Raw genomic sequence first — 72,089 nt, forward strand, 5'->3', positions numbered from 1 at the left:
GAAGAATACTATTGGCTGGCTTGATTGCAGGCTCATAATGGGTTGGCTTTTTTTTTATATAGTGCAGGATCACCTTCCCAGGGAATGGTACCACCTTGAGTGGACAGGGCCCTCCCACATCAATTAGCAACCAGAATAACTCCCCTATCTCCAAGTTATACCCACAGGCTAATATGAGCCAGACAATTCCTCAACTAAGCCTCCCTTCTTAGGTGACTCTAGCCTGGTCAAGTTGACAGTTAAAGCAAGTAGGCTATACAATTAAAACTGGCTCAGCCCTGTACCTCATGGTTTGCAAAGGCAGCTGAAATCAGAGGAGTGACTAAACCAAGGGTGGTTTGGGTGGCTGTGGGTGTCTATGTTTATTCCTCTTCACAAAAATTCCTATAGCTCAAAAGCTTTTATGCCTCCATCTTTATACTGAATGCAGACTTAAAGAGATGCCAGGACACAGGAAAGAACCCGTCACAGATATTACTCCTCTGGAAATACAAGGAGGACCTTTATCTGGGGAACTGGGAATGGCTGTGTTTTTAGAAGACAAAGCTTCCTCATCTTGATATTCACAGCACTAAACCCTCCGGTTTCTGTCTCCCCTAAACACCTCTCTGTATTTTAGCCCTGACTCCATTTTGCATTAAGATTAACAGACACCAGTCTGAATCCATCCAGATGTTTTGACAATCACCACCTATGAAATTGCAGCTTCAGACAATAGAAGCCCAGAAGCTCTCCAAGGCAAGTCAAGCCACTTTGAAGCACTGTGACAGATGTGTATCAGAAAGCCTAGAGGTCAGGTAAGAACAGTGGTGATAGTAACAAGCCTTTAGTAGACAGGGTGTCTGGCAGAGTCTCTTTAAAGCTACGATGAGCGTAGGAGTGGACCACAAAAGCAAGGGAGTATAGATTTGATAGAGTGAGCAGAAGACAAAGGTGATGTGTGTGCTATAGAAGACTCTTAGCTCAGTGCACAGAATCACTGCTGAGATCGTCTACAATGTTTAGATGCCTCCTGTCACCCTGAGTACTTTCAATGCTATTTTTCCCTTTAGAGAAATTCTGAAAGGAGATGGCTTGGATGTCACCCTTTGCCACACTTCATATCCCCAGAAGGCATTGGGCTTTGCAGTTTACATATGGATACAAACTCAGCCTTTGAAGCAAGGCACAGAGAACCAGCTAGAAAGACATGGAAATAAAATGCTGGCAACCTGCTCAGTGCAACCCTTACTTCAAGGCAAACTTTCTGCTTGGCCTGAGTTGAGACGATGTTGCCTGTGTGCACACAGGACGTGGTTTGAAAGTTTCTCTCTGCAGAGTGCCCTGCAATCAAAGGGGACATTGCCCCTTCAATTCTGAGCATGTCAGACATGTACTCCACCCAGTAGGACACTAATGCTAACAGGGGATGAAGATGCACATGCATATTTATGACACTCACCTCCTGTTTCTGGAGCCTCTCTTGTAAGAACTCAAAGGCTTTGCAGATGTAGTTACCTCAGAGACTGCATGCTAGGGGTGGGTCCCAGAGTTCATGGATTGTATATTCCTTCTGGGCAGGCTGCATGGAGGCACACTGGAGCCCCCTTGGGGTGGTTCTGTTTCTCTAGTCCCCAAGGACATGACAACACTCACAGCCTGGTGACAAACCATCCAATCACAAAATTCCTCCCACTCCTAAGGAAGCCTGTCTGTTCTTTTCATCTTTTTAGAAGCTTTAAAAGTCTAAGCACATCAAATGCGCCTGAGTGGCTCCACAGACTCTTCCTTAGCACTCTTCTGCAATCATGATGAGCATTCTGCTCAGCCCATCTTGGGGGTGGGAAGGGGATGGTTGATTGACTGACTTTTACCCTCTGTGGTCAGCATCAGGGGATGCAGCATTTGGGAATCTAATAATTTCTAATGTCTTTAAATCTCATCTCCAGAATATGCTGGCCATGATTTGGGGCACAAGAACTGGCCTCAGTAAACTTCATTTTCTTTCTTTCTTTCTTTCTTTCTTTCTTTCTTTCTTTCTTTCTTTCTTTCTTTCTTTCTTCCTTCCTTCCTTTCCTTCCTTCCTTCCTTCCTTCCTTTCTTTCTTTCTTTCTTTCTTTCTTTCTTTCTTTCTTTCTTTCTTTCTTTCTTTCTTTCTTTCTTTCTTTCTTTCTTTCTTTTTCGAGACAGGGTTTCTCTGTGTAGCCCTGGCTGTCCTAGAACTTACTCTGTAGACCAGGCTGGACTCGAACTCAGAAATCCGCCTGCCTCTGCCCACTGCTCGGCTCATTTTCTTATCTTTAAAGTGGGAATCATGTAGGTCCCAACCCTTGAGTTGTTATGGCAAATTGGTGAGATGAGAAGGAGTCTTGCACCATCTCTGACACATAGCTATTCCCCCTCCATGCTTTACCAGACTATGTTCTCTGTATTCTGAAACAGCTGTACCCACGAGTGTATGAGTTCCAGCCCACAGCAGGCAGCGCTAAAGCGTACTTCATTGCACATTGGTGCCTTCTGATCAGCCCCAAATTCCTTCCTTGTGATCAACAGTCACCATCAAATACTTAGAAAGAAATGAACTTAGCCAGGCATGATGGTGCAGACCAGTGAGGAAGGCTGAGACTGGAGGATTGTGAGTTTGAAGACAGCTTATTGTGCCAAGTGGCATAAACCTTTGTCAGGATGTAGAACAATGTACAAGTCCACTCCTAAAGGGACCTTGTACTGGCTATTTTTGTGTCAACTTGACACAGCTGGAGTTATCACAGAGAAAGGAGCTTCAGTTGAGGAAATGCCTCCATGAGATCCAACTGTAAGGCATTTTCTCAATTAGTGATCAAGGGGGAAAGGCCCCTTGTGGGTGGGACCATCCCTGGGCTGGTAGTCTTGGTTCTATAAGAGAGCAGGCTGAGCAAGCCAGGGGAGGCAAGCCAGTAAAGAACATCCCTCCATGGCCTCTGTATCAACTCCTGCTCCCTGACCTGTCTGAGTTCCAGTCCTGACTTCCTTTGGTGATGAACAGCAGCATGGAAGTGTAAGCCGAATAAACCCTTTCCTCCCCAACTTGCTTCTTGGTCATGATGTTTGTGCAGGAATAGAAACCCTGACTAAGACAAATTGGTACCAGCAGAGTGGGGTATTTCTGTGACAACCTGACCATGTTTTGGGGAGGACTGTGGAAGGACTTTGGAACTTTGGGCTTGAAGATCCATTCGTTGTTAAGAGCTCTGTCAGATGTTGTGTAGGAGCTTGGAAGATAATGTTGAGAACAGTGCAGAAGATGGAGGTCTGGTTTGTGAAATTTCAGAGGGAAAATTAAAGACTCTTTTCAGGGCCATTGCTGTTTTGATTATGAAGATTTTGTAGTTCTGGTTAGCTGGGGCTGAAGAATCAGCTGTGATTAACAAGATACCAGAACTACCAAAGCAAAAACTTTGCATTACTGGGACTATTGATGCTGGTTAGCTGGAGCTAAGAAATTAGCGGTGATTAAGAAGAGACCAGCATCGTTGAGGTGACATCTTCTGGGAAGTGTTTTCTGAAAGCACAAAGAGGCTGTGTTCCAGAGATAGGCAAGGTTGTACTCCTTCTGCAGTGGAACTTGGTAATGTGTAAGGGTCACCCAGGTGGTACTGGTTTTGAAGGCATGAAGGGGTCACACAGCAGCTCAGGCTCGGCACTGTGAGAGGCCATGGAAGGCCATTGGTGAAGGTGCAGCCCCAGTTGTAATTGAAGGCCCAGGACTGAAGGGGTCACGCAGTGTTTTGGAGATGCCAGTACCATGAGATGACCACCAAGAGCAGCAGCAGCAGTGGAGTACAGGCATCTGGAGCCCAGAGGACGACGTGTGTGCTACAAAGGGCATGGCTGGAGAAGTGACCCAAGCCCTTGGAGGAGCCCAGAAGATCGTGAGTTGGATCCCAGACGTTGGACGGTTGGAGATTGATTTTTTGCTTTGATTGTGACTGTGCCCTGATATTTTCCCTCTTGAAGGAAGAAACTGTTTTAGTGGAGCCCACAGTTAAGAGACTTTTAATTGTAAAAAGACTTTGGATTTTAAAAGAGATGGATATTTTAAAGAGATTGAAATTTTAAGAATATGTAAAGACTGTGGGACTTTTAAAGTTATTTAGATCTTGGGGATGAATAAGAATGTAAGGGTTGAGGCTTACTAGTGATGTGTTTGTGTGTCAAGTTGACAAGGGGTCAATTGTACTGGCTATTTTTGTGTCAACTTGACACAGCTGGAGTTATCACAGAGAAAGGAGCTTCAGTTGAGGAAATGCCTCCATGAGATCCAACTGTAAGGCATTTTCTCAATTAGTGATCAAGGGGGAAAGGCCCCTTGTGGGTGGGACCATCCCTGGGCTGGTAGTCTTGGTTCTATAAGAGAGCAGGCTGAGCAAGCCAGGGGAGGCAAGCCAGTAAAGAACATCCCTCCATGGCCTCTGTATCAACTCCTGCTCCCTGACCTGTCTGAGTTCCAGTCCTGACTTCCTTTGGTGATGAACAGCAGCATGGAAGTGTAAGCCGAATAAACCCTTTCCTCCCCAACTTGCTTCTTGGTCATGATGTTTGTGCAGGAATAGAAACCCTGACTAAGACAGACCTGGAGTCACAGGCAGAAGGGGCTGGAGAAGGGGGTTGTAGGTTTATGCTTCATAGGGACAGAGCTCCAGAGTAGGATACGGATAAAGCCATCTTTATGGATGGTGTTGACTGTGCTTACACTATGGAAGTGTGTGTGCTCCTAAATGTCTGCTAAGGTGGTTTCATGTTGTGCATGATCTTACCACAGTAGGAGAAGAATAGCTAATAAATAATGTGGCAAAGAGAAACTCTTTTGGTATAGCAAATAACTGGGCTTTTAGTTTAGCTGGGGCATGTTCTCTATCAGGTGATCCACCTGTCCATGCATCATAGATATATGCTATACTTGCCCCATATTGGACATTTCAGAATCTCATAAGGAAAGCGATGAAAAGAACAGACAGGCTTCTGTAGGAGAGGGAGGAATTTTGTGATTGGATGGTTTGTTGCCAGGCACTATTGGTGACCTATGTAAGGGAATTCTGAAATACATAGAATAGATGGTCTATGAACAACAGGTCCTTTGCTCCTCTTGAGTCAGGGAAAAGAGTGCAAGCTGGAGAAGCCTATGAAGGAAGAGAAGGTCAGGCGAGAATGGGAAGCTGCCCATGATGAGGGAAACAGTTAGGTCCATGGCTCAGCTGAGCTGCCACAAGGTGTGATGAGCTAGCTACATTTCCTATTGCTATAGCAGAGTGAAAGGATTTAACCTGGCTCATGGCATCCTGGAGGGAAGTCACTGTGGTGGGGGTGTGTCTTAGTCAGGGATTTACTGCTGTGAACAGACACCAGGACCAAGGCAAGTCTTATAAAAACAACATAATTGGTGCTGGCTTACAGGTTCAGAGGTTCAGTCCATTATCATCAAGGTGGGAGCATGGCAGTATCCAGGCAGGCATGGCACAGGCAGAGCTGAGAGATCTATGTCTTCATCCAAAGGCTGCTAGTGGAAGACTGACTTCCAGGCAACTGGGGTGAGAGTCTTAAGCCCACACCCACAGTGACACACCTATTCCAACCAGGCCACACATCCAGATGGTGCCACTCCCTGGTCCAAGAATATACAAACCATCACAAGGTGGCTTGCAGTGATGGCCATATGAGTGTGAGGTGATTGGGCACATCTCATTCGTAGTCAGCAGAGGGCTCAGGCTGAGTTATGATCCCCTGCAACTCCCAACTGACCTTCCCTAGTGACCCTATGTCTATCAGTTCAGCCCTATCTTCTACAGGTTCCAGGAACCCGCCCAAACCAATTTGTATATAGGATTGCCCTGGGGTTGTCCTGCCTTCAGTTGGGGGTGGGGGGAGAGCTGAAGTAGATGCTGAATCATCATAATGGGTATTTGTGTCAAACATTGCCTGTGGAGTGAATAAATGTTTCTTTCAAATACAAGTTTTTCAGATGTCTACTGCTGTTTCAAGTAATAAAATATAAATTTGTCTTAAAGTACAACCGATTTCATAGTTTTTATTTTTTTAAAAAGGGGTTGGGGACTTGGTTCGGTGGTAGAGTGCTTACCTAGCAAGGCCCTGGGTCCTCAGCTCTGGGAAAAGAAAAAGATTGTAGCATACTTTTAAAGAAAGGTCATAGCTATTCTAACTGCCAAGTGCGTGTACTGCGATTTCAGTGAGTTTGGGTTTGAGTCCCAGTGTCAGCACGATATGAGATGTTTGAATCACTGTGTGTCTCTTCCTTTACCTGTAGGTTGGGGTTTATGATAATGGAACCATCATCACAATGTTCAGGGGCGTGGCACCCACGACAGGTTATGAATATTTGTGAGGACTATGTGAGTCTCCTCTTAAATAAAGCCAAACTCCTCCGAGAAGGCACACCATTCACCAGTCTGCCTACTGGGGGCAGGAGGGATTGGCTTTGGTGGTACATCCAATGTGTGTCATGTAACCACTGACTCTCTGGGAGTGGTTTTGATACAGGTGTTGGTAGGCATCCTCATTTGCATCGACGTGTCATGGGAATGTGGAACACCAGAGCTGGATTACAGAACTTCATTAGATGTAAACATCTTTGCTCCTGAATGGTGGTGGCTTTGATGACCAGCACAGTACAGGTCACAGACAAAACACACTTTGTAGTTTATCCTGCATTTCTACACCATTTCAGTTTTGACTTATCTGTAATTCTAGCTGTGTGGGTTCATAAGGTACAATGCCATAATTTAATATCTTCACACATGTAAATTATCAAATCAGGGTAGCGATCATTCTCCTGTCCTTAAAGGTTTGTGTATGTATTCGAGTGACTGTGCACATGTGTGCCCATCTGTGTAGAGGTCTGAAGTTCTGCTGAATGTCTTCCTAGTTTGCTCTACTTTGTTTATTGGTCAGGGTCTTTTACTGAATCCAGAGCTTGCCAGTTTCAGCTAATCTAGCTAACAAGCTTGCCTCAGGGAGGCCCTGTCCCTGTCTCCCTAGATCTGGGGTTAAAGGTGGCTGCAGCACCTGCCTGGCTTTTACTTGGGTTCTGGGATCTTAACTCTGGTCCTTATGTTTGCCTGGCAAGTGCCTTATCCACTGAGTGATCTCCCCAGCCCATACTTGGCTTTCACATGAGTGCTGGTGGGACCCAAAGGCAGGTCCTCATGTGTACACAGCAGGCACTTCACAGACTTCACAGACATCTCTCCAGCCTCTTAAAACATTTTTAGTTAACATGTAATAACTGAACTCATCTATTTGGTATATTCATTGCTTTAAAAAAAATCTAGATCAAGGATGGGCAGGATAACCTTTGTGGATGGGCCCAATCAAGGATGGGCAGGATAACCTTTGTGGATGGGCAGAATAACCTTTGTGGATGGGCAGAATAACCTTTGTGGATGGGCCCAGGATGTACAGCATTTAGACCTTTTGGGCTAAAATGCTTTGATGAAGCATCAAAAGCAGTCAGGTACCACTTGCAAATGAGTGGGTACCAGTGTGCTCAAGGACAATGTTACTCACAAAGACAGGTAGTGAGGGCTGGTGAGATGGCTCAGTTGGATATAGGTGCTTGCTTCCAAGCCTGGAGAGCTGAGCTCAAGAACTGACTCTTTCCAGTTGTCCTCTCCCCCCCTCCCCCACATTTACTGTGGCACATGCACACCCCACACATGCACCCCACCACATGCACCATGGCCCCTCCTCCCACAATTCACCATGTCACATGGACACCTCCACACATGCAAATGCACACACCCACCCTCAAACTAAATATAAAAATAAATATGTGTTGACATCTCTAGATACTGAGGTGGCCAGGTGTGTAGTGGCTCTGGTATAGGGAAGGTCCTCTATGTCTCTCTACTCTGGACTTCTCTTCTGACTTGTGTGGGATTGATCTCCCCAGCCCATGCCTGGCTTTTGATGTAAATGCTGGCAGGACCTACAGTCAGGTACTCATGTGTACACACCAGGTAGTTCTCCATCTCGTTAGGTGTCCTACCAACAAATCCAGTTCTGACTCTCTCTCTGGACATGGCTACCAATCCAGGCTGTCATCTAGGCTTCTGAATGACTGGTTATAAAATTGAAGTCCCCCACTACTGCCTCCTCAGATTTGACCAAAGGCTAGAAGGATTTAGTGAATCCCTGGAGTTGCACCTTTCCCCTCCTTCTGAGTACATTTTCCCCTTTCCCAAAAGAGAAAAAAGACAGCTCTTGTTCATTACAGAGAGCAATACAGCCTATTTCTCTTCCACTCCAAAATTCAGAACTCCAGTTATGGTCTCACTCTTCCAAATTTCTTTCTTTTTTTTACATAGCAACCAAAGAGTACTACACAGAGGAAAATACTAAGGTTTTTTTTTTTTTTTTCCTATGATGTATTTTCCCATTTCTTTTAGGACAATTTCCTTTGATTTTGTGCTAATAATTTCATTAGATCTAATAAATAACCTGGGAAGTTATTTATTAGAAGTGCATCTGACGCAGACACATGCTAGAAGCGCCTGCTTTTCTTCTTTGATTATTCTGAGCCCCAGGTTCCAGAGCCTCCGTAGGTCCCCATTCCATAGATGGGGCTCTTGGAAGATGTATTCTCTCCAGAGGTTCCTAGGATCTTCCTGACTTGCAGCCTGAGCTAGCTGAATGCTAGATTGGATGACTCATCCCACACCCATCTGCTGAGAGTGAGCACTGCTAACCGGACAGCCCATGAACAAGTTCGATAAAGCCGTAGATAAACAGCACTAATCCTGTTCCCTGGTCTGTGGGATCCACGCCAAATTAGCGGTCCAATGGGGGTTCCCCAAGTAAACAGTCTTGAGGATTGCCACATAGAGAGAAGTGTTAGATGAAGCCGTATTCTGTATTTAATTTTAATATTAGACTATGAGATTAGCAGAGATGGAATTTACCTTGGAAAGGAGAACTGATAAAGGTCATGGGGAAAAAATCTTATTGACTTTTAGTTTGGGTAAGAATGAATTCCATCTTTCCTGTCTTCTCTTCCTTCTTGTTGGTGATCCAAAGCCCTTCTCTCTCTTAAGCTCTGAGGAGGCTGAGATTTGGGGCCCGTGATGGTACCCGAAGGACGTCATGGCACATGGACAGCCTTCTGATTGGTTAAGCCATAGTTCTGGACTAATCTTATTAAAGGTGCAGAGCTGGTGTGTGGAGTCTGACATGCCCCGCCCCCCACCATGTCACTGGGAAACATGCTTTGATTTCTGCAGATTTGGTAGTATTCAGGCGGGTCTTTATTTCCATGGACTTTTAGAAGGACATATTCTGTTTGGTGGGCATCCTGGCAGACTTCAGTAAGCTTCCGAATGGGAGAATGAGGAGCCAGGCCATGTTTTTCCCCCTTAGTGCCTTTGTATGTGTAGGGCATACTACTGAAGACTCTTGGGTGCTTCTCCTGATGAGCCAGGCTCCAGGAGTCTTCTGGAGTGCAGCAGCAGACCATCACTATCAACTCATCTATATGGGAGCAAAGTGCAAGGGCTATTCTTAGAGCTCTCTGGATTCAGTTTTGTCTCTTGCCTCAGCAGACTGTGGAGTTCCTGCTTTGGGTTATAGCTTGAGATATGTTTATGTGACAGAGCACATCACCAAACCCTTCCATAGCTCCGGTTTCTGCGTGAGGTGCCTTGGCAGGTTTGATGAGAAAGTGCTATGCTGGTGAGTTGGTTGGTACTCATCTGGCCATGTTTACAGCTCACAAATCATTCCCTGCACCTAGAAACGCAAGAGGGCTCATTATACTTTTTATTAAGCCAAACAAAACAACAGTGCCAGGAGAAATCCAACTGTTTTGGGTATAAAAATAATATGCTTCTTCCCACCTAGCAGCAAAGCATGTTCCCATCCTATTTATACCTCAGAGTCAAAGAACATTTACAGGCTCTGTGGCACTGGAGTTGGATACTCACGTCTTTGTCTTTAACATATGTCTACAGTGCTATAGGGACGGATGGTTAGATTTGAATGTGGCAGAGTGACAGTCATGTGCCAGACTCTGAACTGCATTTGACTGTTGCTTCATTTAAAAAAATCTACTACTCAATATTACTTATTAAATTATTAAATTAATTATTATTAAAATAGTACTTAATATTAGCAATTTCAATGACTAAATGTCATTGAAATATGAACAATGCGAGGATTATTTATTGTGGTTCACTGTTTCAGGTCTATCAGTCTATATCATGAAGAAGAGGACACAGTAGACCATTTACACCATAGCTGTGAAGCAGAGAAAGAAAGGGATTACAGGCAGGGGTTGGGACAAGATATATCAGTCAAAGATATGTTCTCAGCAAGAATATTCCACCTAAAGTCAAACCTCCAGTGGCCTTCCTTCTCCAACCAGGCCCCACCTGCAACCTTCCTCACCTCAAATGATATCATTGTCTTATAAGTCTTACCAAGGGACTACTTCACTGATTAGCACTGAGCCTTCATGCTCTGATTGTCTGTAGAAATATCTTCCCAGATACACCCAGTGGTATGCTTCACTAATCTAGATGGTTATAAATGCAGTCAAGTTGACAATGAAGATTATCTGTCATAGCAAAGATGAAGTGCTAAGAGCAGCTATGTGAGCACTGCCTAAAAGCAGGCAGTTGATGGTGCCTGGGTGAAGACAAGAATATGGTCACTCTCCTTGTTCCTTTCTGTCTTGAACACTTGGCTCACACTGGGAGGTTGAGCTTATCATTGACCTTGGAAACTATGCTGGGATGGGTTACATGTTTGTGTCCCCTCATATTAGCCCTCAGAAACCTTGACCTCAAAGGCAGTGACATTTGAATGGGAGGTTTTGGGTGGGTATTTGAGCACAAAGCTGGGATAGTGACTGATGCAGAAGAAACATGGGGGTGGGGAGAGGTTGCTTCTTCTTGAAGATACAAGGAGAGGGTACCCATCCATAAGCCTGGAAGCCAGCCCTCACCTGACTGAGCTCTGATTTTGCTTGAAGTACTTAGAACAGCAAGAGATAAATACTTGTCCAGTCTATGAACAGTCTATGATGGCGTTTTATAACAGTAACTCAAGCTAACTAAGACTCATGCCTAGTGACTGGTGGGAATCTGGTAGAGGCATTCTGGTGAGTCAGCAGCAGACCAAGTTAGAGTTCCTACTAGTTATTCTCCAGTCCAACACAGGCCTAAGTTGTATCACAAACAATTTCTGGATTAGCTTCCAATCCACCCATGCACCCACCCACCCATCCTTTATGGGGTACCTTCTATATGGGTGGTACTAAGTTAATTCTAGGAATTGAGAGATGAGGAAGAGATTCTCCAACCCCTTCTCTCTTCTGTAGCACCAACATCTGGCACATTGCCTCCTGACTGGTGGTTAACTCAGTAAACACTGGTTGAATGAATGTGCTAAAGATTGGTACAGTTAACTCTGACTTGACATGGATACCTTCCAGTTATCCACAGAAGAGTTAGCTCTTTGAAGCCAACTGCTGGTCATATCCAGTCTCTTGCCCCTGTCTCTTAAAGTCTTCTGTGTCTGTCTGAGGATAACAGAACTCAGAACTGCATTCTGAGTCAGCGTTCTGGTTGTAGTTTAAGCTGTAGTGGCTGTCATGGTGGGAGATGTCTCAGGATAAGGACTTGCTGGGGAGCATGATTCTCCCCTTCCTCTTCTGCACTGTTATGCTGGGTCATTGAGGGTCTGAATCATGAAGAGTTTATTGTACAGTGAACACTGCTGAGTAATGCAGACCATTGATCCCAATGGGTCTAGGAGTCCAGAATCTCGAGTTGGCAGAGATCATAAAATCTAAGCATTATCATAACAATGCTGGGGAGGGGGTGTGCTCTGCTCTCTCCTCTGTGGTCTGTCATGAATCTATGGGAAAGTTTCCCAGTGGCTGCATAGGATGCAAATGTTGATGAACTAAGTGCAGAAAACAACTATTCTGATAATTGGACATTTAAAAATTTACAAAAATGTAAAATATTAATTTCCAAAGTATACTTTTTGTTTTGAAAATGTGTATTTTTTATGGTAACGTAATGGGATCATCACAGCTGTTTTTCTTTCTGTATGAACTTTTCATTGTGTATTTTTTTTTAATGAATTAAATGTGGCTCAGTCTTTAATATCTCTTTTTTTTCTCCATTTCTCAAGAGTTATTTTTTTAAATTAGGTATTTATTTCATTTACATTTCCAATGCTATCCCAAAAGTCCCCCACACGCTCCCCAACCCACTCCCCCACCCACCCACTCCCACTTCTTGGCCCTGGCGTTCCCCTGTACTGAGGCAGATAAAGTTTGCACGACCAATGGGCCTCTCTTTCCACTGATGGCCAACTAGTCCATCTTCTGCTACATATGCAGCTAGAGACACGAGTTCTGGGGAGTACTGGGTAGTTCGTATTGTTGTTCCACCTATAGGGTTGCAGATCCCTTTAGCTCCTTGGTTACTTTCTTTAGCTCCTCCATTGGGGGCCCTGTGATCCATCCAATAGCTGACTGTGGGCATCCACTTCTGTGTTTGCTAGTCCCCGGCATAAATATTTCTTTTTTAAAAGATCTAATGTCACTTAAAAGTACATTTTAATACATTGATCTTTTTATTTATTTGGTGTGTGTGTCACTTGTGCCATGGTGCCCTGATAGAGGTCAGAACCACTAGCATGAGGCTTTCTATCATATAGGTCACAGGATGGACCTTAGGCCATCAGCAACCTTGGCAGCAGGCATCTTTGCTCACTGAGCTAGCTCACCATTGCATTTTTGAATACTTCAAGTACAGCAAATGTCAGTAAGCCTGTTAACATAAATAGTCTACACAAACAAAGCTCTTATGAGGGTGTGTTTATACCTACAGTTTTTAAGAGAGCCAAGTTATTTCAAGAAGAATATCTGGGAATTGCCAATTGATGGTTAAATCTGAGCATGTTCTAAGACTCACAGAGGCTGCCTGACACCTTGAATAGTTAGTCAGTTTGGCATCCTCATCCTGCAGCCGAATGTTCTTTCTTTTCTTTTCTTCCCTTCCCTTCCCTTCCCTTCCCTTCCCTTCCCTTCCCTTCCCTTCCCTTCCCTTCCCTTCCCTTCCCTTCCCTTCCCTTCCCTTCCCTTCCCTTCCCTTCCCTTCCCTTCCCTTTCCTTTCCTTTCCTTTCCTTTCCTTTCCTTTCCTTTCCTTTTTAACTAAGCACTTGTAGTACTCCATGTTTGTTAGTTTTGCTCTTTGAGATATGACAGCAAAATCTAGCATGGATTTCTTTCTCTCCTCCACAGTCTCACTAATGGGATATTTGTTTTGACCACAGTACTGTAGAGTATGACTCTTTCCTCTTGTTTTAGTTAAGGTTTTACTGTTGTAAACAGACACCATGTCCAAGACAATTCTTATAAAGGACAACATTTAAAAAAAAAAAGATTTATTTATTTATTATGAATGTTAGTACACTGCCACTTTCTTCAGACACACCAGAAGAGGGCGTCAGATCTCATTACAAATGGTTGTGAGTAGCCATGTGGTTGCTGGGAATTGAACTCAGGTCTTCTGGAAGAGCAGTCAATGCTCTTAACAGCTGAGTCATCTCTCCAGCCCAAAGGGCAACATTTAATTGGGTCTGGCTTACAGGTTCAGAGGTTCAGTCCATTATCATCAAGGCAGGAGCATGGCAACACCCAGGCAGGCATGGGGCTGGAGGAGCTGAGAGTTCTACATCTTCATCTGAAGGATGCTAGGAGAATACTTACTTCCAGACAGCTAGGAGGAAGGTCTTAAAGCCCATGAAAAACAGTGACACACCTCCTCCAACAAGGCCACACCTCCTCCAACAAGGCCACACCTCCGAATAGTGCCACTCCCTGGGCCAGTCATATTCAAGCTACCATACTCCCTTCCCCTAAAGAAAGCACTTTATGGCAGGATGCAAGAGTACAATGTCTGATAACCCAGACAGATGCTAAATAATGAATTAATGGACAGGTGGCACATTCAGTGTGGATATGCTGAACAAAGAGGCAAATCACACCACAAGTGACAGTGCACGATTTTATCATGCTACTCAGAATGACACACAGCCTAAAGCTTATAAGTTGCTTTTTTTTCCTGGATATTTCCATCTAATATCCAGACTATTTTTGACTTCGGATCACAAAAATAACAGAAAAACCAAACCACGGATAAACGGCAATGACTGAACACTTATTCAGGAAAATTTAGAAAATATAGAAATCTATAAAGAAAAGAAAATTGAAGTCACCTGTGACCTAACGACTCAGGGAAGGCTAGGGATTGACCCTGTGGATGCATTGTGTTCTAGTCAGTTTGTCTGTCTGCTTGGTCTTCATGTAAATGTTGTGACAGACATGGTGTAATGATACTGAGCCTCCCGTTCTGTGCTATGAAGCATGACATTTTCGTTGTTGTACCACATCATTTCCTTTCCATGGCACCATTAATATCAACCTCAATAAATGTAGCCTTTCCCCTCAGAGAGGGACTCTTAATCTTGCCACTATAAACCATGTACAATTAACATTCTTGTACATTAATCTTGGTCTATGGTTTGCATTACTTTCATAATATGAATTTGTGAATGTATTGTTAGCAGGATGAAGAGCTTCTCATGGGTATTTCTAGGTCGCTGTCGGTAACGTTTTGTCTACTATATTGTCTTCAGTGGTACGTGAAAGTATCTGTATGACGGCATGCATATTCGTCAATGTTTGAAGTTGTTCCCTTATTTGAACATTAATTGATTTTTACCAACTTCCCAGGATGAGTGGCACACAATTTGAAAGGCTGTGCATAGTCATTCATTACAAATGACCACAGTTGCTGGAGAACTGAGGGTTTTTTGTTTTTTTTTTTTGCCCTATGAATTATTATTCAGTTCCTTTAAAAATTTATAAGTAGGGGTGCTAGATTCATAATTTATAAGAGGTCTGTCATATTTGTCAGACTTGTGGAAAAAATATTTTTTTTTACCAAGTTTGGTGGTTGACAGTTTCCTTTTTACTTAAAATATACTGCACATACATGGATATTTGGATGTGGTCCACCCAATGTCGTTCCCTTTGGCGGCTTCTATGCTTACAGAACCACCTCAAGTTTAACCAAACCTATGTATGACTGTTCCTCCTTCTCTCCACCTCTTTTTCCCTCTTCTTCTCTCTTCAGTCTCATTAAGTATCTTTTTAAAAACATGGTAGCTTTGTACACACCTGAACTTGATGTTGGTGCACAGTTAATCTACAGCACAAACTTAAGTTTGCAAAAATGACTAACCCTTTATCTCAAGTGTTTGCGAAATCCTCCTTTCTTTATTATAATAAACCATCACAAATAACCTAGTGTTCCTGGTGTGACTCCCAACTTTTTAATTTTAATGTGATATATTTTAGTAATAGCTTTTCTATATGTAACTGTCTTTGTATTCTCTGGGTAAAATATAGATTTTGAGACATTTCTGTTGGAGTTTTTATTTGTTCTGAAGTTTATAGAGTCTCCTCATCTTCTGAAGAGGAAGATGGCGGGGAACTTGACTATGTCTGCAGTTATTTGCAGTAAATTAAGCAACTTCGTCAAAGATCTAATTATTTGGACTTGGAGACCCAGCTTGGTGGGAGATCGCTTGTTTAGGATGAGAGAGGTCTTCGGTTTAAATTCCAGTTTTAAAGGAAAAAAAAAAGAGCCAGATATGGTGGTGTACACCTTTAATCAGGTCACAAAGGCGGGTGGACCTCTCTGAGATGCAGGTCAGCCTGGTCTGTGAAGAGAGTCTAGGACAGTCAGGGCTCGGTTACACAGAGAAAGCCTGCTTCTAACCCCCAGACCCCTCTCAAAGGAATTATTTGCAATTATACATTTTGTGAGTTCAATGATAAAATTAACTTTAGAAATATTTTTTTCAAATTTGAATATTTAAGAATATAATCTTTAATTCAGTGCAAAAGTGTTTCCTAAACAACACTTCTTAATAAAGAGATACCCTTCTGTTCTGTTCTTTTTTGTATGACTCAGACCTTAAATGATTCCAGCATTTCTGAGGAGTAGGGTTAGAGTTACCCCTATTTTCTATAGGGTAACAAAAATAATAAAAGAACAAAATTCTAGTAGGCTGTTTATTTTTAATTCGGTTCTGTGTTGTGGCAGACACAGAATAAATTAATGTGACTATTTAATAATAATTAAGTTACAGTGCTTGGGTTATTAAACATGAATATTTCTCTTGTGTATCCGAATGTAAAATAATATATTTAACAATATCAAATATATTTTCAATGTATCAGAATGTAAAAATGATATATTTAACAGTATTAAACATTGTATTTATAGCTCCTCAAATAAAAAGGATTAGAGAGATTTACCTGCCAAGGATTCACTGGTCCTGTTTCAATTTTGGAAATTGCTTTCCTTAATCTACTTGGTCATCGGGATGAAGCCAAATCATGATGACTTCAGTAGTAATGACGTACGAAATGAAGACTCAGTTCACTTGCAGGGAGAGGCATCTTGGAGATAACTCCCTGGGGCTGGCTTTCTGGGAGGGAATGGGTGGTCTCTATAGCCCTCTATCAAGAAAGATCCATGCTAAGTACATAAAAATTCTTGAAGTCCCTCTGTCAGTAATGTGGGTTTTGAAGTATGAGAATGGATGTTTTTTTTTAATCACGCTTCCCCACAAACAAGAAGGCATCTTCATGCCTGTGTCTTAGGCCATGCACTGGTGGGGCTCCTCAGCTCCATCCTCTCAGCCTGATCAAGGGCACCACCCAGCCCCCACCCACCTGACAGTCTTAGGGGAGACGTTTGGAAGCAGCTTCCTGGCTAAAACCGGCTTGCTTCATCTGGATTCTAGAGGAAACTGGCTGAACAAGTGAGCCCTTGTGGTGTTCCTGTGTGTAGTCTGCCATTTAGAGCCCAGTAGTGGATCCTAACCACAGGCCAGCTCTGTACTTAGCTTTCTGGCTCAAATCCTCAGGGTGACCCTTGCCTAGAGCATCTGAAATATCATTTTTCAAGCCAGCACCTGTGGAGTGTCATTTGTTCAGAAAACCTAAAGGTAGACTGGCAGCCGGTAAGCCCCAGTAATTCTCTTGTTTCTGTCCCCCATAGTGCTGAGGCTTAGAGATGCATGCAGCCATATCTAGCTTTTTGTAGGTGGGGACTTGGATTTGAACTCAGTTTCTCATGGCTGGACTGCAAGCATCCTTAACTGTTGAGCCACCTCTTTGGTTAGGAGTCATCATTGTCATTTCCTCAAGTGCTTGCCATTTCTAGGTGCAGGTGGCCCTTCTAATTATTTTGAAATATAAAATATAATACATTTCTACAAATGATAGTCACCCTTCAATACTCTAGAGCTCTAGCACAAATTTCTCTGATCTTAACTGTATTTGGTACTGTTATTTAGCCCCTGTATATCCCCCTCCCTAGTCCTCAGTGTCACTATTCTACACTTAGCATCTATGAGATCTTTAGCACATATGAATATATGAACAAGAACATGCATCATTTGTCTTTCTGTGCCTAGTTTATGTCACCTAACACAATGTCCTCTAGATCCATGCATATTTTATGCATGTATGTATGTATGTATGTATATATGACCTGTTTACAACCTACCTATAAATTATCTATTTATCTATCTACTATTCATCTGTCTGTCTGTCTGTCTACCTATCATCTATCTGCTTGTCTGTAACCACATTTTCTTTATCCATCTGTGCTAGTTAGTTTTCTGTCAACTTTATACAAGCTAGAGTTATTTGAGGAGAGGCACCTCAGTTGAGAAAAATGCCTCTAGCAGACCGATCTGTAGGGAAGTGTCTTAAGTACTTTTTTGCTATTGTGAAGAGACACATGACAAAGGCAAATGAGAGAAGAAACAGTTTACTGGGGGATTAAAGTTTCTGAGGGTCAATTCATGACCATCATGGCAAGAAGCATGGCAGCCAGCAGGCAGGCATAGCACTAGAGCTGTAGCTGAGAGCTCATATTTGAGACAAAGAGGAGACAGAGACAGCAAACTGGGAATCATGTGGGCTTTTGAAGCCACCTCCAGTGCCACACCTCCTCCAACAAGGCAACACCTCTTAATTCTTCCCAAACAGTTCCATGAATGAACAACAAGTGGCCAAACATTGAAATCTATGAGCCTATGGTGGCCATTCCCATCCAAACCACCAGAACAAATCTGAAGGGAACTTTCTTGCTCAATGGTTGATGTGGGTGGGCCCAGCCAATGGTGGGGTGGGGGGGACTTGTGGGTAGTTCTAAGTTGTATAGTATATATGCCAAGTAAGTCATGTGGAAAGGAAGTTGCTAACAGTGTTCCTTCCTGGCTTCTGCTTCAGTTCCTCCCTCTAGGTTCCTTCCCTCAATGGCAGAGTGTGGCCCGAGGGTTAGAAGTTGAACTCCACCATTTCCTCCCCAAGTTGTTTAATCCTAGCAGCAGAAATCCCAAGACACCTATCTCTTGATGGATACCTTGGCTAATTCCATGTTTTGGCTATTGTGAACATTGCTGTGGTAAACACCGGTGTACAGGTGTCTCTGATACAAAAATGCTCTGATTTCTGCTAGTCTTACAAAAGGGAGGGCTATATCTTGGCAAGACGGTAAGGCCCTGCTGGACACACAGCATCCTGTAGACATGGCCTTTAGAAGTCAGTGCCATCAGAGATAGGACGGCTGTGGGATCATGGTTCTAAGATGGTATAACGGCATAGTGACTGTCACAGGTTCGCTTCCTTGAATAGAATGAGAGTAAAAATTAACTCCCAATCAGCTTTGCATTCTGGCTCAGCAAAATAATATGCTCAGCTCTGAAATTAATATTGCAGAAAACATCAAAGTGGGCGATTATTTATACTAATTGTTCAAAGCTATTAACCTTAAAAGATTATTTTTTCTTGCTTTTATTATGGCAAACCAGGAGCATCAACATGGGAAGAAGAAGCCTACAGGCTTTAAAATCACACAGGGAGGCAGCTATTTTTAGATTGCTAATGAATATATTTGGTTTTGAATTTTCAATTGGACACACCTCATTAATATATAGTATAGACATGTGAGGGAGCGGGGAGAATACGCTGTGATTCATCCTCTTGTTGGCTAGTTTTAAAGACCATTTGCAAGCATCATCCCTAGTGTTAATCACAGGCAGAGCCAGAGCTGCTAAGGACATCTAGCATCAAACCTTGAAAGACTGCAAGCTCTTTAGGATGCTTGGTTCAGCATTCCAGAAGCTGATGTGCAGTCAAGACAGTTCTGAATGGGCTTTTCCTAGGATTGGAAAATGCCAATACCATCAGGGAGGCAGGATGGCAAGAGAGTTTTTCAGGTTGGTGACAAAACACACACACACACACACACACACACACACACACACACACACACAACCAGAGCCAAGGACCAGCAGGTGTTCAGGTTCTGGGGTTCACTAGAAGAGAAGAGAGCAGGAGTCTACCCATTAAGGACCCACTGTGAGGAAGGATGAAGTAGGGTCAAGTGTACTTACCTATGCACAATTGTTTAGACCATAGAGGGTGACAAAGGGTTCCTTTTTAGATCCGTGACAAGTTGCTCCTCTGTAGAAATGCAGCAGGGGCAGAGGGCTCATCTCTCTTAGGGCTAGTGGGTGGAGGAGGGCTATGGGAAGACTGGCCATAGTGGTGCTTCTCTGGAGTTCATCTGTCTGTCAGTTCCTAGGGGAAATTCTTTATGGTGTGTGGTGTGACCAGACCCTCCCAAAATTGAACATCTTCGAGATTGGCCCACAAGGCCCAAGAAGCAGATCTCTCTGCTTTCTGCTAGGCCAGTGATGAGTGCAGTCACACACAGTGACCATCTGCTGTGGGGGAGGGGCGCCCACGCTTGGGAACAGAGATAGCAGTGTCACAGCAGCACACTCAGGGCTGTTTTGGGGTGACATTTGCGAGAAACGGTTAAGTCCAGGAAACAATGTGGGATGTTTGAAAAGGGGCTGAGAATTATAAAGAGACACAGAGGGAGGGGTAGAGATGGGAAGACTCCGATTCGACTCTTCCAGTGGCCACTGTGTAGAAATGAAATCTAGATGGGCAAAGTTGCAAGAGTATGTGTTTCTGGCAAAATGGTCTCTAAGCAAATATCTAGAGAGAAAATACACAATTTAAAAGTAACCTCGTTTAGGTTAATATACACAAATGGATAGCTGGGGGAAATTACATGAGACCCGAGGAAAAAATATTTTCTCAGTTAAATCTATGCAGGGTTTATGCGTTACTATGTAAATATTTTCTTTATTCAATTAATTTGTGTATATATATATATACATATATATATATATATGTTTATGTTCATGTGTGTGTAGATACACATGTACACGTACACGAGTATGTGTGCATGTAGAGGCCAGAGAATAGTTTTGGGTGTCATTATCTCAGATGCTGTCCATCCATCTGTCTGTCCTTCCTTCTTTCCTTCCTTCCTTCCTTCCTTCCTTCCTTCCTTCCTTCCTTCCTTCCTTCCTTCCTTCCCTCTTTTCTTTCTTTCTTTCTTTCTTTCTTTCTTTCTTTCTTTCTTTCTTTCTTCCTTTCTTTCTTTCTAACCTTCCCCTTCCCTTCCCTTTCCATTCCCCTTCTTCCCTTTCCTTCCTTCTTTTCTTTTCTTTTCTCTTCTTTTCTCTTCTTTTCTTTCTTTCTTCTTTGCCAGGTCTCCTATTGGCCTGGAACTCACCAGTCAGGGTAGGCTGGCTGCCCTCTGAGCTTCAGGATCTCCCTTTCTAGTGCTGGGATTATGCATGTGCACCTGTGTGCTGCCATGCCTAGAATACGTTGTAGGTTCTGGGGACATGACAACACAGATGGGAGAAACCCCATCTTCAGCCCCAAGATGAAGAGCTGCAGACAAATAATGATTATTGAGAAGGAGAGCATCAGTCTTCCCCAGGTTTGAACCCCTAATTCATTATCCAATACCAAGTAAGTGGTCAGTCCTAGAAACATGCACATGAGCAACAACACTAAATAGATCCAGCAGGTTGTGTGTGTGTGTGTGTACATATATATTCACACCTATCTGCATATGTGTTACATAACAATAGTAATTAAAGAAAAAGAGTCCATGAACTTGAGAGGGAGTAGAAGGGATATGAGAGACCCTCACAGGAGGAGGCGGAAGGGAAGATGATAACACAGCACATAAATACAATTAAAAAGTAAATTTAAATTAAACAAGTAGAAAAAATATAACCCTGTAGTCCTTATGAAAATTGGGGTAAAAGACCCCTTTTTTTGGTCTACAATGAGTTTGTGTTACTTAGCACCCGGGGTGGGGTCTAGGCCTTGGCAGTCTCCCAGGGCTTCTGGCTGGTGCACAGAGCTCATGTCTGGGTTTTCTCTGAGTACAGAAGGAAGGAAGGAAGGAAGGAAGGAAGGAAGGAAGGAAGGAAGGAAGGAAGGAAGGAAGGAAGGAAGGAAGGAAGAAAGGAGAGATGGATGTTTTTCCTTTGAAGTTAATAAGTACCTACAAAGGCTTTTGGGAATGCAGACACCTTAGACAGCATTTAGCTCTTTCTTTGTTTTCCCTTCAGAATGCTACTGACATCTAAGGACTCAGGTCCTGGAGAGGCAGGTACTGTCAGCCAGTCACCAGGAGTGTGAGCCAGCTGGGCACCCTGGCAGGGCTGGGTGGGCCTCGTGCTTCTGAGCCCCACCTGCTCCCCTTCTCCAGCTGTGCACAACAAAGGGCCCAGCTGGCTCTGCTCTTCTAAACCCTTTCTTCTGGGTGAGAAGGGAACTAAACTCAGGGAAGCATTGCATCTTAGGGTCCAGTGCCTTTCTCTTTTGCCTTCTGCAGGAGCAGGGGAGCAGGAAGCAGGGAGCAGGCAGGAGACTCTTTTTGAATTAGCCAGTTTTCAAAGGGACAGCCTCCAGACTGGGAAGTGCGTGGTGGTCCAGCACCGCGCTCAGGGGAGGGGAGCTGGAGCAACTGGAGGCTGCTGGAGTTCATCACCTTTACAGCCCTGCAATTGGGCTAGGCTGGCCAGGGAGCCCAGACTCTGCTTGTTTTGGCCTCCCTGGTTTCGGACTATGCTTGGAGTTGATTTTTAACATAGGTGCTGGAGACCACACACAAGTCCTTCTGCTTACATGTCAAGTTCTCTGTTGAATATGTATGTGAGGCACCTTCCCAACCAAAGTCCTCTCTCCTCTCTTCTCTCCTCTCTCCTTCTCTCCTCTCCCCTCCCCCCTCTCTTTTTCTCCTTCTCCTCTCCTCCTCCTCTCTTCTCTTTTCTCCTCTTTTCTTGTGTCTTGTCCGCCCCCCCCCCCCCGCCCCCGCCAGGGAATACATTGGCCCTCTCTGCCATCCTCTGAGGTGATCACTATACAAAGTCATGGATTTGACATGAATGTTGGGTTTCGTCCAGGGCCATGCATGTCTTCTGCGGATCACTGGGCCTGGTGGCTGCTTGTTCTTTGCCATGTCACAGTAGCTAGTCTCTTTCCTTCACATTTCTAGCTCCACCTATGTCTTCAAGGAGTGCTGCTTTCAAAAACACTTACTTCATTTGTATTTATGTCTGTCTATGTGAAAGAATACCACATGTGTGGTTATGCCTATGGAGGGCAGAAGGTGTGGGAATCTCTGGAGTTGGAGTTACAAGTAGTCATGAGCCATTTGATGTGGGTACTGGGCACTGAACTCTGGCCCTCTAAAAGAGCAGCAAGCCCCTTTAACTTCTCACCCATCTCTCCAGCTCTTTACTTTTAGAGAAAAAAAACCTACTTTTTAACATTCTCCCCCTCCCTTTTCTGTGAGAAGTGTGTGTGTGTGTGTGTGTAAGTCTGTGTATGTATCTGTGTGTATAGTGTGTATCTCTGTTTGTTACTATGTTTGTATATATGTATGTGTATATAGAGTGTGTATGCCTGTATGTAGTATATTTATTTGTATCTTTGTGTGCAATGTGTGTGGTGTGTGTGGTATTTATGAGTGTTGTATGTGTATGTCTGTGTGTGTCTGTGTGTGTGGTGTATGTGGTATGTGTGTGTCTATATGTGCGAGTATGTTTATCTGTGTATGTGTATATGTGGTGTATGTGTGAGTGTCAGTGTGTGCATGTGTTCTGTCTTGTGTATGTATCTGTATATGTGAGATATATATATATATATATATATATATATATATATGGTGTATGCATGAGTGTGTGGTGTGGTATGTGTGGTGTATGCTAATGTGTGTGCACAATCCCGGGACTCTCTTGTTTCTGCTACTGCGTGGCATATCTCAGGCTACCTGGCCCATATTTCATATGACACCACCAATTAAAATTAATGACTACAGGACTTTTATCTAAATCTTCTGTATTCCATCTGTCTATTTCTTCTTCCATGTCACTAGGGACACAGGGGATGACAAATCTGAAATAGCCCACTGCTCATCTGCTTTGTGTACGCAGGTGTGGTATGTGAGTCTGTGTATGTGTGTCTATGTATGTGTGACTGTGTGTGTGTGAGTGAATGTGGGTATCAGGCACAAGTAGGACTAGCAACACAGAGCCACCAATGGTCATGATTCCTGATGGCAGTTTAGTCAGATTACTAGAAATAGTTAAATAAAATGTTGATGAAGAACTGAAAACCAGACATGATGTTCCTATAACAATGACTACAGCCTTCCCAAAGTGATTGCGTCTGTTGGAGAAGGTCTTTGAGCCCGAAAGCTTTTAAGTCCTCCCATTATGTGAAATCCTTTCCTCATCATTGACCTAAAGCTGTGTCTGCACTATAAACTGGCAGAATTTTTACCTAATGTATACATGCTTTTGTTTCTTCTGTGCATTTTTTTAAAATTCTGCTTTGTACATAGTAACATAAAGGTAATGATTAAATTTGATCATTCAGAACATGAATAAGTTTTTCTCTACAATGTATGCTTATAATTTGTTGACTGAAGGTGATCATTCATAATTACTTAACAATTACTTTTATTTGATTACTCAGTGATGGCATTGCACATCTACGGTGTTAAGCTTGCACATAACTATTATGTTCTTCATCATTTTAAAGGTTTCCTGTTTCTAAAGCATCCATTCCAATAATTTCCCCTTTTCTTTATAATTCTTCAAAATAGAGTTATACCATACCCCCATTTCCTCCTCCAGCCTTTGCCCTGCCCTCGCCTTCTGACTCTCATACCTCCCTTGACTCCCTCCTTTTCTCTTTATTTTTATTTTTATTTTTATTTTATTTATTTATTTATTTATTTATTTATTTATTTATTTATTTTTGGTTTTTCGAGACAGGGTTTCTCTGTATAGCTCTGGCTGTCCTGGAACTCACTTTGTAGACCAGGCTGGCCTCGAACTCAGAAATCCGCCTGCCTCTGCCTCCCGAGTGCTGGGATTAAAGGCGTGCGCCACCACGCCCGGCTCTCCTTTTCTCTTTAAAGCACATCATATTTATCAACGAATGACTCGGTGTTGATAGTTCTGGTTTGATAGTCTCAAGAATCCTGGGATTCTCTCAATGTGTGATTGCACATATTTTCCTTAAGGAAGATTATTTTGAGCTACAAAAAAGGAAAGATTTATTTTAAATTTATGTGCATGGAGTGTTTTACCCAAATGACTTTCTGTACACGATATACCTGTTTGGTACCTATAGAAGTCAGAGGAAGGCATTTGATCGCCTAGAGCTGAACTTACAGGCAGTTGTGAACTGTCATGTGGGTTCTGGGATCAAATACGGGTCTTCTGGAAGCATCAAGCATTTTTAAGTTTGTTTCTTCTCCTTTGCTTTGGTTTCCCCTTTACAGGGACTGGTAACATTCATATGTTAAATTATTTCTGGTTGTCTGCACTGTTTCTCATCTTCTGTAGACTCCTTAACATTTGCTTTTTACACTTCTTTGTTAAAAACATTTTGATGTTCAGAAGGTATTTCTAATTGTGTTTATTCTTGTGTTTCTTGTAATTTAATTTATAAAGTGATTATGTTTTATTTGTAATTTTTTAAAAAGTTTGTTCCTTTTTCTAGGTTTTTCCAAATCTGACTTTTGTTTTTCTTGTACGCCTTGTGTTAGTTTTCTTAATATCTCTCAATTTGTTTTGAAAGAGCTCAGTTCTAGAATACTGTCACAAGGGACATTATTGTGGGAGTTTTCCTTGAGCCGGCACTCTGTACAGACTTTGGCCTGCATATGTCTCTATGCATATGTCTCTAGTACTAATTTTCATGTGGATTCCAATTTCCTCAACTTCCAGGGCAGGGGGAGGAGTTAGAGGATTGAGGGAGCTGGATGGTATTAGCTCTTGGGATCTCATCACAGGACCTTCATCTGTGCCCCCTGTAGAGGAGGAACGCCCCCCTTTGTACCCCCAGTTCCTCCGAGCCAGCTTAGTACTGGCTAGTGAATTCCTGCTGGTTGTGTGGGCTTCTGCCCTCAGACTAGCACTTCTTTCTATTAGACCTTGTCAAGTGACAACAACACACAGGTTTGGACAACATAGGTGTGGTACCACTGCTTGTATTTGGGGATCTGTAGAGAAACCTTGTCACCCATCTTTGTGACAAATCTTGCCCTCATCTTGTGCTTTTACAGTCTACATATTCTGTATTAAGTCAAGGTTCTGGAAGGTCTGTGTGTGTGTGGATACCAAAGCCAATGTCCCAGAAATCTGCTTCCAGTTGGCTCTGCAGAGAGTCTTAGTCTATGTGGTCAGCTGGGTTCTCTGGATTTTCCCAGGAGGCTAAGGGCCATGGTGTGCAGGAACTACGCTTGGGTGAGGCTTGCCTCATAGCTGCTTCGGGTGTGGGAAATCACAGCTGTGTCTGTGAGGCTCAGCCTTATCCTCTGAGCCAAACAACTGCCATTTGCAGGGTTCAGCTGTGCCTGTGTGCAAAAAGCCATCACAGCTGGGCTTGTTGACGAGGCTGTTCCCTCACAGAAGGAGGACCAGAGATGGTCATTGTGCTCTGAAGTATCCAGCTACCCCTTCCAACCAGTTGTTTGTAGTCTGCCTTAACTCCAGAAGGCCTTGGAGTCTGGTGGAGGGGTAGAGTATTTAGACTGGGAAGGACAAGGAGAAGGGGCTTCATCTATGCTATTATGGGGAGGCCACCATTATCATGGTGGGTGAAGACTTTGCAGTGAGGCTGCTTTGGGGTCTCCCACAGTCCTCATGTATGTTGTAAATAAGCTCACTGAACTTATTAGTCTTCCGTGGACTTGAACTTTTGGTTTGTCACTGAGACCTTAGAAGGAGTGGGGGGAGTTGTTGCTTCATCCACCAGGGAGAAATTTTTGCAAAAAAAAATTTTTTTTTAAAGTTTAAATATAAAACTTTTATATTTAAATTTAGAATGCTGTTGGCCTCTGTCTTTTTATTTTCCCTAGAATATCTTCGAAATTAGCAGCAGGATCTGCAACCAAATAGGCAGGATGTGCCTCTACACATCCGTTCTTCTCACCCTGGGCCCCTGAGGACCAAATGTGAGCCAAGACTGATCCTTAGTTGTGCTTCCCCCAACCTTCTCTGCCTATAAAACATTTGTTTGGTCTCTGTGTAATATGAGCTGTTATAAAAACACAAGGGCAAATGTGTCCAAAATAACCTGAAGTGAAAATAAGTAAATTAATTAGCATACAATAGATTCTTATTGTTAAGTGGGAATGTGGCCCGTCCTGTGGGGATTGGTGTTAAGTAAGATGATTGATAAATTGTTATCTTCACACAATGTCACTCCGTGAAATAATCATGCCTTTTGTAAATATTTAGTCAAGAGAGCTCTCCAGCTGTTCTCAGTTAGGTTTCCTCCACACAGCCAAAACTCTGATTTATCTCTTGTGCTGTTTAAGCATTGAGGAAGCTCACATTTTATGAGCCTCTAAATACCCATAATAGTAAGTAGTGAAAATGCCGGCCATGACAGCAATAGCCCACGTAATTATAAGGAAGGATATCTATGATGGTCAGAGATAAGAATAAGGAAATGGTTATTGTGTTTCTTTCTTCAGGTAGAAATAGATGTTGCTACCTTTAAAACACAACCAATTCCAAGAAATCTTTGTCCCTCACCATCTTCAAAGATGCACAGATAGGATGAGACAGACTGGAAGAACTGAATCTCCAACCTTTGACCATGTGTTGACCAAAGAACACATTTTCTACCACCTAATTTTGCACGTTTTCTTTTTTTAAAATGCGGCTGTTCCGTGTTAAGTACCTCATGTTCATAGAGTTAGCAGCATCTGAAGGCAGGGTTGTTTTCCTGACGCTGTTGGCTGTCCTGTGAAGATAGGGACAGGGTGGGAAGGAGAGAGAGAGAGAGAGAGAGAGAGAGAGAGAGAGAGAGAGAGAGAGAGAGAGAGAGAGAGAGAGAGAGAGAGAGAGAGAATGTCTGTCTGTCTGTAGAGCTCAGACTGATGACCACCCAGATAGATAGATGTAAGATTCAGAGAGGGGGAGCAGTAACTGGGGGCAAGCAGTGTTGCTGTTCTCATGGACAGCAGAGAACAGGGAGCAGACAATAGCTTGTGCTTTTCTTACTGTTTTCTGCTCCATTGGATCTGTGAAACTTGCCCTCATCCTTAAATACCTAGACCAGGGAAGTTAGGAAGCCCGATGTTGAGGGTATTCCCACCTCATCCCGTTGTTGATTATAGACTGGCGTTAAGAGTTAAGTAAGAGGCTTGGAATAAATACTACCCAAAACAAAATACAAGTTGTGGTTGTTTTAAATCAAAAATTGGGACCTGTTAGTCAGCATCCCTCGCTATTCTCCCCAAATGTTTTAAGACTGGGAAATACCAAGTCCTGTGATTGGATTATAGCTTGTAGACATGTGTTGTACCTCATGAATATGCACTTAAGGATATTAATAGCTAATGTAAAGGTTTGTATCAGCCTGAGCTTCATTTAAAGGCTTCATAGTTAATCATTACTTAGCGGTTTGTGCTGTGTTTCCATTTGTGTAATGAACCACTGGGCTTAATAAATATATATGCATTTTTTTTTCATGTCAAGAAGTGAACTGCTTCCAGAGACACGGAAGGTAAAGCTGGCGGAAACGTTGGCTCACTGTGCTGCTTGGAGAGGCATATAGATCACTAATAACAATCTCTTTTCGGATAAATGGTATTAAAGCCTGTGCTGCCAACAGCTGACCACTTCAGAGGGAAATGGAAGTGTGGGCCCAAGTGAATGAGAAATCCAGCCTCAGACATTTGGGTGTAGAGAGCCGGCCAAGAGTACCGCCATACTTCATAGGCACTGGCTCAATGGATGAAGGGTGAGCATCTTAGCTAACCCCATATGTGTCTTATAGAAATCCTGCAGTTCATAGGGCTGCTTCCTGAAGGCGGTGTGACACTTTAAAGCAGCATCCTTAGGCCCTCCCTGGATGTGGACGAGCACTTCCTCTTCTAATGACTACCTCAGCTTCAGAAGGAACTAGAAACTGCAGAGGAAAAAAAACCCTATTATTTACATTATTCCAATTGATATTTCCTCATAAATTACACTTTTGTTTTCCAGACCCATTACATTTCCTGTGTGGCTAATTAGGCTAGGCAGTTCCTTTAATTTACACATAGTTTCCTGCAATTTACACTCATTTCTCAGACAAAAAAACGCTTGCTAAGCATTCCCAGCCTCTACTCTTAAAGAGCAGACCAAGGTTACCCGAGCAGCCAAGTGTTTGACCATTTCTTTAAGGATTAGACTCTCAGACAGTGACTTTGATCTGAGACACTAATAATAGGGAGTGGGGCCATGAGGGAAGAATGACAATCTGAAGGAAGAAATTGGGGAAATGTCGCGAGGAGCAGACAGGAAGAGGGGGTTAGCACTGGGGAAGGGCAGAGCAACCTATGACCTCATAGACTACTTACCGTGCACCGTCTGCTCTGAAAGAGATTTGAATTTTACATGTGGATTATGGCTTTCCAGAGATGCTCCATCTTGATGGCCGGGTCTATTCAATCCATACCTGAATTGATTTGCTAAGAACATATAGACGTGAGTGCTGCGGAGCTCGAGTCTGCAAAAGCACTCTGGTAAAGCCACACACGTTTCTCAAACTTAATTCAACAGTGAAAACTCTGTGTGTGTGTGTGTGTGTGTGTGAAAGAGAGAGAGAGAGAGAGAGATTATGTGCCTGCCTGTGTGTATGTGTGTGTGGTGACTGTATGTGTGTATGTGTATGCAAGTGTTTGCATACCTTTGTCTGTGTATATATGCCTGTTTGTATGTGTGTGCCTCTGTATGAATGTGTGCCTGTGTATTTAGAGCACAGGTCAACAGCTGTCTTCCTCAGTCACTCTCATCTCTGTTTTTGAGACAGCATCTCTCACTGGCCTGGGGCTCCCTGACTCTTGCTGAGTTGGCTGCTCCAGGGTTCCTCCTGTCTGCTTCTAGTGCTGGGATCAGAAGCACATGGCACTGGGCTTTTGTATATGGGTTCTGGGAAGGAAACTGAAGTGTTTATGCTTGTGCTATAAGTACTTTACTGCCTGATCATCTCCCCAGCCTTTGGAGACTCTTCTTAATGGGTCCCAAGCAGAATCCCAAAAGAGAGCAAAAATGGATTGATTTGGAGCCCGGGCTCCCTCTGTTTGCCTTCTCATTTGGTCCTGGTTGTTTTAAATTACTGAGTTAATACTGATAAACATTCTGTCCCAACCATGGCTCTCTGTGTGGGTGTGAGACCTGCGAGATCATACAGGGCCCTGTTCTTGATGTAATGCACAGCTGACATTGTCTTGAGAGTCTCAATGATTTTCAAGCAGGGGCCTTACATTTCTGTACTTTGGGAGCCTCTGAGAGACTAGAGAGGAAAGGAAGAAACCAATAAGGATCAGGCCCCTGGTAAATTTACAATCTGTTTGTTCTAGTAACCAGTGCCCTGTCTCTCTCTCTTCAAGCATACCTTCTAGAAAATGTCAGGGACTGCTGTAGCCCCTGAGTCAGATGGTCAGTGTGCTGATGTTGTCCAGCAATGCCGAGTCCACCTGGAGGGAGGAGGGTGACTCCCAGGTGACACAGACTTTCCAAGAGCAGATCCCGTTGCGACGTGCTGACCAGAGTGGATGGAGTCTGTCTCTATTTAGCTGCTGTGTCTGTGTTTGTGAGTCAGACCGATCTAGGACTGTGGAGAGTCCATTCACTCCCCACTCCCCTTCAGAAGCCCTTTTGATTTAAGTGGGAAGTATAATAAACAGGGGACCAGCTCAGGTGACTATCATGGGACCCTGCCTGTGCTGAGAACAGAGGATCATGCAGGCTTGTGTTCTGCTTAGCATGGCTGTTCAGCTGCAATCCCTTTACTTCTTCAGCCTAGCAAAGAGCATCAGCAGTACACTCAGCTGCCATTGCCTCTGTGTCACCTGGAAGATTCTAAGCTTGACTGTGGCCTGTTGATCTGGGCCTGCCACAGCGTGGCTCAACATAGCAGGAGATCACGGTAGTGTGAATCACCCCCTGATGGCTGGGAGATGAGAGAGTGTGAAGGTGAAGGTATCCTCCAGTGACCTAAAGAGCTCACTAGAGCCTTTAATGTCTTAAAGGTTCTACTACTTTCCCATAGCTACACATTGGGGTACACACCTTTAACACCTATATCGTTGGCAGCAGAGACGTAGTGGGACCCAGTCTTCAGAGTCTTCTACGACAATCAGGAAAGGCAGCAAGCTATTAGGTTTGGGGATCATCTACTTGAGTTCTTTAAAGTAGCCATTACCTATAGCTGACCCTAAAACTGTGCCGGCTGAAGGGAAGAGAAAACCAGCTGGTAAATTCAGAATCAGCATGGACTCATACACAAGTGCCCCCCCCCCCCCGCCTACTCTCCCCCTGCCTACCCGCTTCCTCCTGCCTACCCCCCCACTCCCCATGCTGCTCCAGGGAGCCATCGGTGCCTGGTGTGGGCTCTGCTCCAGGCTCTGACTGAATTGGTTCATTTGTGGATTAAATAAAGATATAGAAGGTGTAGCCCACAAATATGATGCAGGATTCAAAAAAGAGATGCGTAGATGACACCAAGAGACAGGATCAGGACTTACAAAATCTCAAGCAAAGTAGGTTGTGAATAAGAAGAGAGGATTTCAATTTGGCTCTGGTGTTTATAGCTGCCAGCAGGGTACAGAGAGGGGATTGGTGGTGGGAAAAGACCTCATGTGTGACTAGCAAGTCTAGAGATGTCGGGAAAGCTTACTACCATGACAAGGAAGAAATAGTCTTACTACCATGATGCCAGGTGATATTTGAAATATTTAATGAGTCATTAGCATGGTATTTTAATATGAAATAGAGACAAATTGGAACTATTTAATATCTGGAAACCATAATAAAAGACTAATTCTCTCTCTCTCTCTCTCTCTCTGTTTCTCTCTCTCTCTGTGTTTCTCTTTCTCCCCGTGTGTGTGTATGTGTGTGTTGTGTATACATGTAGAAGCCAGGGAACAAAGTTGATGTTTTTCAAGCGTCATCTACCTTGTGTTTATCAGACAGGGTCTCGTATTGACCTGATGTTTGCTAAGTAGGCTAGACTGGATGGCCAGTGAACTGTGGCCCCACCCCCTGAGTTCTGTCATTTTGTGTGAGTACTACTATGATCAGGTTTTATTTATTTTCTTATACATAAGTTCATGGGATAGAACTCATGTCTTTGCAACATAGGGCAAACACTTTATCGATTGATGCATCTCACTAGACCATGATAAAGAGCCAGTTCTTGAGAAAACAGGAGATGGCTGTTTGAAGAGCAGACAAGGGTGGATGCCTGATGGACTTCCCATCCTACCTTCTCACATGTAGGTGAGACAGATCGAGGTTCTTGACGACAAGAAGGAGAAGGTGGTGGATGTCAATATGGAGGTAGATTTTCATATTTTAACAGTTAAGAGATGGAATAGTAATTGAATGAGTAGATACAATTTCTACAAAGCAATAAATTCATCTCTAGGTTTATCCTTTGCTATGGTTGGACTCCCAAATGGCCCTTACAGGCTCATGTTTGCATAATCCTTCTGCTCTTGTGAGGCAGTCTTAGGAGGCTGTGGAACCTGTGGGAGGTGGGTGAGCCTAGTAGGCGGAGGCGGAGGCGGAGGCGGAGGCGGAGGCGGAGGCGGAGGCGGAGGCGGAGGCGGAGGCGGAGGCGGAGGCGGAGGCAGTTCACTTGGGGAGGCTTGAAAGGTTTTTTCCCCCTCTGGTTCCTACTGTAGTCCCTGCTTGTTGACCCGCCATGGTGTGAGCAGCCTCTGCCACATTCTGCTGTCCTCGTGGGCTGAGAGGATTGCCATACCTTTTCCTTTTCCTCCATGATGAGTTGAAACTCCCTGAAACCAGGAGCCAAATAAAGCTGTGTTGTTTGTCAAGTTTCATTCCAGCAATATTACAATATTAAAGTAATGACTCCACCTCCCTCTGTGGAAAGGCTTTTTTTTTTTTTTAATTTGGGACAGAAACTACCTTAATTTTTCTTTTTTTTCTTTCTTTTTTTTTTTTTTTTTTTTTGGTTTTTTCGAGACAGGGTTTCTCTGTATAGCCCTGGCTGTCCTGGAACTCACTTTTGTAGACCAGGCTGGCCTCGAACTCAGAAATCCACCTGCCTCTGCCTCCCAAGTGCTGGGATTAAAGGCGTGCACCACCACGCCCGGCTTTCTTTTTTTTTTCTTCTGACGCTAAGAGGCTAGGATTCATCCTTAGCCCTTCTTGGAAAAACAAAGCCAGGTGCTTTTGATCTGCCCATGTGCATGTAGCCAACCCCTGTACATTGGGCAAGCACTCCTCATTCTCTTTTCTTAAAGAATTATTATAAAGTTCAAATGAGAAGGAAACAGATGCGTGGAAGCAGAAAGGTTTGTCTTACAGGATTTCATTTTGACAATTTCCAACGTTGATTTCCCAGACAGCTGCAGCCCTCCGCGGCTCCGCTTGCTCCTGCCTCACACCTCTGATGATTCGTCCCCTGGAAAGTTTTGTTCAGCCGCTCATACCCTTGGCTTTGAAGCCATCTATCAAAACTCTCTGCCAGGAACTGCATTAAGATGTTGGCAGCAGGTGGCTGCTTCTCCCCAACTCCCCTGTTCCAACCAAGGAACACTGGGGAGGGATGGAGAGATAGTCTATGCTTTTCATTTAGCCAAAGAACATGGGTTATGATGCTCCCTCCTTGGGAACTTTCCATAAGATGAGGGCATGCTGACCTTGTACAGCACTTGTACAGGACTCCTTTCTGTTACAAACAGACAAACAAACAAGCAAATTCTAGCGTTAAATATCCATCCTACAGAAGCCACATCATGTTGCCCTGGAAGTTCATGCATTTGCCACTTCCAGCAAGGGCCGTCCATAAGAGGTAAGGACCGTAAGGAACACGCCTTCTGTATGCAGGAAAGGATGAAGGCAGTTTGTAATCCTATAAAACACTTTGAGGCTTTCAAAAGGTGTTATATACATCAATAAATAATAATAATTTTCACTCTTTCTTCTTTGTAATACTCCCTCAGAAGGTTGAAAATAAAATTTCTTTCATTATTGATTTTATCCTTCTATATTTGACAAACATTGATTTTTTTCTTCCCCTTTCTTAATGGAGCAGAAGCTGACATAGTTGTATTTCATTTACTTCGCCCTCCAATCCCAGTGCCATCCCATTAGCAGGAGTTCTCCAGGCACCTGCAAAGCTGCCCACAGTGGTTGTTTAACTGTAGGGCCCTGGGTCTTAACAAGAATCGGCTCTACACAGCAAGCACATCTTAGCTTCCTGCTTTGTCACTGCCAGTCTGAAGACTTCAGGAAGGAAGTGAGCTCAGATATGGGGTTTAGTGTGTCTAACACATACATACCCTGTGACTAACACATGCAGACCCCATGGCTACCACATGGAAGACTACATGACTAACACATGCAGACAACATGACCATCACACGCAGACTCCACATACAGACCCACATCTAATACTCACAGACCCTATGACTAATACATGGAAACCCCATATTCAAGACATGCAGACCCCATGTCTAACATATGCAGACCACACGATCAACACATTCAGAACCCACATGTAATATATACAGACCTTGTCTGACACTATGACCTAACACACCCAGATCTCATGACTAACACATGTAGACCCCACAACTAACACACACGAACCCCCTGTCTAACACACACAGGATCCATTTCTAACAGTGCAGAGCTAGTGTTATCATTTTCATATTATCCCATCCTTTAACAGTTCTCTCTAGTCAGTGAGCACAGTTAGGGTTAGAAAACTCACCAAGCAAGCATCTGCTTGGGAGACAGACACAGTGCACCATGGGTAAAGCATGCACAGCTCATGGAAGCAGTGGCCCTGGGGCTCCGAACTTTGCCTTCCCTGTTTTCAACACAGTTCAAGGATTTGAATCTTAGACAGTTTGCACAATTTTCTCTCGAGGATGCCTTTGAAGCATGCCACATGTTGTTTGTGCAGCATGCTCTTTACTTGCATGTGGTCTGTCTTATCTCCATGACCACCATGTCTGAAAAAGCTTGAGGTGACTGTTAGAAAGGAGTAAAACTTTTCAGGTTTTGACTGCGTGGACAAAAGGTGAGAGTTGAAGTAATTACCCCAATAATGAAGGTTAAAAAGGCTTCCTCCTGAAAACCCAGGTAATTGTAATTAATGTCTATTTTGGCTTGAGTCAGCAAGATAATAGCGTCGGCTCTGCCCTTCCCTTTGCACACCCAGCCTCTCCTGGCTTAAATTTATGTCGTTTGCATGTTGGAGCCTCGGTAAATCTCCACTGTGCATTAACAACAGCCGAGCCAGGCAGCTGGTTTGCCAACTGAGAGGAGAGAGCAAACATGGATCAGCTGTGTCTGGTCCTTTCCTTTTAAGCCATTTTAGCCCACGCACTCAGTGAGTGCGGGGATGCATTTCTGCAGAATTCCTGGAACTCAGGGGTTTTTAGAGGCGTTTAACTTACATATCCACGCTCATGGAGACAGTTGGGGAGGGTGGATGTAAAAAGGCAAAAATTGCTGTGCTCTCTAAACACAGAGTGGGTATGGGGGTGCGTCATTCCCTTGTGCTAAATATACATCTTCTCTGCCAGAGACGCGGGTAAGAACGCTGCCTAAGTAGGTCAGGCTGAGCCTGGACTTTTCCGAAGGCTTGAGCGCTACGTCATGAATATCTCCTTCAAAGCCCAGATTCAGTGTGTGTGTGTTTGTTATGTCTGTGTGTGTTTGTTATGCTTGTGTGTGTATGAGTTCCTAAATCTATGTTTGTATGACTGTGTGTGTGTGTGTATGTGTATGTCTCTGTGTGTTTATGTGTGTATGTGTTTGTATGTATGTCTGTGTGTATGACTTTGTGTGTGTTTGTGTGTGTATTTGTATGTCTGTGTGTTTTTTTGTGTGTGTCTATTTGAATGTCTGTATGTCTGTGTGTTTGTATGTGTCTCTGTGTGAGTCTGTGTATATGTGGGTGTTTTGTGTATGTATGTGTGTTGTGTCTATGTGTCTGTCTCTGTGTGTATGTTTTTTGTTTTTGTCTAGGTGTTCGTGTGTATGCATTTGTGTGTGCATGTGTGTGTGTGTCTATTTGTTACTCACTCTCTCTCTCTCTCTCTCTCTCTCTCTCTATATATATATATATATGTACCCATGTGTATGTATGAATGCATGTGTGTGTCTGTATGTATTTGTGTCTGTTTGTCCATATGTGCATCTGTGCATCTATGTACATGTATGTTTCCATGTGTGTGTATGCTTGTGTTTTGTTCTCAGGAAAATTTCCATCACACTCATGGTTCCCGTGTTTTCAGGCTCTCAATTTCTGTCCATCTGTCCGTCTCTCCGTCTCCTAATGTGGCAGGGAGAAGAGATAACTGAGAGGTAGTCACAGTATAGGGAGGCTGAGAAAGGACAAGGACATTGTAGAGGACAGATGGGGAGCTCAGGAGGCTCCCAGGCCCACAGCACCATCTAGGTCTGCCTTTTGGCTACAGGAAGTTAAAAGAGGGGAACTACAGAGAAGCCCCTCTGGGGCTTTGCCTCGGATGAAAGTCCTGCACAGATAGAGGTTAGCTGGGTTCTCCTTCCTCCCCCTCTTTGCCAGGGCTGTTCTGAATTCAGGATTCTGGCAGATTTAAACCTTTCTCATCAGCAGTTCTAATGTATGACCTACCTGTTACTTCCCCAAATGATGTCTCTCTGACTTCTCTTTTTTTGAGGGAGGGAAGTTTCTCACCAGCTTGTCATTCACTTCACCCCACCCACCCAGACACCCACCACTCAACCAGCCTGGTGAAAAGAGATGAAAAAAAGATCTGGATTCTATACAGATTTGAGAAGATGCTCCAAGCTTTCTTCTATGCTGTGATTTATGGAATGTCACATAACTCTGTAGTATTCTCATCAGAAAGCCTCAGGCTTCAGGTGAGGTGGGCCATCAGTGAGTGCTGTTATTGTAGAAAGCTAGAGAGCTCCTGAATGAGAGGCTGTGCATTTTCCTGTGCTTGCATTGGCTGGCATTGCTGGCGTTCTGGTGGCAACATTAGGACCCCTAAGAAAGAGCTGTGTGACTATTGAGATGAAAGCATGCTCAGTCCTGAAGAGTGTTTCTCTTCTACTTCATGCTAACTTCAGCCATTGCTTACTTACTGACTACGGGGACTTGCTGGTACAGCATTCAGTGTATCACGAGGAGGCATCTACTCTCTCTTACTCTCTCTCTCTCTCTCTCTCTCTCTCTCTCTCTCTCTATATATATATATATATATATATATATATATATATGTACCCATGTGCAGGGCTCCCCAACACTAAGTCAGAGGATCTCAGTTGTGAACATCCGGGGAGGAGAAGGCTCCTGAAGAAGGAGTTAGCATGATTGTGTGAAGCTCAGTTCAGGCACAACTGACCTCCTGCTTAGAACCAGAGGACATAGGCTATAATCCCAGCCATAGCCTCTCTGGCCATGGACAGCTGTTTCAATCTCTTTGGTCCATCCATTTCTTTACCTGTAATTATAAAGATGGAGTTGGTCTTGCATGTACCCCAAATGGCTAAAATTCTTTCCTATGGTAGGTGGATTTGGAGATAATTGGTACTTCTATCACCCCCTGCCTTACATCCCACACTTGAAATGCCTTAGTTATTTTAGTTCCAGAATCATTTGAGGCTTACAAACCAGGACCAGGTTCAAGGGTAGGCTTTAAGTGATAAACTAAGACTCTTAACTATGTACCTAACTTTTGTACTTGTGGACTGCTGTCTTTTGAATATAGCATGGCCACTGTTATCTTTACAAGGGCAGCAGCGACTTGGCTCATCTGATCAGGCCTATCTGCACTCTGTCATAGAAAAAGGGGTGGAGGAAGCCGTTATACCCTGACCTGGGGTTACATGTCTTCTCTCTGTTAGGCCCCCTGCTGCCTTGCTTCCACCCTTAGTCCTGGGTGGTGGTGGCTGTGATGACTAGAGTATAGAGAGGATAGGAGATTAACTGACAGGCAGAGGCATTTATGAAGCTTTGGGAGATGGTCACCCATACTAGCCTGAGATTTTTACGCAATTCTGCTGCCTGTGATGTCATCTGTATTCATGTACGTGACCTCCCATCTTGCTTCTGTGATGAAGCCATGCAAACCCACTGGTTGGACTTTGTTGGACTTTGGTTTGTCCTCAGTACCTTGCCTGGAGTGAATAGACATAGTCAACATTGACTTTCATGTCCTCTCACAAAAAGTTAACCTGATAGTGACTTCTCTTGGGAAAGTTCCCCTAGAGTACAATGGCCTCTTCAAAGGAATGCTAATGCTGGAGAAAGTCAAGCTCCACCTCTCTGGTCTCAATTTCCTTTATTCTACTGAGGACCCAGTGGTAGAATGAATGGCCCACACAAGCCAACTGATCCCAGAGGGAAGAGCCCAGAATCAGCTTGCTGGCATAGGCCCATTTACTCACCCAACAGTTATCTCCTGTGGCCTTGCTCTGGAGATAAATGGAAACTTCTAGAATGACTTAGTTTCCTGAAAGCATGACTGGGTATCCATATGAAAAGAGATCAAGACAGCACCTATTGGAACCTGTACACTTGGGACCAAAATGACACTTCGTTTTGTCCCACAGGTGGGTTGTTGTCCCCCGCAGAGGACTAGAGATTGCTTCCCCTAACCACCAGCTGAGCCCATTTCCCACAGATATAATGAGTGCAAATTCAAGATTTTGAATTTTTGATGTTTATGATATGTGTTTTCTCATTACTATCTGCTTGGGTTTGTTTAAGCTACCTAATTAAGCTCAGATAGGGAGAATGAAAAGAGGGAGCGAGGAGAGAGCAATGTGAATAAACTTGTGCCTCAGTCACTAAGTATAAGGGCATGGGAGATGAGGCAGAGGGATGCCTGCCCTCTGTCTCTCAGAGGGTGGGTGTGGTCAGTTCTTTCCTCAACATTCATCTCTGGCCGATGCAGTTCAGTTACTAGGGGTGAAGTGTGCATATCATTACTGGATCATGTGGAAGCAGGCGATTTTATGACATTCTGCTCATGACGTGGATGGCTCCCCCTCAGAGGGACCCCCATTCAGCGGAAGCACACTGCTGCCATGAACGTGCACAGAAGGAAGTGTGCTGTCTGAGCTCCACTTACTTTTGTTTATCTTTGATTTTCTCTCTTTCCCTCCCTCCTCCCTTTCCACCTTTCTCCCTACTCTCCTCCCTCTGTCCCTTTCCCCTCCTTCCTTTCCTTCCTCTTTCTCTCCCCTTCCTCAGTTGGTTCCTCCTTCCCCCTCCCTCCCTCCCTCCCTCCCTCCCTCATTTTACCCATGCCCTCCCTTCCTCCCTCCCTCTTTTCCTCCCTTCCACCCTCTTCCTCCTGTCCCCCTCTCTTTTCCCTTTTTTTCTCTCTCCCTCCCTTCCTCTTAATGTTTATGAATGTGGACAAAACATCAAGGAACTTATTACTATGGGTTTTTTAATCCTGTTTTTTTTTTTTTTATGTGCTTGTCCTATGGCCACATTATATTCCACCACTTAAGTAATTCCAGCTCTGAATTCTGGTCCCTGTCAACTGAATAGTGAGCCTTGGACTAACCCTGAAAGATGGTAGAAGATAACAGGTGGGAAGGGAAAATCTGGACGTCATTGTTGTAATCCCACCATATACTAGGTGTCTGTCTTTCATAAAGCTTTGCTGGGCCTCTCCCACCTCAGGGCATGCAGAAGGTGGGAATAGGTAGCCCATGATCCTAGCTGTTTATGTTCTCCTGCCTGAAATCTGGTTTTGAGATGAGCCATTGAAACCCATAATTTATAGAATTGGAAGACACATGGAAGCTGTTGGGCATTGAAGCTGTGACCAGCTTTTGGTACAATGGCACAACATTTAAGTCATTTCCAGATATAAGGAGGAAACAGATCCATAGGAGGATCAGCAGAGATGGGAATCCTCATAATTTTCAACTTCATGAAATACCCTGGCTAGATCCCTAGAGAGTCCTCTCTCCTAATAAATCACCCTTTAATTAAGCTCACTTGAAAAGCTCTTGAGTCTACCAAACAGGCTTACTCAGACATTGTGTGACCCTAGTTCAACCACCATGCTTCTCTGGACTCAGTTTTATTTTGTGTAAAATGAGGCCATTAAAGTAGATAACCTCCTGAGTCCCTTTAGATTTCAGGAATCTGCACTTTTAATTATCAGTGGTGGTCATCTATGAAGCCCTATAAGCCAGGCACACTTGACAGTTCTGCTCTTCTTTTGGTCCTGCCTACAGAGGCTGAGTCTGATGGCATGATTAGTGAGGAGAACCATCTACTGCAAATCAAGGTTGTGTCTAAGGTTGTGTGGGGGAGAGGCACTTCTGACAAATGGCTATGTGTAGGCTGGATGAAAGACCTCCACAGGTCTATCCTGTCCTGAGTCTCCAGTAGGCTCTGCTAATATAAGAGAGAGCTGTTGGCAGACCTGAAGCATTCTCCCTCTAAACCAGTGCCATGGAGTAAGTACAGCCTTGTTGATTGTATATCAATTTGATGGACTAACTATGGAACAGTAATTAAGCCAAAGAGAACATTCAGAAGTACTTATTGCTATTTGCTGTCTGCTCAATCCCCAGAGTCCTAAATAAACAGAACCATGAGTTTAATTAATACCTGCAGGTCTGATTATCCATTTACACCAGGACATAGTAGATCAGAGGTTAAACTTTCAAAGATATTTGGCTGGGAGTGATGTTGAAAATGTCTGCATTAGCCTGTTGCCAGAGTCTGCAACCTGTGTCCTGATGCATCCTTGGGGTTCAATGTCGGGACCCATAAATCAAAATTTGGGTATTGCGATAGGGAAGCTCAGGCTAGTAGCATTGCCTGGCTGTGCACTCATTATCTGCATGTTTTCTATGCTCTGCAGGCCCAGAGACTTTGCATGTCTTCCCTGGTATTCCTAATGTGAGTGATATTTCTGCTGGTAAAGTCTGCTAGTTCCTTCTTCATTGCATCTCAAATTTAGTTTCTACATGTCTTAAACAAGTAGAGGAAACTGCCCAGGAGTTGGGACATCCCCTGGGATATAGAAATGAAAGCCACAAGGCTTACCAGACTCTCCATCACTGTGCCTAGTGTAGGGCCACTGTTCGACAGAGCCAATGATTGTGGTTGTGTTCATTATTGAGACCTTACTGGAGGGTCTGGAGAGATGGCTTGGTCAGGATAATGCTTACCATGTGAAGATAAAACTGGAGTTCCTTATCTCTAACATTCACATAAAAAGCTGGGGGTAATGAGTCTTGAGGCAGGCAGTGAGGGTAGAAGGTCCCTAGGGTTTTCTGGCCATTCATCTCGCAGAATTGGTAAGCTCTGGGTTTTGGGAAAGAATCTGTCTCAAGGCCAGCCCCACCATCTTCCGCCTGAACCCAGTGGAGGCCACCAAGGGCCTCAGAGGACTATCCACTCCACAGGACCCCTAGCACACCCAGGACCTTGTGATCACTGGAGAGCACGTGGGTGACAGAAGCAACAGAGCTTCTTGGACAGGGTCCCATAGGGCCTTCATTCTCAGCCAGGAGGCAGAGCTGAGACCCAGACCCCTGGGCACCTTCCTTGCCAGAGGAGAGTTGCGTACAAGGAGGGCTCTGTCCCCAGGACTCAGGAGGTGGATTAGAGCTCCAGACTTCTAGACACCTGCCCTGCAAGAGGAGAGCTAGCCTGCAGAGAGTGCTCTGACCACTGGACTCAGGTGAGAGTTGGATTCCCAAGAGTGCTGACAGAGGCTAACAGAATCACAGGAGGAACAAACTCCAGCCAGAGACAGCTAGAACATTGACACCAGAGATTACCAGATGGTGAAAGGGAAATGTAAGAATCTTATTAAGAGAAACCAAGAACACTGGGCAACATCAGAACTCAGTACGCCCACCACAGTGAGTCCTGAATACCCCAAGACACCCGAAAAGCAAGACTCAGACTTAAAATCATATCTCATGATGGTGGTAGAAGGTTTTAAGAAGGGCATTAATAACTCACTTAAAGAAATACAGGAGAACACTGCTAAACAGGTAGAAAGCCTTAAAGAGGAAACACAAAAATCCCTTGAAGAATTAAAGGAAAACACAACCAAACAGGTGATGGAATTGAACAAAACCATCCAAGATATAAAAAGGAAAGTAGAAACAATAAAAAAAAAACAATCAAACAACAACAACAAGAAAACAGAGGGAGACAACTCTGGATTAGAAACCCCAGGAAAGAAATAAAGAACCAAAAGATGCACACATTAGAAACAGAATACAAGAGATGGAAGAGAATCTCAGGTGCAGAAGATGTCATAGAGAACATGGACACAAAAATCAAAGAAAATGCAAAATGCAAAAAGATCCCAACTCAAAACATCCAGGAAATCCAGGACACAATGAGAAGACCAAACCTATGGATAATAGGAATAGATGAGAATGAAGATTTTCAACTTAAAGGGCCAGCAAATATCTTCAACAAAATTATGAAAGAAGACTTCCCAAAAACTAAAGAAAGAGATGCCCATGAACATATAAGAAGCCTACAGAACTCCAAATAGACTGGATGAGAAAAGAAATTCCTCCCGACACATAATAATCAGAACAACAAATGCACTAAATAAATACAATATTAAAAGCAGCAAGGGAAAAAAGTCAAGTAACATATAAAGGCAGGCCTATTAGAATTGCTCCAGACTTCTCACCAGAGACTATGAAACCCAGATCCCAGACATATGTTATACAGACACTAAGAGAACACAAATGCCAGCTCAGGCTAACTACCCAGCCAAACTCTCAATTACCATAGATGGAGAAAGCAAAGTATTCCATGACAAAACCAAATTCACACAATATCTTTCCACGAATCCAGCCCTTCAAAGGATAATAAAGGGAAAACACCAACAAAAAGATGGAAACTACACCCTAGAAAAAGCAAGAAAGCAATCCTTCAACAAACCTCACAGAAGACAGCTACAAGAACAGAAATCCCAACTTTAACAACAAAAATAACAGGAAGCAACAATTATTTAATTTCTCTTAACATCAATGGACTCAATTCCCCAATAAAAAGAGATAGACTATTAGTCTGGCTACACACACAGGACCCAACATTTTGTTGCTTACAGGAAACCCACATCATGGAAAAAGACAGACACTACCTCAGAGTGAAAGGCTGGAAAACAATTTTCCAAGCAAATGGTCTGAAGAAACAAGCTGGAGTAGCCATTCTAATATCGAATAAAACTGACCTCCAACCCAAAGTTATCAAAAAAGACAAGGAGGGGCACTTCATACTCACCAAAGGTAAAATCTACCAAGATGATCACTCAGTTCTAAATATCTATGCTCCAAATGCAAGGGCAGCCACATTCATTAAAGAAACTTTAGTAAAGCTCAAAGCAAACATTGCACCTCACACAATAATAGTGGGAGAATTCAACACCCCACTCTCACCAATGGACAGATCCTGGACACAGAAACTAAACAGAGACACACAGACACTAACAGAAGTTATGAAACAAATGGATTTAACAGTTATCTACAGAACATTTTATCCTAAAACAAAAGGATACACCTTTTTCTCAGCAAAACTGACCCTATAATCAGTCACAAAACAGGCCTCAACAGATACAAAAATATTGAAATTGTCCCATGCATCCTATCAGATCACCACTGACTAAGGCTGATCTTCAATAACAGTATAAATAATAGAAAGCCAACATTTACGTGGAAACTGAAGGAAGAAATAAAGAAAGAAATTAAAGACTTTTTAGTGTTTAATGAAAATGAAGCCACAACATACCCAAACTTATGGGACACAATGAAGGCACTCCTAAGAGGAAAACTCATAGCCATGAGTGCCTCCAAAAAGAAACTAGAGAGAGCATTCACTAGCAGTCTGACAGCAAACCTAGAAGCTCTAGAACAAAAGAAAGCAAATTCACCCAAGGGAGTAGACAGCAGGAAATAATCAAATTTAGCACTGAAACCAACCAAGTGGAAACAAAAAGAATTATTCAAAGAATCAACCAAATGAGGAGCTGTTTCTTTGAGAAAATCAACATGATAGATAAACCCTTAGCTAGACTGACTAGAAGGCACAGGGACAGTATCCTAATTAACAAAATCAGAAATGAAAAGGGAGACATAACAACAAAACCTGTGGAAATGCAAAACATCATCAGATCCTACTACAAAAGACTATATTCAACAAAACTGGAAAACCTGGATGAAATGGACAACTTCCTAGGAAGATACCAGGTACCAAAGTTAAATCAGGATCAGATTAAATCTTAACAATCCCATTTCCCCTAAAGAAATAGAATCAGTCATTAATAGTCTCCCAACCAAAAAAAAAAAAAAAAGCCCAGGACCAGATGGGTTTAGTGCAGAGTTCTATCAGACCTTCAAAGAAGACCTAGTTCCAATTCTCCTCAAACTATTCCACAAAATAGAAACAGAAGGTACTCTACCCAATTCATTCTATGAAGCCATAATTACTCTGATACCTAAACCACACAAAGATCCAACAAAGAAAGAGAACATCAGAGCAATTCCCTTATGAATATCAATGCAAAAATACTCAATAAAATCCTAGCTAACCAAATCCAAGAACACATCAAAATAATCATCAATCATGACCCAGTAAGCTTCATTCCAGGGATTCAGGGATGGTTTAATATACGGAAATCCATCAACATAATCCACTATATAAACAAACTCAAAGACAAAAACCACATGATCATCTCATTAGATGCCGAGAAAGCATTTCACAAAATGTAACACCCCTTCATGATAAAAATCATGGAAAGATCAGGAATTCAAGGCCCATACCTAAACATGGTAAAAGCAATATACAGCAAACCAGTAGCTAACATCAAACTAAATGGAGAGAAACTCAAAGCAAACCCACTAAAATCAGGGACTAGACAAGGCCCTCACTTTCTCCCTACCTATTCAATATAATACTTGAAGTCCTAGCCAGAGCAATTCTACAACAAAAGGAGATCAAGGGGATACAAATTTGAAAGGAAGAAGTCAAAACATCAGTATTTGCAGATGATATGATAGTATATATAAGTGACCCTAAAAATTCCACCAGAGAACTTCTAAACCTGATAAACAGCTTCAGTGCAGTAGCTGGATATAAAATTAACTCGTCAATGGCCTTTCTCTACACAAAGGATAAACAGGATGAGAAAGAAATTAGAGAAACAACAAACTTCACAATAGTAACAAATAATATAAAATACCTTGGTGTGACTCTAACTAAGGAAGTGAAAGATCTATATGACAGGAACTTCAAGTCTCTGAAGAAAGAAATTGAAGAAGATCTCAGAAGATGGAAAGATCTCCCATGTTCATGGATCGGCAGGATTAATATAGTAAAAAAATGCCTACTTTGCCAAATGCAATCTACAGATTCAATGCAATCCCATCAAAATTCCCACTCAATTCTTCACTGAGTTAGAAAGGATAATTTGCAAATTCATCTGGAATAACAAAAAACCTAGGATAGCAAAAACTCTCCTCAAGGATAAAAGAACCTCTGGTGGAATCATCATGCCTGATATAAATCTGTACTACAGAACAATTGTGATAAAAAGTGCATGGTACTGGTACAGCAACAGACAGGTAGATCAATGGAATAGAATTGAAGACCCAGAAATGAACCCACACACCTATGGTTACTTGATCTTTGACAAGGAAGCTAAAACCATCCAGTGGAAAAAAGACAGCATTTTCAACAAATGGTGCTGGCACAACTGGTGGTTATCATATAGAAGAATGCAAATTGATCCATTCTTATCTCCTTGTACAAAACTGAAGTCTCAGTGGATGAAAGAACTCCACATAAAACCAGAGACACTGAAATTTATAGAGGAGAAAGTGGGGAAAACCCTTGAAGATATGAGCACAGGGGAAAATTTCCTAAACAGTACAGTAATGGCTTGTGCTGTAAGATCGACAAATGGGACCTCATAAAATTGCAAAGCTTCTGTAAGGCAAAAGATACTCTCAATAAGACAAAAAGGCCACCAACAGATTGGGAAAGGATTTTTACCAATCCTAAATCTGATAGGGGACTAATATCCAATATATACAAAGAGATCAAGAAGGTGGACTCCAGAAATTCAAATAACCCCATTAAAATATGGGGTACAGAGTTAAACAAAGAATTCTCAACTGAGGAATACTGAAGGGCTGAGAAGCACTTGAAAAAATGTTCAACATCCTTAATCATCAGGGAAATGCAAATCAAAACAACCCTGAGATTCCACCTCACACCAGTCCGAATGGCTAAGATCAAAAATTCAGGTGACATCAGATGCTGGCGAGGATGTGGAGAAAGAGGAACACTCCTCCATTGTTGGTGGGATTGCAAGCTTGTACAACCACTCTGGAAATCAGTCTGGAGGTTCCTCAGAAAATTGGACATAGTACTACTGGAAGATCCTACAATACCTCTTCTCGGCATATACCCAGAAGATGTTCCAACTGGTACTAAGGACACATGCTCCACTATTTTCATAGCAGCCTTATTTATAATAGCCAGAAACTGGAAAGGACCCAGATGTCCCTCAGCTGAGGAATGGATATAGAAATTGTGGTACATTTACACAATGGAGTACTACTCAGCTATTAAAAACAATGAATTTATCAAATTCTTGGGCAAATGGATGTATCTGGAGGATATCATCCTTAGTGAGGTAACCTAATCACAAATGATGTCACTTGATATGCACTCAGTGATAAGTGGATATTAGCCCAGAAACCTAGAATACCCAAGATATAATTTGCAAAACACAAGAAAAACAAGAAGAAGGAAGACCAACACATGGATACTTCATTCCTCCTTAGAATAGGGAACAAAATATGCATGGAAGGAGTTACAGAGACAAAGTTTGGTGCTAAGATGAAAGCATGGACCATCCAGAGCCTGCCCCACCCAGGGATCCATCCCATAATCAGCCACCAAAAGCAGACACTATTGCATAAGCCAGCAAGATTATGCTGAAAGGACCCTGATATAGCTGTCTCTTGTGAGGCTATGCCAGTGTCTGACAAATACAGAAGTGGATGTTCACAGTCATCTATAGGATGGAACACAGGACCCCCAATGGAGGAGCAAGAGAAAGTACCCAAGGAGCTGAAGGGGCCTGCAACCCTATAGGTGGAACAACATTATAAACTAACCAGTATCCCTAGAGCTCGTGTCTCTAGCTGCATATGTAGCAGAAGATGGCCTAATCGGCCATCATCGGGAACAGAGGCCCCTTTGTCTTGCAAACTTTATATGCCCCAGTACAGGGGAACGCCAGGGCCAAGAAGTGGGAGTGGGTGGGTAGTGGAGCAAGGTGGGGGGAGGGTATAGGGGACTTTCGGGATAGCATTTGAAATGTAAATGAAGAAAATATCTAATAAAAAATTTTAAAAAAGAATAAAAAAGAATCTGCCTCAAAACAATAAGGGCAGCAATTGAGTAAGATGAACATTGATCTTGACCTCTGGTCTTTATACCTAGGCTTACATATATTTATATGTGGATGTTTATATATGTACATTTATATGTTGACACTTATTTGTCCCCCTTCCTCAAGCACCAAGAGTTTCATGGCTCTCACATGAGATCCACACCCCCAGGTTTGATGTAAGATGATGTCAATGGGATGTTCTGTTTTGTTCACTGATGGGCTTGTGAAGGTTGGTCCCCAAACTCGAGCTGTTACACATTTGTCAGGACCATACAGTGGGCTTCTCACTCACTGTTTGACCTCATCTTTCCAACACAGCGATTCCTATCACACCCACTTTACAGGGACAGAAACTGAGGCCCTGGGGTTTGAGGCAGCTTGACAGTTGGCTGTGATTGTTGGCAATTAGACTGGACTTAAAGTCACCTAGAAGATTGGTGAGGCATGCCTTTCGGTGTGTCTGGGATGGAGTTTTCAGAGTGGATTTACCAAGCGGGGAAGAATAGGAGGAAGCCAGCCAGTTGTTGGCATCCTGCTCTCTGCTTTTGTCTGCTGCACTGGGGCAGTTATTCTCTACCGCATGTTCCCAGTACCATTACACTCAAGTGTGCAGGGCCAAGCAACCAGGGGGCTCTTAGGTTGTGTCTTGTCAGGTATCTTTTTAACAGTGATGGAAAACGTAACTGATAACTGACTGTCCCACAGGTGAGGTTCCTAAGCCAGTCAGCCTGACTCTGGAGTTCTGACAACTAGATAGCCTGAGAGTATGTGAGGCCAGTTCCTCTGAGAGCTGAACAGGGGCCAGGAATTGAGAAAGCTCTTCCCTAATCCATCTAGATGCACGTGCTTTAAGGGAGGAACATTCCTGGCTAGATGCAATGATGTGAAGCTTTCAGAACAGTGGGTGGATCAAGAGGCTCAGGTTGGGTCAGAGAGAAGGAAACTTGTTTTTTTTAAGCTTCATTTAGTTTTTAAATTATGTGTATATGTGCAGGTCTACATGTGGTTGGTGAAGTCCTTGGCAGAAGTCATATGAGGATGTTGGATCCCCTGGAGCTGGAGTTACAGGTTGTTGTGAGTTAACCAACATAGGTGTTGAGTGACTGAATGGGGACAGAATTCCATCCCTCTGCAAGAATAATACATATTCTTAAGCTCTGAGCCACATTGCTAGCCCCCCAGGAAGTATTTTCACAATAAGAAAATTAAAGGGAAATAATATAGTAAGGATAGTGAGCAAAGATAAAAAAATTGAAGGGAGAGAGTAGAAAGAGAATGAGAGAGAAGAAAATGGAAAAGAAATTCAATTAAGAAATGAACAGCCAAGAGGGAATAATAGTGCATAGGACCCCACAGGTTTTGAACTGTGCTGATGGTGAATGGACTGTCTCAGAGTGAACCCCCACATATTGCTAATGATTCCCATTTTTATAGAGCATCTCCTGCTGGGCCAGCCATTATTGTGGTTTCCATCCAGGGATCCAGCCATGCTTAACAGCAAGGGAAGGGACACTCTTAGTGTGGGGCAGGAAATGCTTCCTCTCAGTCAGGAGCTGCAGCTCTGCTGTTCAGAGGAAGTGCTGGTCCAAGCACAATGTAGTGACCACTTCTGAATGTTTAACGTCTGAGAAAGAAGTGCTCATCCACAGTGATATAGAAGCCTTTCCGTGACACACACAGCTAGAGTCCAAAGGCAGGTGGAAGTATAACCTCATCAAGCATTTGAAGTATTTCACAATAACAAGAAATGATCTCACCCAACCTAAAGAGAAAACTATGTTTGTGAGACTTGGCTTTATATAAGTTATTGGTACCTCTATGCAAGCTAAGCTCACTAAATTAAGTAAAGCATTTAACGTAAGGAAATTTCTACACTCAAAACCCAAGTTCTGAAACAGAGTCTACGACAGATTTGTGGTGATTACTTGTGATCATTAATTTGGTTGCGTAACACCTAGGGCATTCTTAAAGTGCTTGTTAGGGTATGTCTGAAGACATTCCGGAGTAGAATCTGGAGGGAAGGTGGTCCATCCTATGGGCTGTGGTTTTGGACTGAGTAAGAAGAGAAAAATAAGGAAGCTGGCAGAATGTTATCCTCATCCCTTTTCTGATTCTTGGCCCATCATGATATGAGCAAGCATCTCCTGTTCCTGTTACCATGGCCACAAGCCATTCCCAGCGACATGCCTTCCTCTCCATAATGAACTGAACCTTCAAGCTGAGAGCAATGAGACTCTTTGCTCCCTTAAGTTGCTTCTTGTCAGGTATTATTGGGTTATAGCAATGAGACAGAATATAAGGTTGTACTACTCTATCTTCTACTGATTTTTAATCTTTTTAAAATTAAATTTATTTATTTATTATGCTACAACCCAACACCAACCCTTCCTTTCCTCCAAGTATCCCTTCATGCAAGCTCTTCCCCCATTCCCCTTAGAAGAGGAAGCCCTCTACCTCTGGGTTGTCAATCCCCTATGCTCCTCCCTAACCTCCTCAGACTCCACACATGAAGTGGGATAGGCACATTCTCTCCCACTGAGGCCAGACAAGGTTGTTTGTTCAGGGGTGCAAGATCCATAGACAGACAGGTAAGCAACAGGCTCAGAGACAACCCCTGTTCCAGTTGTTGGGGGATCTACATGAAGACCAAGCAGCTCATCCGCCACATATGTTCGGGGGGTCTAGGTCTAGCCTGTGCTTGCTCTTTGTTTGGTGGTTCAATATCTGGGGCCCCCATGGTCCAGGTTCATTGGCTTGATTTATCTTTTTGAGACACTATCTTCTTAAGCAGTTCAGGCAAACTTTGAATTTGCTATCTCCTCCTTCCACCTTCCAGAGTGGTTAGCTAACAAGCATGATGTACCACCACACTCAGCACTATGCATTTTAAAAGATGCTTGTTAATATGCTCATATCGTTTCCTATCCATTTTCACCAGAATTAAACAAACATCCTGTTAGCATATGATTGGCTAGGCCAACCTTGTAATTGTATATATAGTTGGAGAGAATTTTGTAAACCTCAGTCACCTGACCTGAGGAGCAAGAACCCAGAGAGGAAGGGGGAAAGATCAAACAACATCAGGAGGGTTTGGTCTAGCTAGTTTTTTTCCTCTTAAAAGATCAGATCAATATATGGTTGATACAGTCAAGCATCACACAATCATTTGAAAAATTAAGACCAAAGAAAAGAGATACCTTGTTGATCGCATATGGAAAGAGAGGCCTCATTATGTAGATGTGGCCTAAGTCTACCCAAGTAAATGCAGTAAAGAACAAATAGGAAAATTGAGGCAATTTCCTGAATTATTCAAGGAAAAAATTCCCCTCTGCTTCAATTATTCATACAGTACTTTTCTTTGAAATGAGGAGAGAGAGGAAAAGGGGGTGGGGTGGGGGGAGTAAAGAAAGCAAGCTTGATTGCGTTAATTTGCCACTTCATTTTGTAGATTAAGGCACCTCTGTAGACTTTATTCCTCAACCCACCCTGTTTACTTCTTGACAAACTATTTCTTTCCCGTTGTGCGTATGCAGAGTTTATCCACCCTACGATTTTCTCTAGTTAAACGATGGGAATTTGAACTGCTACTATTCTTTTTTCCCCACATAAGTAGGATGCATATAAAAAGGCTAATTTCCCAGTAATTCAACTTCCACAAAACATTCCACCCACAGGGCAGTGAGTTAGAAGAAAATAGAATTCCTCCTAAAGATGTAAATCATAACCATCATCAAAAGATACAACATATACTATTATTTATATAACTCACCTTCCTCCCCTGCTGCTAGGAATTATCAGTGTTTGGACCTAGAGTGGAAAGGGTTGAACATATAGCACAAGAGTCCCCAAAGCTTTCCTACCAGTTACCAGCATAGGTGACAAACAGGGAGAATCTGGCTAGGAGGAGCTAACTCAGGTTATATGTTGACTTAGGACCACATTCTGGAGGAAAGCGGTGCTAATAGAAAACGTGGGAGCCATTTTCATGCGCTAGAAGGAAAGTGCTTTGAGAAAGGAATATACTGTGTAGACACATATAATATTGCTCTGTGGGTAAATGCCAACTTCATGTGCTAGTCATCATCTCTTTTAAAATTATATATATATATATATATATATATATATGTATATATATATATACACACACATACACACATATGTGTGTGTGTGTGTGATTTGTCTGTATGTAGTATATATTGTATATTACACATATAACATATGTAATATATACTATAAATTATATATTATATAATATAGATGGGTGATTTGCATATATATGTGTATGTGTGTGTGTGTGTATGTTATTCATGCCTCTATATAAGCTCAGCTCACTAAGTTGAGAAAAGCATCAAATGACAATGAAATGACATTTCTACTCTCAAAACCAATATTCTGAAGCAGAATCTATAACAGGTTTGTGATGATGATTTTTTTTTTTTTTTTTTTTTTTTTAGTTTTTTCGAGATAGGGTTTCTCTGTGTAGCCCTGGCTGTCCTGGAACTCACTCTGTAAACCAGGCTGGCCTCAAACTCAGAAATTCGCCTGCCTCTGCCTCCCAAGTGCTGGGATTAAAGGCATGCACCACCACGCCCAGCGTGATGATTATTTTTGATTATCAATTTGACTGACTAAAAAATACCTAGGCCGTTAATAAGGCACATGTTATGTATGTCTGAGCACATTCCAGAGTAGATTCTGGAGGAAAGATGCTCCATTCTATGGGCTATGGTTTTGGATTGAGTAAGAAGAGAAAAGGAAGAAATGTAAGTTGGAACTCACCATACATATATACACACACACATATATACATATGTACACACACATACATACACACACACATGCGCACACACACACATATATATACACACACTCATACATAATACATATATACACATGCATTCACATATATATATATATGTATACACATACATACACACATACATATGTACATACATACCTACACGCATGTATGTGTATCTGTTTAATTTGCCTGTATGTATATGTCTGTGTATCATATGTGTGCAGTATCCATGGAGGCAGAAGATGACACCTGGAATTGGAATTTCAGATGGTTGGGAGCTGCCATATGGGTGCTGGGAACCAAACCCAGGACTTCTGCCGCAAGTTCTCTTAACCACTGGGCCATGTTTCCAGTCTCAGTGTGCCAGTTGTTTTAAGATCCACTCATGTGCTCCAGATAGAGAGGAGCAGTAGGAAGGACTCCTCTGAGGAACAGACCTTTGCAGGAGATTGTAATTGCAAACAGTTACATGGACGGAAGGAAGAAAGACGTTAAGCAGGTCATGAACTCTGCTCTTCCAGAGTAAGAAGGTAAAAGCCCTGTTCACGTGCACACACACACACACACACATATATACACACACTCGAGGTGTTCCCAAGGGAGAGCATAAAACAGATTGAGCAGCAGTCAACTGGGCTTAAAGTTCATCCAACTTGAGTCAGATAGGCTTCTTTCTTGGATCATTGCTATGTTTAGGCCCTTATATGACACGAGTCTCATGGCTGTGTAAGTTGCCCTGAGAGAAGAGACTGGTGGCATCTCAGACCTGGGCTTAGCTTGCTGGAGGTGGAACATCTCAGAGAAAAGCTCAGAGTGCTAACTGTAGTGTATCTCTGGCTGACAATGTGCAGTCCCCCCTCTTTGGCTCTTAAGTTGCTGTTGCTTCTGGCTGATTAGAAGCCTGGGTCTTCCTTTGCAGTGCCATTTCTAACTCAGTCATGCTGAACTGGAACCCCTAGCGAGAGGTGCCTGAGTATTAGTGTTTCTCCTTCACCTTGTTTGAAAACTACTAAATTATATACTATTGAATTAAACTATGAGATGCTTGAATCAGATACTATTCATCTTTATACACACGTAATTTTGCGTATCAGGCTTTCAGAAAAGCACACGTGGAAAAGAATCTCTTAATTATCCCCACTCTGAGCTAATAATGAGGGAAATGATAGGTTATGCTTTTTAAATAATTTTATGGTAACAACTATGGTTTTGTGCAAGTTTTTAGGATTATTGCATAACTATCACTTTGTGGAGTTTTGAGAAATTGGAATATCATGAAGTGTTTTAATAAAACCCTACCGTCCTGATAACTGTTAACACAGCTCCTTTGTCAAGTGTGAAAGTCTTCCATTTGAGAACATTTGCTTCCAAGTGTTTTTTGGGGGGCTGAGGGGGAGTGACAACAGCATTTTCTACACCTCAAGAGAAGGAGGAAATCAAGAGACTTATTTGTCAGGGAGTAGATACACCAAAGTCTAACAAATAGCACATAACTGATTAAAAAAAAAAAAAAAACTCGACGTTGTATTTGTGTCTGGATTCAAAGTGTAGGATAAATAATGTCTCAGTGAAACATAGACATAACCTCTGGCAATCTGAAGCAAAGCCCATGCTTTCTACATTCCTGGGCACAAATTCCTTCCTTCCTTTGGTAATATGCTATCTGGAAAAAAGTGAACGTCACTAAGACTATCAATTTGTAGGTTTTCCCAGTAAGCGGGAGCAGAAAAGATACAGCTGAACCAAAGCAACCTCAGCACGTGTCTGGTAGGATGTCTGAGGCTATGGAATTTTGGACTTAGTGCCCGTCTTTGGCTGGGTTCCTCCTCATGACTCCATGGAAAGCTGCTACCTCTTTGCCCCTCTGAGTTTAATTTGCTTTAGTCTTGAAGTGGAGACTTTATTTTATTTTATTTATTTTTTAAGACTCATTTTATTTAGAGAACACTGTCGCTGTCTGCAGACACACCAGAAGAGGGCATTGGATCCCATTAGGGATGGTTGTAAGCCGCTATGTGGTTGCTGGGATTTGAACTCAGGACCTCTGGAAGATTAGTCAGTGCTCTTAACCACTGAGCCATCTCTCCAGCCCCTCATCTTTAGCTTTGATGTATGTAGATGATGATGTCAACCATCTGTTACATATGTGCAGAAAAAGATGTCCTGGCTCATGTGTTCAATGTGCCCCAACATGTACCCCAGCCTGTTGGTCAATTTGACATTTTATCTAACCAAGAGTTTCTAGAAGGAATAGTTCTATGGAGTTTTCTAATTTATTGCTTGGACTCTTGTTCTTTACTGCTGGCTACTACTTCTTGAGAAAGCAAGGGAATGGAATAGCAAGAAAGGAAAAGGGAAGGAGACATAAAGAGAAAGGGAAAAATGAGAAAGGAAAGAAGAGAAAAAACTTGCTCAGCATTCAGAAACAAATACCCTTCTCTCTCCTCCTCATTCTACTTCATGGCTTACTGAGTCTTGACCAGGTCAGGTGATTCAGGGCACTTTATATACAATAGGCCCAAACACAGAAGCTGCCATTGCCATTTATTTATTAGTATTGTTTAAGGATTTCATACATGCATATGATATGTTTTGATCAGCTCCACGCCCCCATTCTAGGTTCCTTTTTCCAGCCTTTTCTACACTGGGCTCATTCATAGCACTTCGACAGAGCATCAAACTTCATTGTGACAAAATTGGCAGTAGGTCATGTTTGCTCAGTGGCTACATTACAGTGACATACTTTTGCTCTCCAGCATGTGTTGCTCGTAGTGGTTTGAGACGCATCCCCAGGCTACCGATTCCAAGCTACCAAAGCTAGGTCCACCAAATAGGTAACAGGGACACAGAATAAAGGTGACCTTTTCACTCTCGGACCATAGGCTCAGCACTGGCTATTTTATTATATGTATGGAAGGAAGTACTATCAGTGGTTAGGTTTTAGCATTTACTGCTTACGGTAAAATGGAAAAGTAGCTCTCCGGTATTGGGAGAGTAAGTGAATAATAGCCGCCAGTTAGCTTTGTAATGTGGTGGTGTTTGAATTTGATATACTGGCACTGAACTACTATCCAAATTTACATATTTATGCATTAGATGTACTCAACTTCTGGTACAGTTTCATTTTTAACCAAGTGCAGGAAAAAAGTAGCTGGTGACTCTGATTTTTGTCCTGAGGTTGGTCACGACAGTGATTGAGTGTGGCCCTGGGGCAAATGGGATTCATGGAAACACAGATAGAAACAAGCTGGAAAGAAATCATTTACTGAGGCTAACTCCCCAAATCTCCTCAAACACAAAGGCTTAATTCTGTCACTGTCAATCTCAACCAAGATAAACTGACCACCTACTATGCCTGCAAGGAACTATGATAACATTTTTGCAATTTGATACAGTAGGAGTTTTGAAGGCCAAATTGAGGTGATATTAATTATATACTCTTAACCAGAGTGTTTTATTTGTACCTTTGAAGGTTATTGGTGTGTGTGTGTGTGTGTGTGTGGTGTTTGGTTACGTTTCATAATCTGGTGATGTTTCAAAGACATATGTGAGAATAAATGTCAACTAAATTAGAAGATTTCTCAAATGAGTTCTCCTTGCCAGATGAGTTTTATATAGCAATCATTTGTGCAAAAGCTGCACGTTTTCCTCCAGAGATTTTTCTTCCATGCTACAACATGGTTCATGTCTGTGATCTCTGTACCCAGAAGGCTGATGCAACGTAAGTGGTATCTTAAGTTTGAGGCCAGCCTGAACTACATAGTGAGGCATGGTTAAAAATAGAAAAAAAGTTCACTTCTACAATAGAAGCACTTCATGACCTGAGGTGGGGGTTGGGGAAGAATAAATGAATGACAATAACACCCAATCAACCCTGGGGACTGAACGACTAGACTTCCTGTCTAGGAATCAGCTAATCATCCAATGGCATGTATGTATTACAATGCTGCTAGATAGGTAGACAATAATCTAGCCGTCTCCCCTCTTCCAGCTTGGTCTTTGTGGTGCTGGGGATGAAGCCCCAGGTTCTGAGTCTTCTAGGAAAGCATTTTACCAGCTGAGCTGCACCTCTGCCCATGGTGCCTACGACCAAGTTACAGCTTCCCTTCCCTTCAACCTTTTCCCACTGCTGCCTCATTTAGCTTCAGCCCAACCCTCTGATTGGTTAGCTTTTGTGTGCTGCAGCATGAGTGCTTGTGGGTACATACTTGTGTGTGCATGTCCTTGAGTGTGAGGCTGCAAATGCACACGTGTAACATCGGGTGTCTTCCTCAATCACTCTCCTCCTTATTTTTGTGAGACAGGATCCATCACTGAACTGAAACTTGCCTAGTCAATTAGATTGGCTGTCTAGCAAGGCCACTGGCGCCCTAGTGCTCTGCCTGGTCTTTACACATATGTTCCAGGGCACTTAAGTCTTCAAGCTTGGTGACATGCACTTTAATTAAAAAAAATTATTTGTATGTGAGTGTTTGCCTGCTTCTCTGTTTGTGTGCCATGAGTGTGAGGGTGTTTGTGGATGCCTAGATAGGGCATTGGGTCCCCTGGAAGTGAAGTGACAGATAGTCGTGATTCTTTTTTTTTTTCTTTTTTCTTTTATTACGTATTTTCCTCAATTACATTTCCAATGCTATCTGGAAACCTGAATCTTCTGCATGTCTTCAGCCCTGGAGATGAGAACTTTATTGACTGAGCCACCTCCCCAGCCTCTCATTCCTCTTGTGTTGAATGGGAGGGTGGTTGTCTGTGGTGGGCCATATATATCCAGCTTGGAACGAGATTAGCCAATAGGAGAAAAGCATGGACTCCTTGTCAATGGTGATATGGATAGCAAAGCTATTGGCTACCAGGACACATGTTAGACTAGAGTTTGTGAGACATGAATAATATACAAGATGCTTATAAATATGATGGCTATTTAATGAGAAATCCAACTGTATAATGATTGCTGAGATAGGGAAAAGAGAAAATAAACAAAATTAGTATATTACCATAAAATTAAAATACTTAATAGTTTTAATTTCTCTTTCTGTCAAACTCACTAACATTCCAGTAATTATGTTTAATTTCTTTTCTTTTTTTTTCTTCCCACTTTCTGGGAATAATAGTATAAAAATGAAATTGAAGATTTTTTAAAGATAGGATAAAGAGGGGAATCTAAGATATTCCTTATTCTTCCTTTGATAAATTAAGGAGTCACTGAAAATATTTGAAGACCACAATGCCATATCTTTATTAACAAAAGTGTAGAAATTATGTGTGATATACATAGCAAATATTGTTTAATTAGGGGAATTTAATATTCTACATTTAATACTCAAGGTCAGTAAATTTAAATCACAATAAAAGGAAATTAATTTAGTTCATTTAAATTATATGTATATGTGTACAACCATGTGTGGACATGTGTGCCATTGCACATATATGAAGGTAGAAGAACAGAGAGTTTGCTGCAAGAGTGTATATCTTAGGAATGTCAGAAGCTACACTTAGAGTGTCACCACCATGACTACCTATACCTAAGTCGAACAAAGGCAACCCCATAGACACACTAATGTGACTGGGGGAATGCAAAACTCTCATGGCTCTGACCTTAGATAAGGAACTACAGATACTGAAGGAATGCGGAGAGTGGAGAAATAGTCTCTCCTTCAGGGAAAGTTTACCAACTGGTTACCCAGTACCAAGTGATAAGTCCTGAAGACATATGTACTAATAATATATTATACAGACTAAGCAGCTTATATTTAGGAATAGATGTATATATCCAAGTACACCAACTGGTTACCCAGTACCAAATGATCTGAAAACATATATACCAGTAACATCATACAAACTGAGTAGGTTACATTTAGGAATATATATATGTATATACATATACACATATTCATCATATATGTCATATCATCATATACACCATATACATAATATAAATCATGCATGTATATATCATATATACCATACATATCATATACATCATATATAAATCAAAAAATCATACAAATGCACATATATCATATATATCATGTCATACATCATATAAATCATACACATAAGCATCATATATACCATATAATAACATATATCATATACATTATATAAATCATACAAATCACACACATATATATTATATACCACATACATAATATATATCATATAAATCATAAATATACACATATACAGCATATCATCATATACATCATACACATGCACATACACATATATGCATGTAACAACAGTGGGAAAAAGTCTATGAGGTTGAAAAGGAGGAAGGAAGGAAAGGGACAAATGATATAATTTCAAAATTGTCACAGAATAAAATATTGCCTACTTTAAATCATGAAAGAACTCAAATGCTCATGTGAGAACAGGAGTTAATGTAAATAATATATATTCTGCTATACATTATTATGATGTCTTGATGCAATATATTAATTTGTGAATTGCCAATAGTGTTTTGGGGGTGTAAAACATTGTAATGGGACCAAATGCCCCAGAACCTATTCCAAACTGTTTTCATAAACTCAGGATTTATTGTCCCCAGGCATATTTTTGAACCTTTAACATACTGTAATTATAAAATCTATAATAATATAACATATAGTATCAGTTTTAAAAATGTAAGCTTTTTGTTAGCAGCATATTACCATATTCCTCTGCCGACTGTGTTGGTTCAACATTATGCATGAGAATTATTCATGGGGCTGGATATAGCTTTAGTGCGTTGGCTATCCGGGGTTCTGTTGAATGGACATGCATGGTTTTATTTACCCATTCTCCTACCGAGGGACATTGGAGTTGTTTGCATTTTTTGTTGTACATATAATGCTGAGCCCATTATGCCTGCCTGTACAGATGCATGTCTTTCCCTAGAGTATGATTCTGGACAAATAGCCCATCAGTCCCCTGGGGTCCATGCTGTTTTCTTTTACAGGGTCTTCAAGGTTGAAACCATTTTCATAATAAGGTTGAGATATGATCTGCCTTTTTCTCTGTGCCTATATTTGCACCCACAGTGAAAGGCAATGACTAGTCACATCAAAGTGGAGCCTAGTGTAAATCAGCTGCAGAAACCATGCTGGTAGTTTTGAATCTTCACTGCCTTGTGCTGGCTAAATATCCTCAAAGTGAAAAACATCAGGAGTCATCTCTTCAGCCCTTAAATGCTTCCTAGAATTCCTGGTGCCATCGTGGGAAAGGTGGCCAGAAGAACTTCCGCTCATGTGTCATAGTAGTCCAAGTTACTGGCCATCCCTTTCCCCAGATCGTCATGCTTGCTGTGAAGGACAATGGGCAGATGAAATTCATTATGGTTCCGCAACACTCACAGGCACTCAGACAGCTAGTGGGCTGCCTCATAGTGTGTGTCTATAACAAAGTCTCTTAGTCCAGATGACTATAAATGATAGTAAGTTTATTTGTTCTCAGACTTGGAGCTTGAAAAATGTAAAAAATGGTTGCTGGCAGGTTTACTGTCTAGTAGGTCTCTTGTCTTTGCATCCCAGATGGTGCCTTGAGAAAGTAAATGTTTGAGCATCCTCTCAGTCCCTAGCCTGGCTCAGGAGATCTCTGCTGTCTGGACTTGCTTTCGCCTGCCTTGTCTCCATCTCTCACAGGCTCCAGCTCCTTAAATGTCACAGAGCCGGTTGAGTTTTACTATGTGAGTTCTGGGAGACATGTCTAAAAAAATGAATAAGATGAACTTTCACCTCAGTGAGAATTGGCGGTGGATGTGACCAGTCACAAAACTCAAGCCTCAAAAAAAAAAAAAAAAAGTTAACAATTTAGTGAAGTCAGTCACTCTAGAATTACTGAATAATTGAAAACATTTTATGTTGGGCCAAATAGTAATGTTAACAGAACATTTTATATTGTATAATGAAGGTGCTCACATTTGGAAGAGCCATTGAAAAAGTAATTTCATAACTCAGTCTTTTCTTGGTGACAAATCTGTGATATTGCAAAATTAGGCAAGGGCAAAAGATCTATTCCATATGTTAGGCTAAATTCTTTCAAATACTTTGACCAAAACATCATCAATACTATCCCTGTGGGCTGTAGAGGTAGCCTTTGCTTTGAAGAATCTGTTAATTGAAATTGTCATTTCAACATGTGAGAGATAACTTATTGGGATGTTATTGTAAACACTTTACAATTTCTCATTCCTGCTTTCTCCTATACTGAGTACTGGTAGATGCAAGACAAGTAAAAGCTCTTTGCGATTTTTAATCATTAATGAAGTGAAAGGATTCAAAGACAGGATATTTCAGTTGCTATTGTCATGGGGAGAAACTGCAGGGGTGGGGCTACAGAGAGGTGTTCAAAGGGCCCTGGAGGCTGGTAAGATATTTATCCCACTAGGATGGGAAAACATTATTTCCTCATATTCTCATCAGAATTCTGTTTGTTAGACTCTGAAGTTTCCCAATCTGAATGTATGGACTGCTACCTCACCGCTCTGTTAACATCTGTAGTGAGTCTGACCTTTACTGGCCTTTTTGGTGTGCTTGCTTTATCAATAGCCCATCCAAGACCTGTGCTCTGCCACCTCGCCCGGCATGCTTACTAGGCTGTTCTCCTTCTTTGCTTTATTGTTTGATAGATAGGTGTTCTTTAAACTCCTTAGCTTCTTGTAGTCTTTTCTTATATAATGACTTTCCTTTTAATCTTAATCACATTTTTGCTAAACTTTTTTTGTAGTACAATCAATTTGTCAACATTTTCTTTTTGATTTGATTTTACATTGTCTAAGAGTTCTTTCTGCCCACTCCAGACATCCCTACTCCTCAGTTTTCTTTCTAAAATGGTTAGGTTTGCTTCTTCACACCCAGGCCTGCAAGCATCTTATGCTGGATGTAGCATACAGTGTGAGGAGGGGATCACCATGCAGTCCCACTGTTATGATCAACTTCCCAGGGCTTTTTAATGACCAGAGAGAGCATCGTTTCCCTGTTGGTCTGTATTGCCCTGCCTATCACATATGTATTTCTGCTAAGCATGTGCCTGTGTCTAGGGAATCACGTATCTATCCCTCCACATGTGCCTTTGCTTCTATCTTTTACTTTATAATAATTCTTACATGGTAAGGATTTATCCTACTTCATTCTTCAAGACTCTCTTTCCTGTTCTTGGCTTTTTGGTATAGAGGCAAACATCAGCTGATGCATAGAGTTCTCTGATAAACCTCACTTGGTCTTTAATTTGTAACATTATTTGAGATAATCAAAGTAGTATAATTAATCTTAAAATCCTTGAGGTATTTCTTAATCCTTTGACAAATGCTTGTAATTTTCTATGTAAAGATCTCACATCTTTTGGTAAGTTTATTCCTTGGGATCTAAAGAATATTCACTCAGTGAGGTTTTATTCATTTATGTTGATTTTTATATCCAGTACTCTTTTTAAATATTTACTTTATTTTAATAATTCATCTGTAGATCCTTTAGAGTATCTACGTAGACTCTAACATCATTTGTGACTAAACTTTACATACTTCATTATTCTATTGAATTCCTGAGTCTTGTGGTATAACAAATAGAAGAATTGATCATTACTTTTGTATCACTTCTGATTTTTATTAAATGCTTATAAAGTCATACAACTAGGTACAGCTTTCAGTAAGCATGTCTTCCAGGGACACTTCACTTCTTTACACTGAACATGTTTTTCAGCAATTAGCCTTGAATAAAGCTGGTTTTGTCTACATCTGTTTCATGATGTATTTTTAAAAAGCATTTTTACTACAGAATGTATTAATAGTTTGTATGACGATGAACCCATTAGTGAATTATTTGATATGGAACCTTCTTTGATATTTTTTGTAGTCAAATGTATGTGAGCACCATCTTTAGGATATTATTCACAATTATTTTTATTACTACTTCATGCATTTATCTCTTGACATTTTTAAACCATCACCTATTAAAGCCACTACTGTATAGTCTTCTGATCCCACAACACTTTGTCTGCTTTTGGTGCTCTGCTTTTAATAATGGGAATAAGTCATGTGCCTTCTTCCTTTTTCAGAATCAGAAACAGGTTGGGGATTTTCTTGGTGTTGCCAGTCTTAGGAGACTGGGGTGGGTTTATTTGTAACAGAGTCTGGCTGTACAGTCATTTGGCTTCACTTTCCATCACCAGTTCAACCTCTTTACTTATTTATTTAACCTTTCTTTGTTTATCATTGGGTCATTACTGGAAATTTATTTTCTTCCAGAAACTAGTGTCTTGTTCTTAGATATTATGTGAATATGCTTTTGGTGCTGTTTGGTATCATGGAAGCTACACCTAAGGGAGGGGGCTTTCATGTCAGTTCCAACTTAGGGACCTCTGGACACTGAGACTGAAGAGCATGATGTCTTTAGCAATGTGGCTTCCACCTCTGGGGAGCAATTAAGGGCATACAATACCATAGAGCAAGTATGGAAATGAGAGGACAACTAGCAGGAGACAATTATTTCTTCTGCCATAAGGCTCCCAGGACATCAGGCTGGTTGGTAAACACTTTTACCTGTTGAGCCATCTCATTCATTGGCTAGACCTGTATTTAATACTTAGATGCATATAAGCCAGCTTTGGATTTTATCTGTTATTTCTATTTTAAAATTTCTTTTCTTTTTTTGATTATAATTACATCATTTCTCCAATCCTCTTCTTCCCTCCAAATACTCCCAAATCCACTTCCTTGCTTTCTTTCAAACTCTTGTCATTAATTGTTGTTACTCTCTCTGTCTCTCTGTTGCTCTGTCTTTCTGTCTCTCTGTCCCTCTCCCTCTCCCTCTCCCTCTCCCTCTCCCTCTCCCTCTCCCTCTCCCTCCCCCTCTCCCTCTCCCTCCCCCTCCCCCTCCCCCTCCCCCTCCCCCTCCCCCTCCCCCTCCCCCTCCCCCTCCCCCTCTCCCTCTCCCTCTCCCTCTCCCTCTCCCTCTCCCCCCCCCTCTCTCTCTCTCTCACCTGCTAAGTCTATATAATGTTATTTATATGTATGTTTTTCAGGGGTGATCATCGTGTATTAGATAACCTATTTGGTGCATTCCTCCCTGAGAAAGACCATTTCCTCCACTCATAGCGTTCCTTAGTTGCTGTGGGTTATATGTAGTGTTGAAGCTTCACGGTCTTCTCCTCATCCATCTTAGCACTATTATTGTGTGAGGTGCAATGTGTGCTTTGAGTTTTACTAAAGTTTCTTTAATGAATGTGGCTGCCCTTGCATTTGGAGCATAGATATTCAGAATTGAGAGTTCCTTTTGGAGGATTTTACCTTTGATGAGTATGAAGTGCCCCTCCTTGTCTTTTTTGATAACTTTGGGTTGGAAGTTGATCTTATTCAATATTAGAATGGCTACTCCAGCTTGTTTCTTCAGACCATTTGCTTGGAAAACTTTTTTCCAGCCTTTCACTCTAAGGTAGTGTCTGTCTTTTTCCCTGAGATGGGTTTCCTGTAAGCAGCAAAATGTTGGGTCGTGTTTGTGTAGCCAGTCTGTTAGTCTATGTCTTTTTATTGGGGAATTGAGTCCATTGATATTAAGAGATATAAAGGAAAAGTAATTGTTGCTTCCTATTATTTTTGTTGTTAAAGTTGGCATTCTGTACTTGTGGCTGTCTTCTTTTAGGTTTGTTAAAGGATTACTTTCTTGGTTTTTCTAGGGCGTAGTTTCTGTCCGGTATTTATTTATTTATTTATTTATTTATTTATTTATTTATATTCTGTTACTATCCTTTGAAGGGCTGGATTCCTGGAAGGATATTGTGTGAATCTGGTTTTGTCCTGGAATACTTTGGTTTCTCCATCTATGGTAATTGAGAGTTTGGCTGGGTATAGTAGCCTGGGCTGGCATTTGTGTTCTCTTAGTGTCTGTAAAACATCTGTCCAGGATCATCTGGCTTTCATAGACTCTGGTGAGAAGTCTGGTGTAATTCTAATAGGCCTTGCCTTTATATGTTACTTACCTTTTTCCCTTACTGCTTTTAATATTCTGTCTTTATTTAGTGCATTTGTTGTTCTTCTTATTATTTGTCTGGAGGAATTTCCTTTATGATCCAGTCTATTTGGAATTCTGTAGGCTTCTTGTATGTTCATGGGCATCTCTTTTTTAGGTTTGGGGAGTTTTCTTCTATAATTTTGTTGAAGATATTTGCTGGCCCTTTAAGTTGAAAATCTTCATTCTCATCTACTCCTATTGTTTATCCATTGTGTCCTGGATTTCCTGGATGTTTTGAGTAAGGATCTTTTTGCATTTTGCATTTTCTTGATTGTTGTGCCCATGTTCTCTATGGAATCTTCTGCACCTGAGATTCTCTCTTCCATCTCTTGTATTCTGTTGCTGATGCTCGCATCTATGGTTCCAGATTTCTTTCCTAGGGTTTCTATCTCCAGTGTTGTCTCTCTTTGAGTTTTCTTTATTGTTTCTACTTCCCTTTTTAGGTCTTGTATGGTTTTGTTCAATTTCATCACCTGTTTGGTTGTATTTTCCTGTTTTTCTTTAAGGACTTGTAACTCTTTAGCCGTGTTCTCCTGAAGTGAGTTATTAAAATCCTTCTTGATGTCCACTACCACCATCATGAGATATGCTTTTAAATCTGGGTTTAGGTTTTTGGGTGTGTTGGGGTGCCCAAGACTGGGTGAGGTGGGAGTGCTGCGTTCTGATGATGGTGAGTGGTCTTGGTTTCTGTTAGTAAGATTCTTACGTTTGCCTTTTGCCATCTGGTAGTCTCTGGAGTTAGTTGTTATAGTTGTCTCTGCTTAGAGCTTGTTCCTCTCGTGATTCTGTTAGCCTCTATCAGTAGACCTGGGAGACTAGCTCTCTCCTGAGTTTCATTGGTCACAGTACTCTCTGCAGGCAAGCTCTTCTCTTGCAGGGAAGGTGCACAGATATCTGGCATTCAGACCTGCCTCCTGGCCAAAGATGAAGGCCCAAAACAGGGCCTGTCCCAGAAGCTGTTTACCTTCTGTAGTCCGCACTCTCACCTGTACAGACTAGTCTCTGATATATCCAGGACCAGAGATGGCTCCCTCAGGTGCTCCAGCAAAGTCCTCTGGGGCAGGGCAGACACCTCTCCTCTGGCAGGGAAGGGCATGCCCAGATGTCTGGAGCCTGAAACGGGGTCTGCCCCAAAAGCTGTGTTGCTTCTGCCTGTCCCACTCTCTGTGTCACTTCTCTACTCCACACTCTCACCTGTGCAGACTACTCTCTGAGAGATCTGGGAACCAAGATGGCTCCCCCAGGTGTTCTGGCCTTCCTGTAATTCTTTTTTTTTTTTTAATAGGTAAAGGGTTTTTATTTTGTCACCACTACCAGTTCTCACAGGCTCCTTCCCTCACAGGCTTCTCCTCTCACAGGTTCCTCCCCTCACAGGCTCCTCCCCACCATGGTTCTTCCCACAGTACCTCTAAGACCTTTGTTCTTTTAAATCAAGTAAGCTCATCTTTCATAAACTCACCTAAGAAGCACTTTTTTTAAAAACTGGATGTGTAAAGTTTTATTAATAAGATGTTTTATCATTTACATTATACTTTTCTGTTGATAATAAGAGCACATAATGAGTACTTAGAAAGGTCTTGGGACAATTCTCATTCCTACTGTTTTGTATTGATATTTTTTTAATTTTTAATATTTTTTATTACGTATTTTCCTCAATTACATTTCCAATGCTATTCCAAAAGTCCCCCATACCCTCCCCCCACTCCCCTACCCACCCATTCCCATTTTTTTGGCCCTGGCGTTCCCCTGTATTGGGGCATATAAAGTTTGCATGTCCAATGGGCCTCTCTTTCCAGTGATGGCCGACTAGGCCATCTTTTGATACATATGCAGCTAGAGACATGAGCTGTGGGGGTACTGGTTACTTCATAATGTTGTTCCACCTATAGGGTTGTAGATCCCTTTAGCTCCTTGGGTACTTTCTCTAGCTCCTCCATTGGGAGCCCTGTGATCCATCCAATAGCTGACTGTGAGCATCCACTTCTGTGTTTGCTAGGCCCCGTCATAGTCTCACAAGAGACAGCTATATCTGGGTCCTTTCAGCAAAATCTTGCTAGTGTATGCAATGGTGTCAGCATTTGGAAGCTGATTATGGGGTGGATCCCTGGATATGGCAGTCTCTAGATGGTCCATCCTTTCATCACAGCTCCAAACTTTGTCTCAGTAACTCCTTCCATGGGTGTTTTGTTCCCAATTCTAAGAAGGGGCACAATGTCCACACTTTGGTCTTCCTTCTTCTTGAGTTTCATTTGTTTAGCAAATTGTATCTTATATCTTGGGTATCCTAAGTTTTGGGCTAATATCCACTTATCAGTGAGTACATATTGTGTGAGTTCCTTTGTGATTGTGTTACCTCACTCAGGATGATGCCCTCCAGGTCCATCCATTTGCCTTGGAATTTCATAAATTCATTCTTTTTAATAGCTGAGTAGTACTCCATTGTGTAAATGTACCACATTTTCTGTATCCATTCCTCTGTTGAGGGGCATCTGTGTTCTTTCCAGCTTCTGGCTATTATAAATAAGGCTGCTATGAACATAGTGGAGCATGTGTCCTTCTTACCGGTTGGGACATCTTCTGGATATATGCCCAGGAGAGGCATTGCTGGATCCTCCGGTAGTACTATGTCCAATTTTCTGAGGAACCGCCAGACTGATTTCCAGAGTGGTTGTACAAGCTTGCAACCCCACCAGCAATGGAGGAGTGTTCCTCTTTCTGTACATCCTCGCCAGCATCTGCTGTCACCTGAATTTTTGATCTTAGCCATTCAGCATCTGCTGTCACCTGAATTTTTGATCTTAGCCATTCTGACTGGTGTGAGGTGGAATCTCAGGATTGTTTTGATTTGCATTTCCCTGATGATTAAGGATGTTGAACATTTTTTCAGGTACTTCTCTGCCATTTGGTATTCCTCAGGTGAGAATTTTTTGTTCAGTTCTGAGCCCCATTTTTTAGTGGGGTTATTTGATTTTCTGGAGTCCACCTTCTTGAGTTCTTTATATATTGGATATTAATCTCCTTCCTGTAATTCTTTAAGGGATTTTTGTGTTTCCTCTTTAAAAGCTTCTACCTATTTACCTGTGTTCTCCTGTATTTCTTTAAGGGAATTATTTATGTCCTTCTTAAAGTCCTCTATCATCTTCATGAGATGTGATTTTAAATCAGAGTCTTGCTTTTCCAGTTTGCTGGAGTGTCCATGGCTTGCTGTGGTGGGAGGACTGGGTTCTGATGATGCCAATTAGCCTTGGTTTCAGTTTCTTATGTTCTTGCCCTTGCCTCCTGCCATATGGTTATCTCTGGTGTTAGCTGGCCTTGCTGTCTCTGTGGCTCATCCCTCCTGCAAGCTTGTGTGTCAGCACTCCTGGGAGACCAGTTCTCTCTGGGAGAAATTTGGTTATGGAGATCTGTGGTATAGGGTGAGCTCTGGGTGCAGATGGAAACTGGAAGAATCCTGTTCCAGTTTGCTTCTTGGTTCCTATGTCCTTAGGGCTCCCAGCGTGTCCCTTTTGGACAGAAGTGGTGGTCTTACCTGTGCTCACAGGTGTGTCAGCATTCCTGGGGTATCAGCTCTTTTCCAGTGGGATTTGGGTATGGAAAGCTGTGGCACAGGGTCCGCTCTGGGAGCATATGTAAATTCGAAACCCATGTTAGTATGTCTATTGTTGTTGTCCATATTCTGCTCATGCTTGGACAGTCATATTGCTGTGACTTAATGGGTGTGGCTCTTGACATTCCCAGGAGAGACTATCTCACAGAAACCCCCATAATCTTCTGGCCCTTACAATTATTTTGTAATGTTCTCTGAGCCTTAGGTGCAGGAGTTGCCTTGTAGATATTTCCGTTGGGACTAGGATCCACAACTCTCTAGTGTGATTGGCTGTGGTTTTCTCTAATAATCTCTACCACAAAGAGAATTTTCCTTGAGGAAGGGTGAGGAACCCATTTGTTTGTAAGTATAAGGACAAATATTTAGAATGTAGTTAGAATAGAAGAAGGAGGGAGGGTAACACAACTATAAGGATGTCTGAGAAAGTCATAAGAAATCATACTATTAACCATCTATCTTAAAAAACTCAACCCAATAATACATGCAAGTCTGTGTGTAAATATACATATGTAATTTATTTAAATTTTTTCATCTGGGATGACAATGCTCCCTGTAAGACCCAAGGACTACCTAATAAAAATCCTCAACCCTAGAGGTGAGAAGTCCTCTTGTGAGTTGTTGGTCAGATTTGTTCAGCAGACTACTAAAACACACAGTCTATGCCCTTGATGGCTCCCCAGAGGTAGAAGATAAGTCTCAATTGCTGAAGACATGCACTTCAGTCTCAAGGTCCACAGGCCCCTAGGTAGGAACTGACATCAAAGCCTTTTCCCTTAGGACTAACTTTCATGGTACCAAACAGCACCATGCAAGCTTCCAAAAGAGGGAAGCAACAGACAGCCTATGTCTATGAACCACATAGATAACTGGAGTGGCATGATAACTATAAGAGTGCTGCAGTGCCATGCATACCTTGGCTGGTGACTGACTGCTAAAGTGGAAACTTCTAGTTGTTTGGAAAGTTGGTTATATCAAATGATGTTTTGCTGAAGCACACAGTTAAAAAGATGTCTTGCTAAAGTAGACACATGAAAGAACGTTCTCCTGAAGCAGACACGGGTGAAAGGATGTTTTTATATAGCAAACACATGAAAAGACCTGCAATCAAGGATTATAACTATGACCCTACAGACAGTGGGAGACGAGCACTGAGCATTGGCTTGTTTTGTTCCACTATGCTCACTATGCTTTGCTAACAACATGCATGTATGGTTTGCCTCACATAGCATTTTTGGGCTTAACTTGTGGTAATGCTGCCATTTAGAGAAACTCACCCAAGAACTGCTCGTGAGGTTCCTACAGCAGCTTGCCACTTCCACGGCCTTGTCTCAGGTCCATTGGCAAGTCTTGTGGTTTCTTCAGGATTGAACTATAGCTCCCTGATGTCTGCCTGCCTAGAGGACTGGTCTGCAGCTGCTCAGTTGTATTTGGTGTTTGTTACGGGATTGAACCGATGAGAAAGAAGATCAAGCTCACCCTCAAAGAACTATTGCTGAACAGGTCCACTTCCCCATATCCTAATATCTTTTCTCTCCCACTAACTGTGAGGTGGTGGGCTAGAGGAAAGATTGAATCCTTATTAAAAGTAGGCTGCAAAAATTTATGCCTACAGACAGCTCTCTAGTTGGACTTACAACCTGGTCAGTAAGAGAGAGACCATCCTGGTACTGAAATCCTAGGCAATTATCCAGGGCTAGTAAAGTCACAGTTCTTGGAGAAGAACCTCCAACTACAACTTCAGTAAAGCAGCATAATCTTTCACTACATTTGTTATCATTTTATGACTATCTTTAATTATAATCTTATTTTGTGTACATTTTCCACTTCTTTAGATTTACTATTTTTCCAGAATTTCACATTGAATATTCATTCAAATCTTTCTGGTTTCTGGTAACTGATTTTAATGTCATAAGTTTATCTTTAAATTATAGCTTAGTTCACCCATACATTTTAATAAGTAATAATTTCTTACTAATTTGGATTTTACTTAACTGTTCATTTTAATGTATCTAAACATACGTTTTGTTGTGTCTTTGTTGATTTCTAATCTAGTTGATATCACTGTCAGGGAGTTATGAGTGTGATTCATCTTTGAAATCCTGGTCTTGGGCCAATATTTGTAGACATTCCACATGTTCACAAAAAGGAGTTAGCCTTTTGTGGCATGTGATTCTCTTTGTTCCTACTAGATCAAGCTGGTCAATTTTGCTGTGCCAAACATATACATTCTAACTAGTACTAATTACCCTCTATAATTATCAATTTGTCTGCGCAAATTTCCCTATTTCTGCTTTACATATTATAAAGTTATGCCATGCATGCTAATTTCATCGTGCACTGAACTGTCCTTATTTCTTTGTATTAATGTTTTGTGACCTTTGTATTTTTTTGTCTGTTATCAGTGTTGAAATACCAGCTTCGTTTTGTGCAGTATTTGAGAAGCACAAATGTGTCTTGTCCTTGATTGGTATCCATCTGTGTGATATTGCTCTAGGTATGCCTTTTGCTAGTAGTATGTGGCTAGATTAAAAGATGAACAGGATAGGTCAGAGAGGTAGTCCAGGAGTTATGAGCACTGGCTGCATTTCTAGACCCTGGCTTAGTTTCCAGCATTGTATCAGGTGATTCACAACCACTGGTAACTCCAGCTTCAGGAAACCTAATACCCTCTTCTGGCCTTGGGTGTTCCCCACATTTGCACACATAGACTCCACACACACACAGAGCATATGCAGATAAACAAAATTATATAAATATTTAACAAAAACAAAACCCCAGCAGCAGGACCACGTTAGACATGTTCAGCACATGATTGCTTGTGCACTGGGAATATTTCTCCCACCTTTGGCGTCCTGCTCAGTCATCCTTCCTTGCACCCCTTTTCCTGTTCCTCAGTTGTATTGAGCTGGTGAACTCTGTTTCTCTTTCTTGGATTTTCTTTTCTTCAGATGCTATAACAGCTTCCAAGTAAATTTCTACTGTTAATAATTAATCTTAAAGATTCATATCTAGGTGCTGGAGAGATGGCCCAGAAGTCATACTTCTCAGAAGTTAGAAGAACACATTTTTCTCACACAGAGGACCAGAATTTGGTTCTCAGAAGCCATATTGGGCAGGGCACAGCCACCTGTAATTTCAGGGAATCTGTTGCTTCTTCTGGACTATGAGGGGACTGCATACACATCACACACGTACAGAGACAGACACGTGTACTCACACACGCATGTATACACACACATACACATGCGCACACTCAGACACACATCACATACATGCATGCACACACACATGCATTGCACCACACACCCACATCATACATGCATACATGCTCAAGTGAACATACAAAGTAAATCTTTACCAATCATACTTTAATAAAAAACAAAGCCTGGAGCTATTAAGTGTTACCTTCTTCAAATAACACTTGTCTTAACTAATGTAGAGTTATCAGCTCTTATTTTTATAGGAACTGACTTAGTCAGTCACCAGTGAATTGAGCTGACCTTTTAAATAAAGCCCTATATCTCAACTTCTATATTTTCTTTTAAAATGAAATCTGTTTTATAGATGAGCATGTGTGTGTTTTTGTGAGTGGGTATCATGTGTCATGTGCCACGTGCAATGTAGGAGCCTACAGAGGTCAGAAGAGGTTGTGAGTGTCCCCTGGAGCTGGAGTTACAGATGGTTGTGAGATGCCTGGCATGGGTGCTGGGAACAGAACCTAGGTCCTCTGCAAGAGCGGCAAGCACTCTTAACCACTGAGCCATCTCTCTAGCCCCAGATTCTCCATTTTCAGCATTTACTTATTTTTTTTTTATTGAACTGCTCCTCTTTTAAAACAAAGTACTTTTTTTTTTAAAAAGCACCCCTTTAAAAGCAAAACACAGCCCTAGTTTTCACATGCTTTAAAATGTTTTTTTATGTTGTTATTACTTTTCAATAATAATTTGGGAATTTTTTTACTGTTATAATAGAATATCAAAGTCTGAGTAATGTATAACGAACATAACATGTAAATCTAAGTTTGAGTGAGAGGGATGGCTAAGGTGTTGGGAGACTTAGTTGCTTTAAATTACCCAGTTCTTAACTTTTTTGGGTTAATTATTTTTCCATGTTGTAGTGAAAAGACAACTTTGTGGAGTTGGTTCTCTCCTTTCACCATGGGTTTTAGGCATAGATTTCAGGCTACTGGGTTGGCACTTTTACCTGATGGCTCTATTCTTGAGTCATGCATTGGCCCCTCTCCAAAGAAGAGTTACAGGTTACCCACTTACCTCTGTCACATTCTTCTTTCTCTGGTCACTCTTCCTCGGGCTCTTCATAGTCTGTCTTTAAAAGAATATAGGAGCAGGGACAGAGACTGGAAAATTCCAAGGGGGGGGGGGAGAGACAGAGAGAGAGAGAGAGAGAGAGAGAGAGAGAAAGAGAGAGAGAGAGACTGCTCCCTCTAGTCTCTTTACCTTCCTCTTGAAGATCTTGCCTATAATACTATAATACTCAGGTATGGATATGGAATTTACTTCTGTCCACCAGTGCTTCTTAGCGTTTTAGCATCTAGTAAAGGGTATCTAACTTCTGGAGCATTTCCAGTTGTCTTCTAGTAGCAGCTTCATAGACAGATGTTTGAGAACAGGAAGGACACTGCTTCTTTTAGAACCCCATCATGGGTCACTGCTCTCTGGGGACAGTGGTGGAGTGAGGTGCCACTATGTCAATCAAAAGGAGTCAG

This window comes from Mus caroli, unplaced genomic scaffold (assembly GCF_978045245.1).
Source record: "Mus caroli unplaced genomic scaffold, Mus_caroli_1 scaffold_18, whole genome shotgun sequence".
Lineage (NCBI taxonomy): Eukaryota > Metazoa > Chordata > Mammalia > Rodentia > Muridae > Mus > Mus caroli.